This window comes from Lathamus discolor, chromosome 5 (assembly GCF_037157495.1).
Source record: "Lathamus discolor isolate bLatDis1 chromosome 5, bLatDis1.hap1, whole genome shotgun sequence".
Lineage (NCBI taxonomy): Eukaryota > Metazoa > Chordata > Aves > Psittaciformes > Psittacidae > Lathamus > Lathamus discolor.
This window is the reverse complement of record NC_088888.1, coordinates 40,052,842-40,111,816: the sequence shown is the minus strand read 5'-3', so window position 1 is coordinate 40,111,816 and position 58,975 is coordinate 40,052,842. Positions and strand designations below refer to the sequence as shown.

Below are 58,975 nucleotides of genomic sequence, written 5' to 3'. Positions count from 1 at the left end.
GAAACAACAGAGTAGAAAAACTCTCTTTCATAATACCTCATTTAAATAAGTTCTGTTCTGTCCCTCTGCAATAGTCTGTAATTACTCTAAATCCCTATGACAACCTGAAGTTTATCAGGTGAAACCACAGGGGTTTCTCTTATTATTAAAAAACTTCAACAGAAGTTGAGAGAAAGGGAAAAGTGCAAAGCTGTATCTCACATTTGGCCTTTTTATCAGTATACATCTGCAGGGAGATTTTGGTTTTGTCTCTTTGTGGTTGTTTCATATTTTCATGCACTGTATTCAGCATTGGATCTTATATTGGAAAGAGTACACAGTGATCGATTTGATAATTTAATATGGTTTACCTTCTGCATTTGTGTAATATCCATTAAAACATACATTTGGCCTAGCATTGTCTAAGCAGTGGGCACTGTGAGAGTCATGACTCGACTCCAGGAAGAGACAGAAATAGAGAAAGTCAGGTATGTGATGGGACCATCTGTCAGTGACACACTCTCAAGGTGGCAATTCACACTGAATGGAGGAGGTGAGGCATACTACCAGTCCACGCATCTGGAATGCTATGAATAATCATAAAATCAGCAGGGAAGAGCCAAGCAAAAAAAATTGTTTGAAGATTATTTCTCATTGAGAAGATTTTCTTAGAAATAGATGGCAGACTGAAATGAGAAACCTGGAGGTAGCAAAAATCCCTGCCTTAACTGTCTGAGTTTGGCTCAATGCAAACCAGCCCCTCAGTGGGGCAAAAAGTCTGAAAACAGATGAAATCTGAGTGCTCCTAAACTGTCCATAAAACAACTGAAGTTGCCCTTTTGCCACCTCTAAGTCTGAAACGTGGAGGAAACAAATCTGCATTACCAGTGGTCACTGAACCGCCTGACACTTTGGTCTACTCGGAAGGGGCCTTATTTCCCCTCATTGCAGAGGTCAGAACTAGTTGGCAGGGCTGTCCTGCAGGGACCAGGAGCAAGACTTCACTCCACATGAAAAGGCCCTGCAACAGGGCATGACACAGACTACATGTGTGTACACATCAGGCTGTGGCTATGCAGGTGTGATGCAAATTTGCCACGTGTACCAAATTTGCCACATATACCTTAACCTACCCAGAGTCTTCCTAGCTGGTCAAATTGATAGGTGGAGACATTCATAGGCAGAGCCCATCCCAAACCTGCTCCCCATTGTTTTCTTCTTGCCAGAGTCATGCCCACGTCTGTGTCCCTTGCTGCATCCAAGCTCTCTGGATGCCAGAAATGAAGCAGGAGCTGCTGCTGCCTGCACACTGCCTGATGTGACTGGCTGCCAGCCCCTCGGCCCTCTGCTGCGTGGCCAGTGGATGAAATCATGTAATTGTCTGCAGAGGAGAGGAATTTGAGATACCAGCCCAGTTCCAGTCTATAAACACATTTGTCTTAGTGCTGCTGTCACTAGTGTGGTTAAAAGGGGGAAAATGCAAAGAGACAAAATGTCTGTGGAAGATTAAAGTGGTGAAAAGGCTAAAAAAGAAGAATGAAAAAGAGCTTGATTAATGGACTCATATCTAGCCCAAGGGCTAGATACACTGAGAACTACTTTGATTCATTCCTATTCACTTCCCATTTTGATGCACATTCACATGGAAGAAGGGCTTGACTGGTTTATGCCATGTGCGCACTGCTGCTGTGCCAGCGTTGACAAGAAGGTGGTTACACAGACATGTGTCACCCCACCATTTGTCCTCCCTTGGCCTTCTGAAGAGGGATCTGCACATTAAGACGTCATACCGTGCCTTTCCCAGACTTTCCATCAGTATGAAAAACTGGCATGTCCAGCAACACCTCAGCAGCGATGAAAGTGCAGAGCTCTGTGCATTGCTTGGGAAAACCTGCAGCTCAGCTGCGCAGAAGAAATGCTGAGCCTTCATTTGAGAAGCTTAGCAATAGATAATCTCTCATTATGGGCTCTCCTGTCCACCTGGATATTAACAGCCATGGATAAGATGTCCTCTTTCCTGTGTGAGCATCACTGAAGACTGAAAGCAATCCCATTGAGAAGTTCCAGAGGCAAAACTTGGCTGGATAGTGAAGGAGTGACAATCTTTGTCACTAAACTTTGGCTTAGTTCCCAGACAGCTGTTGAACACCTTTACTTCTGGCCATAAAATGTAAGGTTCTAGTGTTACTAGCTGGAAAATGCCGTGAGGGTTTTATCCAGAGGTTTTGCTTGCAGTTTTGTCTTGTTATAATCTAGATTTGTTTTCCATGTCAGGAGACCTTATTCTAACACAGGTTTAAAGAGCAGCTGGGCTGTCAGCAGTATTCAAAACTATTTTTCCAACTTGCCATTTACCAGAAGGACTGACTTCTACACTGCCTCCCTAGCACCTGGAGAAACTCTGCTGCTCAGATTAGCACAGAAGGCGGCTGTGGTAGCCTTAGAGTGAATGGACAAACCCTCAACCCACTCCTCCTGCAATATCGTGTCAGCAATACATTGAGGGCCTGTTTCACTAAATGACACCACACCTGGAAGACATCCAGTTATTTTACAAAAAGAGTATTTCATGATTTTTGCTTTTAAAGAATCTGAAAATGGCCTGGATGCCCAGAAGAACAGATGATGAAGTTCATCAGTAGCTTGAAAGCAAGGAGCTACAGCTGGCAGGCAGAGCTGTAAGAAGTTAACATAATGGAAAAAGCAACACATCTTCCTTGTAAAACTTCTCTGTTAAGTAGAACACTGCTGCATGGATTTTTTTAAGCATTAAATAGTCTTCAAATCCCATTCAATGTCCCAGAGAAGAGGAAGTATATACAGGCCAAACACTGGTAAGTGGGAGGAGATGTAACTGGTCACTTGCAGTCTGGTTGCAAGGAGACCTTTACAACCTGGGTGATCAGAGATATTGTGTTGAGTACACACTGTTCAACGTCTTGCCTGGCAGGTGAAGGCCACGGGACCAACTTCTGGCTGAACTAGAGCATATTCATGCCAACATTCAGAGCCATCTATTTGCTCATCTCAGTTATTCTTGGCATAGCGTATGTGATCAGTCCTGCCTTCCCCTGCCTACCCCAAAGTACATAAAGCTATTCTTGTAGGCTGAAACACATCTAAGGGGCATTGCTTTTCATTGCCCAGCTTCAACACTGTCCAGGTGGCATGACTGGAAGAAGTCGCATGGAAGACAGTTTCTGTTAGGGTAGAACCATTTATACAGATTGTATCTCCTAGACATGTCCTCTCCATGTCTCCCTAGGGAAGTCTGTCAGCCCCGTTTTTCAAGGAGTCAGGGGCAGCAGCAGCGCCTGCCAACTCAGCTGTTCCCAAACCTGCCAGCCTAGCAGCTTGTCAAGCTCCAGCTGCCACCCACGTTGGGCACAAATCCTCCTGGCTTTGCCTTTCCAATACGCATCCCCAGCCCACCGCCAGAGAAAAACCCTGCCTGTCTGCTCAGGCTGCCTGCAGCATGGCTTGCACCAGCCTGAGCCTCCCACTCTTCCTTAGACGAAAGGACTTGACAGCTCTTCAGTCTGACAGCTCATTCTCCCATGGCTTTAATGAAGCCTGTAATTGTCTTGGATTGCAGTAGTTAATTTTGGACTGTAGAAACAGCCAGTAATTGGACAGGAAAAGAAGGGGTCTTTATATTGCCTGCCAAATTGATCTCCGTTTCTCAGACACCCTCTCTTCTCCCACAGCATCTCAATTGCAGCTTTCTTCTCTCCACACTGGCTCCAGGCGCCTCCTTGTCTTCCCGCAAAGGTCCACATGGCTCTTCCTTCCCCTGCCTCCCCATAATGTTTTTCCCTACTCCCTTCCCCAGGTGGTACCATCTCTCTCCCTGCCTGGTCCACTCTCCTGCCAGAACATCCCCAGCCCAGGGCATGCAGTGGCAGCAGGATGCTGGTCATACCATGGCCAATGGTCCTGCCTGCAGAGCCAGGTCAGCCAAATGGGAGATGTCAGTCTGAGTACATTTTCAAATCGCCTTCACTTTTAAATCTGACTGAATTACATGGGCACAGTTCCAGCAGAGGACCCATGTTGTTAACCAAGCAACAGCCTGAGGAAGGCCAGGAGCCTTTCCAAGTGCAGAAATGTTTTCAGCTCAGTGAAACCACCTTTCAAGGCTCAGTAGAACACTACACAGGTACTTCAAGTTAGGGAAGTGATTAAGTACTCGGCTGTGTCAGAGCCTTCAAGTTTGTAACTTCACGACAGCAAAGAATGTCTCTGCAAAATGCCTTTTACAAAACTTGTGATATCTAGCATGATGATCTCAGAGAAGTTGTGAAGCATCAGGGCATAGATGACTGCCTGTTGATATCAAAGTGCTTATATGTCGAGCACATTCCCCCCTGGGGTTTGCTTACTTTGAGATGAATTTTATAAATGAGAATCCTCAGAAGAAAGACAAGTTTCAACTCCATTTGAAGGAGCTTATCAAAGTGCAAAAGTTGATTTTGCATGCAGAGCCAACTGTCAAGCTGTGCTTTACTCTGCTCTGGGGTGGCAAAATGAAGCAGGTCTGTGCCTTGCATCACAAGCCATGACTTGGCAGTGATGAGGTGTGGGGCAGTAGGCAGAGCTGAGTAGAGGGGTCTGCTTTGCTGTCAGAGGCTGCAAGCACATGCAGTCTTTGTGGTGTGTCAGTGGGTTATTGCTCGTTGCTTGTTTTAGTCTCAGAAGTTCTGGTTTCTGCTTCTTTCCTGTGGGACTAGTGTTATATGTTGCTGGACATGATGACATTTGAAGGGATTTTGCAGATTTCTTTGCTAAATCAGGCCCTGGCAATCTCAGTGCTGAGACCTGTTGTTGATTGGTTTGCCCAGGCACAGTGAACTCACCGGTAGCGACAGCAAATGCATTGAAAGGTTACTGCTTGCCACCGGCCTGCAGAGACCCCCAGTGCATCTACCAGGCTCAAGCAGGGTGCCGAATTTCGCTTGTTTTCTTCTGCGTCTTTCATACTGTAACAGTGTACTGGAAATATCCCTGTGGGGTCCAGGCCTCCAGCAAGCTCCTTACATTACAGCTCTCGCACTTTCAGAGCAAGTGGATGTGTGGTGGCTTTGGGATGAAAGGCTCTGCTGAGCTTCCAGGTGCAGAGCTAATGCTGTTCAAGCCCCGGTACTTCAAAGAACAAAGACTAACTGAGAGTCAGGGAGAAAGGGTGTGAGTAAAGGGGTTTACGAGCTGTCTTCCTTGGGAAGGTGTTTTACAGGCAGTGCCATACACAAGCCCTGTGGAACAAGGCAGCCAGGATCGTGCTGCTGTCCCACACAGCACTTGCACAGGAGGCAAGGTGGCTATTTCTGTTGGTGCCCCTGAGGCTTGCGGGGGTCCCTGACCTGGCACTCCTGGCCATGCACAGAGGTGTCTTGGTTTGGAAGTGACAGCCATCCTGCAGGCTAGGAATAGAACACCCCTCTGGAAACAAGTCCTTGCCACATCTTCCATGTTCTACTTCAGTGGGTCAGGCAAACCCTCTGTCCACATGTTAGAACCATCAGTGTGCTCTTTGCATGCACAGCAGAGGTAGCATGCACTTGAGCAGCCAGGGCTGGAGCAAAGCTCCAGGCCCTGGTTTCACCAGCCCCTACAAGCAGTTGTGGGGTTTTTTTGCAGTTCTCTATCAGAGCATCCACCTTGTTAACAAGACAGAGATGGGGGATGGACTTTAAGGGGCAGCAGAAGCTCTACAGGCTTGCACCGCTCCTTGGGCATTATTGCATGGGTGATTTGGGAGATGATCTTTCCTTCTGGTTTCAATTTGCTGACAGATAAGTTGTTACCTGTCAGCAGGACTTGTTTCAGAAGGTGTTTGAGTGACTAGCTTTGCCTCCTGGTGACAGTCATTTATCATGATGCAGTGTTGTTTATGCAGCCTGTCGCAGTGCTCACATCCGCTCTCCCAGGGCTGCATGACCACACAGCCTTCGGTCGGATCTCAGGTTTCTAAGGTAAATTTCATGCATGGGTATGTCTGCTTAACCCGATTTCTTCTCAGCTAGCTGGTGCATAACAAACACTTTTCTGCTTCTGTTGTGACCTGTCAGCAGCCTCACTGTGCTCAGCTCAGCAGAATCAGATTTGATCTGTGCATTTTTCACTGTCATCTCCCAAATGGCCCAGAGTGTAGTAATCTGACTTCTTTCAGTTCTTCTTGCAAGTCCATATGGTTGGCCACATTCAACTATGGGCCAGTAGTTAACCCAGCAAGACAGCAAGACAGCCATGGATCAAAGACACAGAGTTTGGATTCCTCACTAACAAAAGATGCTTGTTTTTGCAGAGGTGCTTCAGCATGGAGACAATCAATATCCAGCTCTTAACACTGAGGGATGGCTGGTTTCTGGCTGAGCCTCACTTTTTCCTCTATGCTGTATTCTCAAAGCTCCCAAGCAGACAAGAAAATTTGGACTCCAGGAGTGGAATTTTTTGGTCTGAAAAGTGGATTACTAGAGACACATGACATTGGATCGCAATATGCGAAGGGTAAAACGTTAATTTCTGTTTTTAAAACGTGCTATTAGAAATTGCTTTCTTAGGAACAAAGCTAAGAACCTTTGTTCATCGAGTGCTGAACCTTAGCAGCACCGTATTTGTGCTAATTCCATCTGTTGCTGTTTAAGATAGGAGTTACTAGATGAATCAACGATGTGCCAGTTTCAGAGATTTAATAAATAGTGTAGTATCATTGCTACGCAATCTGTCATCTCTTTGGAAAACTGAATTATAGAGATGCTTCTGGATCACGTGGAAAGAGCAGGCAGAGGAGGGGGGAAACACTGGTGTGATGTGTTAATAACTTTACCCTGTTCACTGACACAGTGTTGCACTTAATGTAGCATAAGCCTCCATTTTTAGGTATTTCCCCAAGGTCTTGGCTAATGTAACCAGAAAAAGCTGGATGGCTAGATGCGCAGAATAAATGTTTTCCTCCTCTGTATATGGAGCTTCTTTAAATAACTTTGGATCTCTGCTGGCTACACGTGCTTTCCTCAAGGAGAAGAGACTGGGCTACAGTTTCTAAAGCCTGCAGAAGTGAACCTCACTGCAATTAGCTTCAGCTACATCGCCGGCCTCAGTGGGAACCCGCCTGCCAAGCAGGGTTGTGTCTCACCAGAGACTACTCACATTTGTTCCGGAAACTCCTTCCATCTTCCCTCAATTATTTCAATTGCTAATTTCAGCTAGCAACAAGCAGTTTCCTTTTCTTGCTCTGTGGTGGCTGGTGTCCTTTCTTAAACTGTATCACATACTGCTCTGACAAGAAGCAGGATGGCATAGGAAGCCACTTAGTAGTGCAAATTTTAATGCCGACCTGGTAGCTTCTGAAACCTTAGGTACATCTTTTAATGACTGTTCAAATTTCCTGTCTACTGGACAGGAAATTTGCAGGTTTCTGACATACAGAAGCCTAACAAGGAATATGCTGGAAAATGTTTTGAGGAGAAATGCCAATCCCTTAGATGGAACCACTGAGGACAGCAGGGATCTTCTACAGCTGCTCTACCCAGCTGCTGTTTTTCCTCCTTGGAGTAATCCCATGGGAACAGAGAAACAGTTGTTGAGGAATGCCTTGGGAATTCAGTTTGGGATACAACACAAAGCACCTATAGCTGTAGTGTGCTGTGTGCCTGGGCAACACCATGTCAGCAACAGTGGACCAGGCAAGAGAGACAGAAAATCTGTGAGCACTTGTAGAGCTGGGGAAGGGAGCGCATGCCTGTGGCACCTCCAGAGGTGAAGATTTCGCTGATGTTGTGAATTACAAGCTCATGTTTGTTACTGTCATTTGTTCCATTTTTAAGGATAGAATACAGGGTGGTATTAAGAAGAAGCAGGAAATTATTATAAGCTTAAGAAGCCTCCTTTTGTAAGTGTCAGCCTGGCACAAGCCGGTTCTCATATTTCTCTCTCCCTCTTCCTTGTTGTTGGCCCTTCAGAAAGAAGTGGTTGTTTTTATACACAGCTGAGTACATGTCCAGCTTTGCGACTGGTCACATATAAACAGTAGAAGAAGGTGCTAGGGTCAACTTTAAGCCCTATATTCTTATCCTCCCTAAGAATGCTACTGTTAAAATATACTTGAGAACTATTTGTAAACGTACAAAGAAAAAGTCATAGGGCATGGAATGATCTTCAAATGCTCGTGCTCGCTCATTAAATGAAGATCTTTGAAAATGCAAATGGTAAGAAGCGTCTTTTTCCATAGGAAGGCACAGTGTAGGGTTCATTTATTCATTTATATTTAGAGTTGACATTTAGAAATATAAACAGTTGAAAATGTTAAGTTATGGGGCTGTGTGATCTAATGTTGGTCATGGCAGAAGAATCAGTACACACATCTCACACAGCAGAAATAGACTGTGATCAGCATAATAAAATAACTACTTTTAATTTCATTCCAGATGAAGCTCAGTTTAGTCATATTGTTAGCTGAGCCTTCCATCATATGGGCACTAATGACTCCGACAGTTCTGTGATTCTGTGTGATTCTGTGACAGGATATTTGCAGAGAAACAAAGCAAGCAGCTGTGTGCAAGGAAATCGATTCATATGCTCTCCAGACAGTCAGACATAGGCACCCTTCACAAAGAGCCTTTGCTCCAGCTTTTGTTAGATACTTCCAGGGCGGTAGTCAGCCACAGATTAATTGGTCCCAGGGAGGATCCCAGCAGGGCTGGCTCAGGCAGTACCTTGCCAAGTAAAGGACCAGGAGTCATCCCCTGCCTGGGTGCTCCCAGCCTGCAGTGTCGTGGTACAGAGCCCTGTCACCTGCAGCAAAGCAGAATCATTGCTCGTGCTGCTGGTAACAGGCAGTCACTTCTCCTATGTGTTGTGTGCGGAAAGGGTCATTCGCAAGTGTTTCAGAAAAAGAGAGGCATAGGAAAAACTTTGAAGACTATAGTTTAAAGAAGAAAATGCCCATGAATTGCAATGCTGAAGGCTCAGGCCCATTTTTATTGTGTACTAACACAAAATGGCAAGGATCGCTGGCAGAGTCCAGCAAGTGGCCTTAATGACAAAACATCAGCATCACCCCCTCTCTGTATGTGAAGCTGTTGCAAAGATGCATGCTCCTTTTGTGGCAAAAAATTAAATTATTTTGTGTAAGGACAGGTGAACAGTCAACTACTAGCACAGGAATGATTGATGCAAAGGGGCACTGAACTTCTGAGTTTGATCAGGGAGACCTGAATGCGCAGTATTCACCTGGTTTAGTACCAGTGCGGTTACACTGATTTGCACAAGGAGTGAAATTGCATTTTGGTCCTGCTCTAACATCCGAAAGCTCTTATGAAAAGCAACAGACTGTGACCACTTTCACTCTGTCACATTTCAAGTAGCTTAGAGAAAGTTTTGTCAGCAGAGCTGGTCCAAATGACCTGTATTCTTTCTGCCACAGCTTATTACAAAATGTGTTAAGTAGAGTATATGGTAGGAATAGAGATAAAATGGGTTAAAGAGACCTAACCTAAATCTATTCCCTGTTTAACATGCTTGTTATAGTTTCATCTCAAAGTAAGGAAGTAGAGATGGGCTGCAGCTCACTTTCAGTGATGGCAGCTTGGTGTGATACACACTCAGGAAAGCATTGCTCAGCCATGAGGCTGTAAGAGGCACAGCACACAGCACCATGCAGGTGGTGCTTCCAATAAAACATTCCAGCTCTGTGAGCTGGAAAACAACTCTTCTGTATATCAGTAGGGCCTCGAGGCTAGATCCAAAAGGGATTTAGGCAGACTCACACATGGGCTAAAAAATAACACAGGATCACATGTGCCTATTAGGAAGTATTTAATTTTTGTAAGTAATGGCATTTCCTCTGAGTACTGGCCTGAACCACTGACCTGACAACTGTCTTATTCCTCCAGCACTTGTGAGATTTTAGGTACCTGAAATAAACTTTCAGGTCTTTCCCAATCCTATTTCTTGCTTTTTCTCAGAGTTTTCATATGTATTTTATAAAGCTGTTTGTACAGAATAATTCTTTCTTGTATTTTTCTGCTTTGTATTATTATATAGCAATTAATACCAGCCTCCATAAACTCTGCTTTCTAAGTCACTTTATAGTCCACATGCAAAACTCCATAGCAGCTGAGTTAGGAGAGTGTATGTTTTTTCTCTCATGAGGCAGTTCCCAGCAGGTTATAGGCAAGTGTTTGTACTTCACAGTATGAAGGCTTCATAAGCATCCTTTTAATTGCACACTGGTTCTCAGCAGAGATCATTCAAGACTACTCATCTTGGGCTGTGTGGCATTGCAGGCATACATTTTTCATCTGCTCCCATCTGTTTGCAAAATTGTTTTTTCTGGAGAAGTGATAGGGCCTTTAATGAAGCAAAAAGTCAAAAAAACAACCTCCCTAATTGAATGCACTCTTGGGAATTCATTTGGAAAGAATACTCCTCGTTTTTGTCTCTCTGTCTGACTGCCAGTGTTGAACCACAGAATTACAGCAGCCTGCTAAAATAAACTGGCTTGTGTGTCAGGTCTAGCTACAGTCCTCTCTAAACCATTTAGATACCACTTGCTAATACCAGAACAATAATGGAGGGGAAGCATGCAGTTGGGGTAGAATGTAAAGATGTGATGAAGGTGGCTTAGCTGGATATGAGAAATGCCTTCCTTTTGGTAATAAGCCCCTGGAGTCCATATGCAAAGGACCACAGCACGAAAGGAAAGGGCAAATGACAGTTGTTTCAGAAGAAAGCTATGCAATTCACTCCCATGCCTAGGGCTCTCAGGGTACAACTTTCCCTCCAATTGTCCCTGTTCAGAGCAAGCTGCTGAGTTTGCCAAGAGACTGCATGAACAGTAATTAGCATCTCCCCTGGTAGATTAGCTTACAGTGAATGGAAGAAGGCCAAATCCCACGCAACCTTCTGTGAAACGTTCCTTCAACATCTTTGATGTTCCTCCAGCCACTGACAGCTACTGAATGCTCATCCTATAACTCCAGCCTCGGTGATGAGCTAAGATCCAGATATAATGATTTTTTGTCGCCTGCTGACAAGTCCCTAGAGACATCCAGTCACACACAGGCACAGCCATGGAGATGCCAGGCTCTTTAATTTTCATGCTGGCAGCCCAGGAAAGAAATGCCATTAAATTAGATCATGTTAGGGTGCTGCTGAGCTTTTTATTAAATTGAAAAGCTTGGGTCTAAACGAATGAACAAGCACCTTCAGGTACCAAAATGGATTGTATACGAGTATTTGAGACTTTCATGTGCTGGAAAAAACTTTCAACAAGTGAGACTGGCCATGTGTGCTCTCCTTCACTCAGTTTGCTCTCATTTGTAAGAAGCCTCTTGAAAATTTTGCTCGTGTAGAAAACCAGGGAAGGATTAATACTAAAGGAGTGCCAGATCCATTTATGTCCAAGACATAAATGAAGCTTTTTGAATTGTAAGAGGACAGGGAATACTTCTAAAAGCTGTTATTTTATGCTATAAAAACTTACTGAGATAATCAAGCATGGCCTTCACAGCCTTATCAGTTCTATGAGATTTTGTACCCCATCGCTCCTAAAAGCATGGGAATGGTTTGCCATTAAGAGCAGTAAAGTGAGAGTGTTCTGTATTCATATATTCTGAAATAGCCATTACAAGCACTTGGGCAAACAGAGTAGGAATCATGTAAGGAAATAAAGGAATTCTTCGTTTCTACAGAAAGGTTAAAGCCATGGTGTCTCTCCTGCAGGGAAGAGCTCTTGCAAATCCCACCAGGACACAGGTCACTGGATACCTGCTGCTCCCAGGATTTCCCATTTGAGACCACCTCACCCTACCAGTGAGGCACAGGCTGACAACTCAGTGCAGAATTGCCATTCCTCCAGAGCGTGACAAAGCCAGGCACCACATCACATGCAGAGAATCATGCTGTTTTCAGCACTTGTTTTTCGTGAACTAGTTCCCAGCTGCTGCAGCCAGCATGGGCTGGGATACCCCAGCAGGACTTTCCTGTGAGCCAGCACTTGATGCTGTGATCAGGCTCTGCTCATGCAAATGTGCCAGGAGGATTTTATCAAGGTGTAAATCAAATCATTCATAATTCACCAACAAAGCAAGCAGGACAAGTAAGACTCCAGGCTTGCTTTACAGCAGTTGTGGAGAGCAAAAGACATCTGATTACAGCTAAATGGCCAGGGACCCACTGTGTATTTTTCTGTGCTGGGTTTGCCAACTCTGCAGGGATGGGACAAGCTGTATGAGAAGGTGACAGCTGTAGGGATTGTCACTTGCCATTATTTCTCCCTCCCTTTCTCTCTTCTATGACAGGCGTGATAAGGTCTTCTGGCATCAGATCTGCTCGCTTTCTTAGGGCAGCCAATTTTCCTCCATTACTGGGAAGCTCAGCATGAGCTTTGGCATGACTAGTTCAGCCAGTGAAAATGCTGGCTGAGCTGATTTGCTCCAGCTCTGCAGATGTCCTGTGTGAGAAGATCAATGAGGTGTGCAAACTGTCTTCATTGCTCTTGAAATGGCAACCAGAGGTACCTAGAGCAAAGGTACACATATGGACATGCCTTTGAAGAGTTTCCAGTGAATACAGTCATTCCTCAGCAGCAGAAGCTTTTCTCTTTGACCAAAGCATAGATGCAGCATGACTTGTTTGCCTCTGAGCAGGGAGAGATGTGAAATGTTGTCTTTTTCAGTAAAACCCAGCTGTAGATTTTATAAAATAGTCAATAGCTCTGGGTCTTCAAGGCACATGTCCTCAGTGCAGCTGCAGGATCCTCAGCTGCTCTCTTAAAGTTAACCGTAGGAACGTGGAACTGGTTCAACACTGGGAGATCACAGATGTCCATCACATCTGTTCTTCAGAGCTTCCAGTAGACGAGAGCCCACTGCCTCTCCATCACAATCTTCCCTTGTATTGATCCCAAACTTCCTTTGCCACAAGTTCAGCAGATTTCTTCTTGTCTTCCACTTTAAGCTATGTAGGGAAACTGGTCAAGGACAAAGTGCTACAAGGCAGAAGTGAAAGGCACAGACATAGAGAGGAAAACAGTCAGCCAGACAGGAATGTTACAGAGAAAGGTCAAATAGCTATGTGCAATCAAAAATAAAACTGAGGCAATAAAGCAATTTTGGTCCCATCTTTCTCTTTTATTGAAAAAAAAATTAGATTTAATGCCTGCTTTTGTCTGTCTTGTCAATAAATTTTACAGGAGTTCTCCCTATGCCCAGGTCCAAATTGTAAATAGAAAAAGATATGGAGCAGATATTGGAATTTCCTTGTTGGATATATATCCGTATCTGCTGGGCTGGAGAGCATGACACACAGATAACTGCTCCTTGCATGTGGTTATGCAGCTGGTTGTGAACAGTGGTTCCACAGAGACTTTTTCACTTTGTTCTATGAAAGAAAATCAGGATGGAGAGGTGTGAAAACTCAGATCAAGATGATCTTGCTTACATCCCCATTATTCTCCAGGAGAATTATCTCTTCAGAGGAAGAAGCAAGGTTGGTCTGAGAGAGTCAGTTCTTGACAAGGACATGTTGATGTTATTTTATCCCCTCATTCTCTTTTAATCCTTATTAATTGTTTTGTTAACAGTCATGGTGCTATCGACATCATGATGATGCCTGAGTCATTAGAGAGCATATGACTGTCTGCTTCCCACTGATCTCTTTTGATGAAGGGGTCTGGGTCCTCTGGGGCTAAGGCAACAGATGCTAGTGAAACACCTGCCAAGAGCAGGAGGGGTTGGAACAATGCATGTGGTGGTATCCAGCACCAGAAAATTAATAAAACCCAGAGCCTGACTGTTTCATCACTTCAACAGAAAGCCACAACTTAAGCAGAGATCAGAGAGGATCTCAACACATTCTTGTGTGGCATCCCAGGATTACTGCAAATGTCCTTCCAAACCAAGGAGTTCACTCCCTGGTTTGGGCAGCGTCTCTCAGTAAACACAATTTTTGGTGCACAGATGACATGTGCACTGAGTCACCGAAGTACAGTGTACTTACGCGGCGCACCACAGAAACCATTATGATGTACGTCCTGATATGCGGAGAAAGTTCGGTGTGCTCATGGCCCCACAGTGAGAAGGAAGGCAAGGACAAACAGGGCTGGGGCCAGGCTGCTCCCTCTGACCACTCAGCCCATGCAGGCAGGCAGGCTGTCCCTTGGGTGACTTTCCTTTCCCATCCCACTGGGGTTCCTGGAGGAGCCTGTAGAGCAGTGGAGGGTGAGTCCTGCAGCACAGAGCTGCTGAATCACAGAATCACAGAATGGTTTGGGTTGGAAGGGACCTTCAAGAATATCTAGTTCCAACCCTCCTGCCAGGCGCAGGGACACCTTCCACTAGACCAGGTTGCTCAAAGCCCCATCCAGCCTTTCCTTGAACACTGCCAGAGATGGGGCAGCCCCAGCTTCTCTGGGCAACCTGTGCCAGTGTCTCGCCACCCTCACAGTAAAGAATTTCTTCTTAATGTCTAATCGAAATCTACACTTTTTCAGTTTATAGACATTACCGCTTGTTCTGTCACCACAAGCCCTCGTAAAAAGTCCCTCTTCAGCTTTCTTGTAGGCCCCCTTGAGGTACTGAACAACTGCTTTAAGGTCTCCCTTGAGCCTTCTCTTCTCCAGACTGGACAAGCCCAACTCCCTCAGCCTGTCTTCACAGGAGAGTTCCTCCAGCCCACTGGCCTCCTCTGGACCCACTACAACAGGTCATTTTTATGTGAATCCTTGAGTATTAACCAGCTTTCTTGTTACCCTACTCCATCCAGGGCCTTATCCCAGGGTACTTTACCAAGCAGAAGACGTGAACAGGACTGTGAGAGCATGTGCCTGTGCCCTTCTTTTGGACCAAAGCAAGCAGATACAGTAAATACCTAGTTTGCAGATGGCCAATATCATGACCCTTTTGGGGCACTCAAACTGGAGGTGATTTCTCTCCCACTGAAGTCAGCAAAAGACGTGAGCAATCTGTTTTATTACTATTATTATGACATGAAACGAAAAACTGTCTTGGTCTTCACAATTTCACTGCTTTTCTGCTCTTCTTAAACTGAGTGAGCTCCCTGACATGAATGGTCTGGACTCTCATAGGCTTTCTCATAGGCTTTCTCATAGGCTTATAGGTGGAAAATACTCTCCTGACACTTGCAGTTTGCTGAGTCTGGACAGGAGTGTGGAGTTACAAGGCTGGCTTTCAGGCTGCCAGCACCTTGACAAAGCTCACAGAGGATAAAGAACAGAACCTTTAAATAACTGAAATCCAGACATCCCAAAATGACTCAGAGGCAACTATCCTGAAGCAGATTCAGGAGTGAGTTCTTCTCTTATACCATTAAGTGTCCTATTAGCTTTAATAGGCTGGAATGGGCACAGTTCTGCTCACTGTAAACCAAACTAAACTCTTGTTTTTTAGAACTTAGACTTGCAAGGACACAAAAATCCAAGCCTCTTGTACTGGCAGTTCTAGGAAGTTCAAGAAAACCATCTAAAAGTCCATCTGAATATGTATATATTAATATATATAATATATAATATATAATATATAATACATATTATATGCCCTATTAGCACCATGAGCATGTTAAAAAGCATGGTGTATTTAAAGAAGACTGGGAAATTGGGAAGGAAGGAGATTTCAACATGAAACTTAAGAAGTCCTTAAAGGCAATATTTAACAGTGAAGGATGTTCAACCTTTTCGTAGGTCATGAGGTCCTGAGACTTGTGCAATTACCAGAAAGTTGTTTCATGTTTGTGGGTAAACGGGAGTGATATAAAGTAACACTATGAAAACATGGGTGAGGTTCTAAAAAATACTTGAATTGGTCTAATAGTTCCTTCCTGTTTGCACTGCATCTCAATACAAGTCAGAGCCAGACAAGGCTTTTTAAAAGCCCTTCATCTTTTCTCCAGCATTCAGTTTCAGTGCTCCTATGTAGGAAAATCATGCACATTCCTACCTTCAGGCTATAAAATTGCATATTTCAATCATGATGATTGAAAGTAAGTCTAGTTAGGCTGACAGTAACGGCTTGCAGCTCCTGCCACAAAAGCAGATGACATCTGCATGACAAAGACCTTCAAACAGATGATGAATACTCAACATTTTACTCCAGACCATTAGCACAATTTCTGAAACATAGCATTGTCCTAGCTATACTGCAAGATCACAGTGGGTTCATACCTGTGCATCTCCAACTTCTTCTTGCTGCACTTGAAAAGACAAGACAAGCCTCTGTTCCTCATAAAGCCTTTCATTATAAGGTTGTTCAAGGTGCATTGCTGAAAGATTGTAAACGAGAGGGACCATCTGAGGCTGACAAAGGCGACTGACTAGAAAAAAATACTTAGAGATGGGGCATACTCAAGAGGAACAAAAAAAATCTGAAACAGATTTTTCTCTGTTCTAAATTAAGGCCACCAAGTTTACATCCAGTTTGTATGATGCAAATCAAGATAATTCATGAGCTGGCGGGTAATAGTGCCAATGAAACCTGATTTGCTTGAAACTGATGAGGCTAAACCTTGGTGTTTCTGGGCTCTGACCTCAAGTAAAGGAAAGGCTGTGCTGAGGTCTTTCCTTCATTGGTGGCAGAGCAGCTCAGCAGCTTCTGTACTAACATCTCTTTCCCTGAAACATGGAGCATTTTAGGAACTTACTATCTGTGTTTCTCCTCCCCGAAATCTGAGGAAAACTGGCTAGAAGATTCTAAAGTTCTTAGGGATACTTATGCAAAGGTATACACTTAAACACTGCAGTTACAGAAACCTCAGATCTTTATGAACACAGGCTAAAGGTATGGCAAATTAGACCAAAACCAGAGTTGAGTGAAGAATTCTTCAAAGATTTTGGTCAATCTTAAACCTATTATAATTTTATTATGTTTTCAAATAATAAGATCACTGATGAGGGGTGGTGGTGGTGTGGCTTTTCTTTTTGACAGGATTTGCTGCAAGGCAGTGATGAATAATCCTGTAAATACAGTATTTTCAACAAACGCTGTGCTGAAGCTGCTCCTGTAGGCATTCAGATGTGGCTGAAAAAACATGCAATACCATATGACTTTGGCTAGCTAACTGTGCAGCTCAGATGCTGGGTCTCAGATAAGAGAACAAATAGTTGTGGTGAACAACTTGTGAGCCACTCACAGACAGATGTTTACTTGTGGAAAACTTTCGGCTAATGGTGAGTATTTCTGGAGAAGTCATGGTCTGTTTACAGGCAATTTCTGGCATGAAGGGACTATATTCATCAATTAAAATGTTTAGTCTGAATTGGTTTCCAACTCTAATTGAAACTAAATGAAGAACTAGCTAATCTGGGTTGTAGCACTTTTCTTTTTAAAAGCTCCAACACGTGTGCTGCTTCTTGATGTATTGGTAACCATGCATGAGTTTATTCAGCTTTGTCTTTTCTCAAGGGTGTGGTAAACATGCTTCTTTTCTTGACCTTCTGTGATGGCTGACAGGTTCTTGATGAAGTATCTCTTAAAACTTAAGAGAGAAGAAAAAAACTTAAGAGAGAAGGAGATTAAGAGCAGGAAATTATAACATCTCTAAATAATGCTAACGATATCACATAGGTCTGCCAAACCATGGCAACTCACAGCTGGTTGCAAAGGGATTGCAAACTTGGTGCTCAGTTTAGGAAGGAGCATCCTCACCTCGTGCCTTTCCGTGGAAGCTTTGCTCTAACATGAGCCTGGCTGGGACTCTTCATCAGGCTGCACCACTCTGTCAGCAGTAGCTGTCACCCAGCCAGAGAGGCCCTAATTTCCCTGGTGCGTTTCTCCAGCCTCTGTCACTGCTTTGTGTTGGGAATAAGAAACCCCATGTCCCACTGCAGCTATGTAACAGAAATAACCCACTGTAGACATCAGGGTGCTGGTTGGGTGCAAAACCACTGCAGACAAAAGATAATGCTGACGACAAGAGCCCTGGTGTAGGAAGGCAGGAGCACTCTGCAGCTCACGTATGCTGCCAAAATTTATGTCAGTCTATGAAATAGAAAGCTCTTTGCAAGATCTGCCCCGAAAAAGAAAAGGCATTTGGGGTATGGATTAAACCTCAAATTCCGTTTAGAGGCAAGAACACCAGTCACTGCTGTTGGAGTCTGGGATATGCCTTACAAACAGTGTGTGATGTCAACTCTGCTGGTCCATCCGCAGGGAAGTGAACCTAGGATGGCATTAGCACACAGCACATCTCCCTGGATCTCTAGGGTCACCCAAAATTTCAGCCTACCATAGCTCTTCTTCACCAGGAAAGTCCAGAAGCACTTCCTAAATGGGACTGTCCAAAGGCAAATGCCAGACTGGGGCAAAAGGAATGTGGGCTGATTCTTCCCTGCCCTTGTTTTTATGCAAAAGAAGACCAGGTCAAGTGGGAGTTAAACTGTGCCTGTAAAGCAGAGCAGCCAAAGGTTCGTATAAGCTGGTTCTGGCAGCCAAATTAGTAGTGTTGATGAGCTAACTGTTGTGGCTGCTCACCCTTGTGATTTTCCAGGCATTTGAGAACAGCTGGATCTGTCTATAAGGAAAATGCGACATACTGTCTCTTAGTTTTATTGTTGTTTTTGGCAACGTGGAAATATCTTCAGCATGCTCCATTACCCAATACCAGAAGACAGCCTTCTCATAGAGAATATGTTTCAGCTTGTATCTTACTGTGTAATGAGCAAGACAGATTTAAAAATACTACATTTTATGGCAGTTTAACTGTACATGCAGTCTTTGGAAAGCATCAACAGCTAAAGAGAAAACCAATATTTGTACTCAAATGTCTCTAAAACCACAGAGCCTGTGACTGGAGCCAAGAAATAAAGCCTGTATTACCACTCTATGGGGATTAAAACAAGAGTCATTTGGGAACCAGGGGTGTTGTCTGGGCTGCACAAGCTGTTGGGATGAAGGGGTGTGCTGGAATAGTCACAGACAAGCTAGTGTGTCATAAAGCGAAAACTAGTTGGTGCTTTTTGGGTAAGCGTGTGACTGAAATGCTGGAAACATCTTTGTCTTTTGTTTAGTAGGAAAGCCAGATGCAATAAATGAGGTAGATTTGCTGGGTACGGATCTCAGAAAAAAAAGGTTTTCCTTTTTGGCAACTTTATTCAGGTTTTCTCTAATGCTATTGATGACAAACACCACATATCTCAGGTGACTAGAAGAATGGAGCTAACCTTTCAGAAATGTGTCCCTCAATTCCATGGTGCAAAATAAATGGAGGAAGCAGAAAGAGCACTCACCATTTAGTGCAGCCCCCAGTGTCATTTCTTCAAAACACTGCTCTGTGACAGTGAGGGAATGCTGGCCTTGATCTTCAGTAGAAGATGATCCAGAACAACACAGGGTTAGTAAAACACAGTCCTGAAGGCTCAGAAACCTAGAGGCAAGGAAAAAAACAAACCACCACATGTATTATTTTTTAAATCCCATGATTTCCCAAACTAACCTGACTTATGATTATTGGGAACTGGAGCTTGGACAAGACACAGCACTGGGAGACAGAGGAGAGGAATGGGTGGCAGAAAGTGGCTCAGTTTCCTCACTGGGGTTGCAGCAGTGCTGGCTTGGCTGGTAATGCAAATAGAAAGCAAAATAGCACACTGAGTCTGCTGGTAAATGGTGTTATGTCAGTGGAAAGAGTAGTCCTGAGTTCAGTGAGCACTTCTGGGTGAAGACAGAAGACAAAAGCTTTCCAGGCAGAACCAGTAAATGAAGAAAAGGCCATGAGGAAATTCCTGAGGGATTACTGTCAGCATTACTGTGACAGATGCTGGTTGCAGTCCTGGGCACGGGCCCATACAGCTCAGACACAAATACCCTTCATCCAGATATGTCCAAAAGGCGATGTCCTGCACCCCTAAAGAGCCCCAGTGGCTGTCCATGCAGGGGTTTGGCTCCATTAGTGTCCAGTCAAACACCATCATATCTGTTGGTTTGTGTAGTCACAAAAACATTGCCATAACCCAGAACCACCATGGGTCTGGGCAATTTGGAAGCAGGCTCCCAGGGGCTTGAAGAGCATGAGTGAAACATCAGAAACCTGATCAACATTTCTCAGCTTGTCGGTAGGTCTCTAAGAGAAACACACATTTCTGAGGCTTGGTATCTTCTAAATGATATAAAATAATTAGGAGATTGGAGAGACAGGCCGAAACCACGGGTACACAGAGCTCTTTCCCAGAAGTTGGAAGGGTGTGTGCATGCATGTTAAGAGTCTGCTGTCCCCTTCACAGCCCCTCACTGGCTTCCTCCTCAGAAGAGGCAAGGCGGGGCTGAACTCAGCTCAGGTACAGCCTGTCCTCTGAAGGTATCTGCAGACCCTGCATGCCAGGGGAGTGCTGCAAACCCTGTATTCCCAGTGCATTTTCCTGTCTGGCATCAAGCCTCCTCATTAGTTTGAGCGACAGGGGTGGCACTGCCAAAAGGAGATAGTTTAATTACTGCTTCCCTCCCTCCTCCATTATGAAGTGACTGTAAAGCTGCTTGATGCTGAACCTGATCCATCCCAAGGAACTGAGTGAGCGAAATATTTAAGAGGGCTATTTACTTAGGCATCAGACCCACAGACTTCCTTCTTAGCTGTCTGTATAACAAAGCCACTGAGTACTTCCACAGCAAATAACACGATTTATTAGGACTGTTCTGGGTTCCTATGCTCATCTCCCTCAACCATCTCCGCAGACAGATGGTGCATAATGGAATCAAATAACAGAGGAAATGGTTCAAATCAAGGGACATCAGCATGAGGCCACCCTGGACTGGAAGGCACTCAGACCAGGGGTTTTGGACCCTGCCATTCTCAAACATAACAGCTTGCATGAAATCTACAAGGGTGGGACAAGATGGGATTAGTGTATTGGAAAGCAGGAAGTCAGCTTGCATGTACTTGGTTAGAGTGCTAGCTTGATCATAGCATCTCCGGAAATGCTTCCTCTCATTAAAAAGCCAGTTTAGCTGTTGCAAGATTGTAATTCCCTTGGGGTATCTGCCAGCACACAGTATATGGAACATGCTGATAGCCATTAGACTGGTAAGCCCCACAGCAAGGAAGTGGCTGTGATTAATTGACAAACAAACTGGTAGATGGGAATAGACCGAATGAGATGAACAGACCACCCAGAAAGCTGGTAGTCCAGACAAACAAATTCTGAAGCATGAGCACAAGGAAAGCAAGAATTAGGTCTACTTATTGAATTTCTTGGGGGGATCCTGGTAAAGAAAATAGAAGAAAAGCACTTTTCTATCTCCTATATGGGGTGAGTGAGGCAGGGAAGTGAATAAAGCATTGATGCTTGCAGGAATGCTTGGGACGCCTTGAAAGAGCAGGTGAGAGAACAAGAGTATTGTGACTTGAAACAGAATTCAGAGATGCTATATCAGACTATTCTTAAGTAATTAAAACCAAACAAACTAACTAAAACCAAACAAAAACCCACACCAAACTGAACACAAAAACCAGAGAAGAATTAATGAGTTCAGAAAGCATCATTATACTGTAGCTATCATCTCCATGCTTATTCTGAGGTATTAAAATCATATATGGGAGTGGGATTCCAGCCTCCAGGGTGAAAGAAAATAGATCTAGCCCCACAGACAGGCTTCCAAATAGCAAGAGATGAGGCTAAATGATAATGGCCATATCAGGCACAAAGCCACAGACTCAATTCAGGAAGCAAGACAGAGACAAACCAGACTAGCAGAGCCTGTGGGAGACAGACAATGCTCCTGGAGATCAACGAAGAGCAAACACAGTGCCCTTCATTTAGAAGAAGAGGTAAGAGAGACAGGGAATTATAAACTATAATTTTATATAACCAGAGAAATATCAAAGAAGTCATCAAAATTTATTTTTAGGCTCCTAGAAGGTGAAAAAGAGATGAAGAGCAATTAACAATGATATCTCAACGACAAATCATTTCAAATCACTCATCCTTTCAAGGATAGAGAAACAGGCCTTGAGAATTAGGTGAAGTAGAGAAGCAATACGTCCTGACTGTATGAGGCTTTTCCCCAGTACTTTGCAAGATATCCTTATAAGATCGCTTGGGAAACAGGAACCAAGTGGAAATCATATACAAAGAGTAGCTGCCAGTGATGCAGCATTGCATTGGAGGTTGGGTACTGAATCTCCTGGGGATAGCAGTATTTACTGTTTTCTTCAATGACTGGAAAGATGAAAGAAAGAACATGCTTATTAAATTCAGATCTGCTGCCAAGTTTCCAAAGAGCTGGAAGACAGGGTGAGAGTTCAAAATGATCTTGACAAGTTGGAGCAAAGGTCTGAACTGATGGAAAAGGGGAACAACTGAGAAAGCAAATTGTAAAATGCCGTGCTTGGGTAGAAAAACAATTATCTGTTTCAGCACAAGACTGAATAAGCTGGCAAGATCTCAGGCATGTAGAAGAAGACCTGGGGGGTTACATATGATGCCAGGCTCCCTGAATCAACAGTGTCAGGCTGCTGTAGAAAAAAACCGGACATTTTACTGAGATGGGTAGATAGAACTGGTGCAAGGCAAAGTTGAAAGAAATGTGAGAGCCTTGCCAGAAGACCGAAAGGAGATGCTCTAACAGCACTCAGATGTGTAAAATTGCATAGAGGAAGAGAATTAGCTCTTTTCTGTGCCTCCTGTAAGTAAGATACAGAGTGCTGGAGGAAACTGAAGGACAAGAGGTTTGAGGTTAGTTAGATATTAGATCTTCTCTCACAGTCAGAAACCACCAATACAGATCCCTAGGAGGGCTGTAAAATCTCCGGCCTGATGAGAGGCCAGACTTAGATGGAGTTGGTACTGCCATGGGCAAAGGGGACGGATGCATGTGTTTACAGAAATACCTTTTCAGCTTTGTTGTTTGTTCTTCTGGGGGAAATACAGCAATGACCCATAACAGTGGCAAAACCGATTATCCAAGCTGCAGTGTGGCACATACGGTGTGAGATAGCTGCGGGCTCAGGACTGTAAAATTTGTGAAGCCAAAGACAGAAGTGATGGCAAGAAGGCAAAAAGCCCACAAGCCTGGGGAGGTAGGCTTAGGGGCAATGATGGTAGCTCTCTCTGCCCATATTCCTGCTCAGCACCCAGCAAGCGTCTGGGAGTGCCATAGCCCCACTGCCCAACCTGCCCCCAGGATGTGCAGAGGAAAGCTGAGCCTGTTGGCAGGGAGGAGGCTGTGGTGTGAGGATGGTGAGCACTTGCCACCACAGAAGACAGCAGGGAGCAGGGCATGGCTGTCCCTTGCGGTGCTGCCAGATCTCTTGACACTGGCTTTGATGATTTAGGTTGTCCAAGCTTTTCCATTGCAGACAGATTATCTTTAGTAACCTATAACTTTCTAAAGTAACCACCTGGGAGACAAACTTTACATTTCTGAGCTCAGAAAAGAGCAAATTTTCAGTGACCCTTTATGAATATTGAGCAGATGAGGACAAAGTGTACTTTACTTACTATGAAAGTTTAATAATCTGTTCTGGATATATGTGTCCTTCCGTAAAGCAAGCAATAATTTTGAATATGTCAGGAAGACAAGGAATAACAGAGATGCCTGCAAGTCTCATGGTAAATAGTATTTCATTGTCAGGCTCTGATTTACGTTGTCACTTAGGATCTTAAAAACATTAGGCTTGAAAAAAAATCCAGCACCTTAAAAACCCAGCACTGATGTACAAGTGTAACACGGCTGAAATCAGCTTTTGAATATCTTATCACATTCACTCTCTCACCCTGCAGAAACCTGTCATGATTGACAGAGTGCTTTTTTTCATGATGAGGGGTCCATTTCACAGTAGTCAGGTCAGCGGCTGGGGCCAACGGAGATTTTGGCTGGCACTGAGCAACTACAGGGCTTTTAAAAACAAACCTAACAAGAGACACCAATGAAGTTTACCAGCAATGCATTACTCATGTTACTCTTTGTCTGTGCTTGAACTAGGGATGGACAGAAGTTTCTTGTCACTTCAGGTTTAGCTACAATTAATCAGCAACTTTCTAAATGTCAGGGATCCATTAGCTCTTAATATTGGCAAGGATTAGCACTTATTACATAGGGTTTGCTGTAACAGATAGCTGGATTATCAGCTTCTTCTCTAATTGACTGCTGCATATAGCAAAAAGTACCTTCTGGTAAAGTAATTGCTGTAGGAAAGTAGTTGAGGTGAATTAGGTCTTTGGTACTTTGTTCTGTAAAAGCAGTGTGCCAGGACTCCCAAGGGACGTCAATGGAAAACTGCTAATTTGTGAAAGAAGAGTCAGGGGCTGAGGGAGGAGTAGTAAGGAATGGTTGCATAATATGGGTCACTACAAATAGGAGAGAATAAGCACAGTTATGCTCCCCTCCTTTTCCTTCTGACCAAGCATCCCAGAGCAGCACTGACATGGTCAGAGAAATCAAGTGAAAGACTCAGAGGGTTTCAAGGAGTGCTGGGCCAGGCCATCTGCCAAGATAAGAACAGATTAAAAGCTAAAATAAAGTACAATATAATACTGACACTGACACCAATGCTAATAATTAAAAGTGAGAAAGAAAAAAGAGAGGGAGAAACCCAAAACAACAGTTGTGCACAATACAATTTCTCACCACTGGTGCCCAGCCTATCCCCAGCAGCGATCAGTGGCTCCTGGCCAACTCCCCCCAGTTTCTATACTGGGCATGACGTGCTGTGGTATGGAATACCTCTTTGGCTAGTTTGGCTCAGGTGTCCTGTCTCTGCTTCCTCCCAGCTTCCCGTGACCCTCCTCGTTGGCAGAGCATGAGACTGAAAAGTCCTTGATTGGGGTAAGCAACACTTGGCAATAGCTAAAACATCAGTTAGTCTGAGAAAATTGTTATCAGCATTATTCTCAGACTAGTGCCAAAATACAGCACTCTACCAGCTACCAGGAAGAAAACTAACTCTGCCAGCTGAAAAGAGGACAACGGAGGTCAAATGTTCTTGTCAATGTCGCTCCATTCATGATGTTTCTCATGAAAACTGAATGAGAAATTTCCAATCCCAGACAACCAACAGTGAGCTGGGCAGTCCCTTCTCATACAACAATGTTGGAGGATCAGTCAGGACAAGGACATCCAGGTGCCCCTGCCAGGGCACTTTGCCACATCTGTGTGGCGGCATTGCAGAAATGGGGAGAGACACCAGGTCATCTGTGCTGGTGCAATTCCTTGGGCTCTGCATGCACCCAGAGCATTGCTGACAGAAGGAAGCAGAAATAGTGCAGAGCCACACAAGTCAGCTGAGGGCTGGACAGGGATCCTTGTGGTTGGAGATCAGTATATTCAGCCTTTCTGATGGGACGTAACAAGGTCCAACAGCTAGGAGTTGGAATCAGGCAAATTCATACTTGAAATAAGTCTCTACTTTTCCAAGCCAGGAAATGACTATAGTGCAGATTCAGTACTGCCTGGGCTCTTGAAGGAGAGATTAGATATCTTTCTGAAGGATGTGCTTTGATGCAGGACAAATCTCTTACCATATGTGTGTGCAGCTGGGTCAAGTCTGATGGTTGCATTGATCATTTCTAGTGCTGGCTTTTACACATTCCCCTTCCTCCTTGCTCTGTTACCTTGATGGCCATCTTATTCTTCAGCTTCTTTTTAAGCTGATGGCTGGAGTTAAAGTGTGCTTGGGGAGGTCAGCCGATACCGCCTGGGATATTTGAGATGGAAATATTTACCCTGCTACTTGCTTCTGCAAAAGCTGGGGAGGAGTGTAGCTGCTGGTGCTATTCAGCTGAATATGGGACGCTGGGACCACAGCAGCCATTGCCCTCTGCCACCAAGAGACATTTCTGTCTGTCATCTCCACACCGTTCCAGTTTGCCCTGGAATATGGACCGTGCTGAAGTCATAGCCCTGACTGTGAGATAAATGGATGGAAAGCAACAGCCCATGAAACACACAAGGACAGAGTATGACCCATCTGTTTTCATGGAACTTTTTGCGCCGAGGTTGTGGACAAGTCAAATATATAATGAGTGCCATCTGCTGGCAACCGTGCATAGAGTATTGGGGATAACGGAGTAAGCAGTGCGGGGTTATTGTATCCTGCGCGCTTCCTCTGCTGTTCGGTGCTGCACGGCTGTTTGCATCCCCGGGCTCTTGTTGTGTCATGGCCATAGGTGCTGATGACTAGACAGGTGAACATCACAAGCCTCGTGTCATCTTTTGCATTCATGAGCTGGTGCTCCCTGCAGCTGCATGGTGACAGAGGCAGATGGGCAGGCATGAGAGCAGGGGCCTTGGTATGTAGGTCTGGCATCAACACAGGGCAAGAGGGAGACAAGGCCAGCAGGATGGTATGCTGGAAGGTGTCGAGAATGGTGCTGAGCCACCACAGGAGGAAGCAGCCTTGGGGAATTCTCTCTGTCCATGCCCCCCTTCAGAGCAGAGTCCTCTTTTCTGGACAGATACGCCACTGTGGCTCATCTGGTGAAAAAGAATGCTTCTTTTATGATGTGTATAGGTTTGTGTTATTTCTGAGTCATTACGGGAGATTTAAGCCTGTGACTGCAGTGGTAGGTAGAAGGTGCACAATGCCCTACAGCGTGAGGTCCTTACAGCCCATAATGTATATGCAATCATTGTCAGATCTCATAACAGGGCTTGAGAGCTTCTTCACATTGCTCACTGCTCTTTCTTAAGCCATCACCAGGGAATGTTAGCGTGAGCATGCGGGTGTGTATGTAGTTACTATTAGCTAAAAAAAACCCTAGTATCATACAATCCAAATAAATCCATCGTGTTTACCTTTGTGGGTAAGAATCTTGAAAGGTAAGAAAATAAATACCAATTACCAAATATAACTACACAGTTATAATAGTACACAGTTATAATAATGCAGCAAACCCCAGCCCTTTGTCAGGCAAATGTATTTCTGTGCAGGCACTTCCAAGACATTTGAACAAGCGTTCTGCAAGAAGTTTTTGCTAATAGATGTGAGGACTGTGCAGCACTTTAGAGAGGTCATTTTTGTTCACTGATGTAATGGTGTAAATCCCAGTAGAAAATAAGATAGTCACATATTATCTACAAGGCAGTTATTCTCACTGAAGGTAGGCAAAAACCTAATCATATATACACCTTTTATCAGCTAAAGGAGCTGAAGTATGCTGTTGACCTGGAAGGGACTAGACTGAAAAACGTTTTTTTGCTACAACATGCACACATTACCCGTTTAATCTGGCAAAACAGTTATTTCCTTCCTGCCAGTTTTTCAGGGACACTGCTGTATTTGGTTTGCCTGATACTGGAAACTCCCCGGAGAATAAAAACATGTGCAATGCATATGAAAACCCTTGTTCATAGTTTTCAAGTGATCCTAAGTTAGGCATTGCTTCCTTTTCCAGCGAAAGTAATCACTAGTGGTGGCATGTGAATCCACCAGCATCATAAATCTGATCTTGAAATAGGCTTACTTACTGGAACTGTGCAATGTGGCTCAGCTCTTAAAACCAAAGTTGAAGAAGGTTGTCTACCTCAAAGACGGTTGGTCTTGCAACAGCCTTTGGGTGTGAACATGAAAGCTCTGAAGAATGAAAACCATGAGCAGTATTTCTGCTGTTTTGGCTTGAAGTCTCATTGTAATGGTTGTTCCAGATTTTCCAAACAAGAACTACTCAAGCAAACACTTCCTGAGTTAAGATCTGCAGTGGACCTGAAGCCATAACACAGGCAAAACGAGGAATAGAGAGTTTTGACTAAGTCCTCCAAATGCCAGTTTGGTTCATCTGCTGTGTTAACATGGTATGGGCAGTGTCTATGAAGCAGTGTTGCCATAAACATGTTTGAATATACTGCTTTTGTAAGATATTACAAAGACAGTAAAAACTTGGACAGAGCAAAGTCAAGAAAATTTGTCTAAATCCACTTCCTACCCAGGAAGGCAAGGAAAGAAAGGAAGTCACATTCCAAAGAGTTATTTTCTCAGTAAAAACAACTCAAAGCTGGAGGGTGCTTTTTGCATACTCAGGGGTTTAATCAAGGCTGAAATATGTAAGACTGTAATAAGACAGTAAGACTGACTGTCTACTACTGAACTAGCCAGTATGAAGGAAAGGAGAGGCCTTTAGAGATGCTTTGAGGCTTCATTCAATGAAACAGCAATCAGAAAACTCCCAGTCTAACCAGGAAAGTAACTGATCAAGAGATGAATGATGAAGGGAAACATCTTGGAGTGCTGCTGAATTGGATTGTTTAATAGACAAGAAGATTCTAAAAACACTGCATGGCCTTAGAAAAAGGTAAAGGAAGGCATCTCAGATGAAGTCTGTTCGGTGCAGCCTTCTGTAATTTGTTTTGTGATTTGCAATGAAGAATTCAGCCGGCTGTTTTCTATACTGAATTTCCAATTACCTCTGGTTTTGGCTAGGCTAGTGGGATGGGTGCATCTTTTGCCTGTGTCTGCATGGCTGCTTGCATGCCTTCATGCTTTGGCGGCTGTACAGTGTGATCTCAGGTGAATCTGGCAGGAACAAGGCATGCTGTTGCTCCAGAAGCAGCAGATCTAAATAAATCAGTGTGAGCAAACGAGGCCCTGGAGGTGCCTGCCTTAGGGAAGGGCCTGGATATTTCAAATTCTGGTGTACATCTGCCATTAACCTGCAGAGATAAGATTAAAGACTGGAATTACCAGGTGTCAGCTGCTGTAAAAAGACCTCCTCTGGCAGATGTAAGGACCACCTAGCAGTGAGGCGATGGTGAGACAATTTGCAGCTCTGAGCTGTCACATGGTGAGAGGATCCAGATGACACTCAAGCAGTCAAGGTGGCTTTAGTCCTGGGGAATTGGACTTGATCCTTTGCCCTCTGACAGCACAGAGTAAGTTGAGCCTTCCAGCCCTTTTCAATCTGTTCTTATCTTTATGCCAAATGAAAATACACTAAAAGGTTGATGCTGTCCTCTCTCAGAGCCTGTATGTGTACTATAACAATTAAATTATGCTCATGCTGTATCAGCCTAGAGTATTGATTTCTGACCAGCAGCCTGTCTGGAACTGAAGATGAAGGGTGTTGCAGCGTGGTATGCCAGGTATTCAAATACATGGCTTTCCTGCTGCACTTAACCTAATCCATTCTTGTTTTGGGAACTAAGCTTAAAATGGTTGAAACACCAAATTTAGGGATGATGAGAGGAGAGAAGATAGTTGAAAAGCTGATATGGCCACTGCAGTCAGCACAGATTTCTACTGGGTGGGAAAAGACAAGTTGTATACTGCCAGGCCAAACAGAATATATAGCTCTGACCTGAGCTGAGGTCAGTAGATGTTCTTGCACTGACTTAGTGGGATCTGGCCTTTGCTCAAGTATCCCATGCAAGTCCATGGAGAAAGGGAATGTGATGCAGACCGTGCATATTATGCCCTACTACAGACCTTGGCTTTGCTCAGGGGACTAGGAGGAAGTGTGAATAAAATGTTCTTTATATAGGGTTATATCCATGGGTGTACATTTGCACGAGAGAGGAAAGGCTGTCAGTGCCCCATGTCCATCATTCCTCTGTGAGCTCTGTGGTTATGGAAACATGATGGATTAAGTGAGCATCTTGCCAGCTGCTAATGTAATAGCCTCTTTAAACCCAATTTATTTATACTTGAAAAGAAAAAAAGAATGTAAACTTCTTCCACAAATATTTACCATTTATTTTTACAATATGTGCTTTCAAAACAATAATTAATCTCCAAGTGCATTTCATGATTACTCCAGTAGCTAACCATTTATGCTTATATGGTACATACACATGCAGAAAAGGCAGATGAATTGGGAAGGAGACTAAATTCTTTGAGAGTCGTTTGTAGCTCAAAGAGAGAAACTCACAGATGCTTCTAACTGAGAAGAACAGATTGATTCCAGCTATGTAAAGTCAATCAAATCTCTCTTAAATGACTTTAGAATCTGTTTTTTAGAGATCCTAGGTAAACAGAGCTGCTTTGCTTATAAACAAACCGTTTCAGAGAAACATACATCTAGTTGTAGACAATAGTAAGATTTCGAGGCATTTCTGCTGTTGTCTTGTGATCTCATGTACTTGAAGTGACACCCACTTTCCTGTTCCTCCATGCTTAGAATTGGAAATAATAGCATATAAAATCTGAAGTGCTTGAGAATAAGAAAGATCAAAGTATTTTGGACTGGGTTTTTGTAACACTTTTCCACCAATCAGAGCCTGTGCTGGTTGAAAACAGACAGACTGAATCTGGTGTAACAGGGATCAGTGTGTACAAATTCCAGCTACAATTTTAGGAAACAGATGTGCAAAGCTGGACTCCTAACAAGTCCACAGTGCATTTGCACAGAGCAAATCATCTCTGGTTTAGGAGGAGCTAAGTTGTGCCCATTTCTCACAGCGTAAAGACAGTCAGACCTACTTACTCAGCTGTTAGGTGAGGTGGATCCTACCCTTACTTTGTAAAGCCCTGAAGACCCCATCTTCGAAAGTACCAAGCTCCATGCTTGCTTGGGACCTTCAACTTTGGTCACTGGGAACCGTCTTCATTCTCCATACTCCCATGGGGCCTCTCCCTAGTCTTCAAATGCACCACAGGGCTCTGTTGGCACCATAGCTATATATTTCTATCGCACACGCACCGATCTGGGGGAGCTCCAAGTTTTCTTAGGTATATGTTTCAAGACACCATGATGCTGCTGCCCTCCATGGGATTTGCAACTCCCTTGGAGCTTATTTTCAGATAGCCTCACTTCTGACACATTGAGAGTTGCCTGTAGGAGCAGAAGAAAAGCTCCAGCACAGCTGGGAAATACAGTTGTCTAAGTGTACACATTTCCCAGTTGGATAGCTTTAGTCTGTCTAACTGAAGAGCAGAGAATGAGCTGGGGGTCAGTCTAAGGTGTCCCTCCAGAAGGCACACAGAATCCAGCCAGGCTTTTAGATCCTACGTTAAATGCTACACTGTTCTTAGGGATGCCATCTACTGCTCCACCAGAGAAACTGGGAGCCTGGTTGTATGTCCTGCTGGGGGAGGTGGGGTGTAAGAAGCACTCCAGCCCACACATGGAGAACCCTGCTTTGTACTAGCACCACACTAGAGAAGATCCTCAAAGATGGGAACATCCTTCCTTGGTCTTGGAAAGGCCTCTTTGACATATCTGTCCCTGGAAGAGAGAAAAACTCTTTCCAGACATATAACCTAAATTTCTTCCCCCTCCACTCCATCCCTATGTAGGTACCTTCCACCTTACCCCTACCCTACCTGTACCACTCACCCCGATCTTCCTATTTGTGCAGAACCAACAACAGAAAACTAAGTTTATTTTATTTTGCAATGACAATCTTACGTTGTTGGCTGGTTAAATGGATATTTTTTTTGGGGGGAGGGGGAGGGTTTGTGTGAAATGTGGGAAAGAAAACATTGTTTTTGTTTCAGGATATATTTTTTGGACTCTGTTACAGTTTCTGTCTCTTCCCTATAACTCTTGTCAAAAAGACTTAAACAAGATGAGGAGAAGAACTCCAGATGAATAAGACTAAGTGAAATTAAATGATTGTTGGGTTTTGTTCAACAGAGGCTAATGAATTAGTTGGAATGATCTGTTCATGGTGGACTAATCTCTGCTTTCCAGACACTCAAGTTTGGACACTGGAGAATACCTTTGTGCAGAGATCCTTTTTTTGAGGACTCCGATTTTCCTGGGTGATAGGAAAACTGTGAATCCTGATCATATTGTAATCATTTTTGGTGTAGTTATGCTTTCCCAGCAGATGTCTAAATGTTTATAATGCACATATGTTTATGATGCACATAAACACCTTCAGCTTATGGAAGGGAAGTTATAAATGTGGTGCTCTCTCTGTTCTGTGTGCAAATCTGGCACATCACCTTCTGTGCCAGCAGAAAGGCTCTTCTGTACTGAATCAGCTACCTTTAAATCATCCTCTTGAACATAACACCATTTCTTCACTTAGCTTGAAGAAATGTTGCCTAACAAGAAATGTGGATTCTAGATTGAGACATATAAAATTGATTTTAAAACCTAAATAAGGAAGAAAAGGAGGCAAAAGATGACAAAAAAAACCCAACAAACATTGAAGAGATAAACTCCAAGAATATTTGATAAATGAGGTAAAAATAAACTCCACATCTGGCTTTGTACTGACACTTGAGGAGATATGGCAAGCAAAACCCTTAAAATAACCTCACTCTGAGAGATAACAAAGCAATAAGGTTTGCCTTTTTATCTGAACTCCTTGGATGCTGACAGGTCACATTAGCAGAACTTGCGGTAAGTTGTCATTTAGATAAAAGAAATGAGAGTGCAGTTTCTAGGTTTTAATAAAAAACTGAACTTGCTTTCCTGATCCAGGAACGTGCAGGAGGTGGGGGATAACTGGGGAATTGCCCCTGGTGGGTCCCCTTTCAAAATGACTGTAAGTACATCTAGTAACAGATTTTTGTGCTCACACCCTCACTCAAAATGCCTTGTTTGCCCAGTTATGACCTCACCATGGCTCTTGGTGGAAGCCTACAGATTGGTTGAAACAGTCCTTGCTGAGCTGCTGCTGAGCTGATGAGTGTGGGTCCATCTTCCTGAGCACAACCAGCAGTGAGATGCTGGCTGCATCCTTTCTCTGCTGACTCCAGCTCTTGGGCTCACCCACACAGAGCAATGGGGAGCAGCAGATATACTGCTCCTACCCACCGAAAGCATTAGCACAAAGTCTAGGTGAATAAGTTAAAATCCTCTTACACCAGAAACTGCGAAGGTTAGAGCAGCAGTGTGGAGTCACACAGGGTGAAGATGGCAATGCACAGCAGATAAATGTTCATGGCATATAAGCAGTGGATTATGGAGAAGTTTACTCAACTGGAAAGGAAAGGCAAGAATGGTGCAGGGTAAAATTCAGGTGACCTTTAAATTACCGTTATTGAGTAAGGATGCATACATGCTGGAACACATGATGGCTGGAACTGACCCTTTTAAGCAGCCTGAAAAAAAAAAATAACATTATTGGTTAGAGACTTTAATCTACATTTTTTTCATTTTCTTCTCATTTTAATTGTGCAATTTTTACCTTAATTTTCTAATTAATCTCAGAAGTCAAATGAATCAAAAATAGATGTGGCTTAAAAGTGTCATTAGAGCACTGTGTTCAGCAGAGGAGTTAGTGGTAAGCAGCTGAAATACGATCTAGTTTCAGTGAAGGTCTGTCCATGTGCACCAGGTTTGTAAGGTCCTATTGTGGCCCACATAGTTGATAGCAGCACCTTGCTAGCATGCTGCTAACCAGCCACTTCCAGCAGGTTTCAGATGCCAAAGCACAGGCACCTAATGCCACATGAGACAACATGAAATGTGTAAGAAATCTGCACAGGGCTGATAGATGTGGTGCAGAACCTACAGGAGACCCACACCTTGCTGGAGTGGCACATGGAGGCCAGAAGGGGTACGTAAGATGTCGCAAGTTTAGGTAATCCTAGACCTCTACTGACTAACTTATACCCACGCCTGGCAAGAAAATCTCTATGCATAGTGTTTCCATGAAATTGAGCAGTCTTCAGAAGTCCATGAACCCACGTGTTTCTGGCAAGTTCTATTCAGCGTGTATGCAAACCTACTCACAAACCTCTGGATTAATATTACATACAGGTACTTGAAAACAGAATTGGGATCAAGCAGTTTCTGTCTTGGCCTGACAGTTACTGATTTTTAGATTAATTGAGGATCTTGGTGGGATGAAGTCCTCGAGCAAGAAATTACTGTGGGATGCAGGTATTCTATACTCTCACCCTGCTTCCTTTCTAGCCACCTGCCATGGGACGTGGGCACATAGTAGCCCACCTGTGTAGGTGGAATTTGGGTCTGATCCAGCATGCCTACTGACATTTTTCTATCACAATTTAGTAAGGCAATTCTCTTATTAATTTCAGACACTTAAAAGTACAGTGCTCTGAAACACTTAACACCCAGGACTCATTCTACCAGTGAAGAGAAGAAGTATATAGGTGTCTTAAGGCAAGAAGAATTGCACATGAAGGAGGCTTTTTCTCCTGAGGAGACTCAAGGTTGCTGACCTGGGTTTAGATGACTAATTTTAGGTACGTATGTGAGGTGATAGAACTTTCACCCATCCTATTCCCAGGCATAGAGAGAGGTCTGAGGGACTCAGAGGTTTTCAAGTGCTAGCAGCTTCCACTCAGATCATGAGCTTTTGGCAAGCAATAAAAAGAATAAAGACTATGTTTGATTCAAAGTCTTTCCCTTCCACCCCCATTCACTTGCCTTTTGATTTTGAATTTTTCTGCCAGGATCTGAATAATCTACAGCGTACTGACTGGCATGGTTCCCTACAGCTGAGACACAAATGGGAGGGAGAGGGCAGATAACTTCTTTATCTTGCCAGCAGGCTTGTTTTAAACAAAACTACTGCATCAGTGTGTTGCTGTAGCACAACTTCTGTAAACTGCTGTGTGTACAGACACGGGGCACAACTGGTGCACAATACTGATGTCAGCCAAGCTATAATCAGATATGCCACTAATCTGTGAGAAGCAGTGATGGTGATTCACTATTCCTTCCTATCTGCTTGCCCAGGAGACAGTGCATTGCAAGCTGGGCTGTAGTGATAGCCCAACTATGTGTGTTTCCAGGTAGTTAGCACCTCCATATACGCTAACCACATAGTCAATGGGATTGTTCACATGCTTAAAATTAAGTGTGTGTTTCAGACCTGATATTCCCATATGAGGCCCTGGATGCTGCTCAGGACTGCACAATTCTAAAACTCTCTGAAGAGTCCACCACTCTGCAAACTGATGGTGCTCAGCCACTTCCCTGGAGTAAATACCCCTGCTTTGCAGTGTCATTGTGTCTCTAGAGCCCTTAGACAGGATATTCAGTGTCCCACCCCTTCCAGCATTCTCTCTCCCAGAGAGGATGTCTTATCATGAAACTGTGCCCATGAGTTAATGCAGCCTTCTGATGGCACATCCTCTCGGGTTTCAGTGAAAAAGCAACGCATGGAGGCTCTCTGGATCAGAAAGCCTCCTTCAGTTTTTTGTCTTTGAGTCATGCAGTGCTCAAAGAGTAATAAAGCCTCTTAATCCTCATCTATAAATAGGTATTTTGCATAACTACACCAAAAGAAAAAGGTATTATCATCAATAATAGTTGCTGTTGCTTTTGATTAGAATTCTACTTTACCAGAGAAACATATAGCAATTCAGCATCTCTGCCAGTGGTCCTAACAAGTCTGGAGCAACTGCTTTTAACAGTGTCCTCCTCGATGAATGACAAGGCAGAAATAGCAAAACAAATGTATGTAATTTTAGGTCAACCCTCATCATTTCCAGGGTGCTCTCCTTTGAAAGGAGATTGTAGAGATCAGCCTGGTCTTCCTCCCAGCTAAGCCAGACAGGCAGCTTCCCCAGAGGAGCAGAAGAACCTCTCTGCTCAGTCCCAGCACTGTAATTAGGCACCAAGTGAGGAGAAATGTGCCCGTTTAGACAACGTTAGAGAATTTCAGGTTGTCAAGGTTCCGTTCGTTGTGAGACAGAGGCTCAAATACAAGCACAGACTGTTTAATTTTTCTCTCTATTTTTTATATGTAGTATAAATGCAATGCCTCCTTTACTAGCGTGAAATGCTATAGCTACGATCTAAGCTACAGAGGCAAGTGGGTTTCCATCACTTGAAGGTCCAATGGTCTGCACCCGCCCTTGTGGAGGGAACAACAGTCCATTCAGCACAAAAAGCAAGGTAAAATCTGAGGGATGGGGCTATAGGAAATTTGTATGAAAATACCTCTTCAGGCAGCTGCCTTCTCAGGCTTGTGCACAGTTTTGATTGGAGAGACAGAGAAAAGGGAAAATGAGCTACCCATAAATAATTGTTTGAAGTGCCATTTTTTTAGCATTTCAAGTATTTAGCAAGAATAGGAAATCACAAATCTCTCTTTTTCTTAGGGATCACAGCCAATATTCGAATGTTATATCTACCTACAAATGTCACCTATCATGTCACCTATTTTTGGTTCAGAAAAACATTCAAATATAGATGACCTACATACATTTGCCTTCTTTTCTGCATGCAATAGGGTGTGCCAGTTGACTTTTTTTTGACTGAGGAGTGCAAGTGAAGAGCGTCCACAGGGATAATCTGACTAGGACACTCAATCCATCTGGATCACATCAGTCATTTTCCCTCACATATGGACATAGCAGAAAGGCAAAGGAAAAACCTGATGAATTGCTCCCTCAGATTAGCTGGCCACTTACATAAACTTCAGGCTTATTTCATAAAATGTGGCCCAATACTTTCCTAACCTCACCATACTTCATGACTTTTAATTCAACCCACCCAAATGCCTATTTAGCATCTAGGATGCTTAACCAAGCATGCAAGCAAAATATCCCTGAGGATCCCATCACACAAAGTGCATTCTAGCAACTTTTAATGAATACTTACTGACTTAGATCAGCTACTTTAAAGTTATGTTTTACAATCATTTAAATAATCCTCTTGCTTATTCAGGACCTTTTCAGCAATGAGATCATTGATGAGAACAACACATGAAATCTCTGTCCTATTTGTTCCTGGCTGAACATGTGTTCCTCTCCCAAAATTAAGAACAGAATGACTGTCCACTCCATTTCCTACCCTTGTGTAGAAGAACTAAGTAACTGCTGTCTGGGACTTGTCTAATCTCTTCCTACAGACCTGCAGCAATGGAAACCGTACGGGGTCCATGGCAAAAGCTTCACTGTTTGAAAGCTTCACTGTCTATAATACTGCAAAGTTCTTCCTGATGTCTTTTTCTAGTTAAGCACTGAACATCTCAGTCAAGAAATAGATTCAATTTCTTTTGAATCATTTAAAGAAATCCAGAAGTTACCTTTCTGGGGCAGGTGAGTCAAGTTTCTTCTAACAATGAGGAATGTGTGGCTGCATTTTTACAGAGATCCAAAAGAACAAGTAGACACTTGATTAAACAGATGAAAGGGCAAAGTGTTGAAACCGTGTTCCAGGAACAAGGAATCTCTAAGGGTTTCAGCAGCTCTGTCTGCAACTAATATAAAGTTGTATTGCCTATTTGACCCTTTCAGATTAAAACATATTATCCAGCCACAGAACTGTGGATTGTAATGTTTCCTTGATGTGCAATAGCAGTGAAAACTCTTAATTCACCAAAAGCCCTATTTATCCAAGTACTGCTGTACCTGTCCTCCTTTGTTTTAATGTATTGGGTTTTACTGTGTTAGACACCTGAGACACAAGCTCCCTTTTCTCAAATATTTCACAAGAAAGGGTTAGAGAGTTCTTGCATTTAACAAACTGGTAGAACTAATTCCTGCTCTTCTTAAAATGTTGCTATGCAATGGCAGCATGTCAAGCTTGGACATAGTCACTTAAATATATCTTACTCCATGAAGCCAGTACTACAACATCCAGCATGCAACCCCAGGTTGGGTGCAGTCATCCAGTCCCTATGAATGTTGCAGTAATCCTGTGCTTTGTCACATTAACAGGATTGTACATGTGGCGAATACTGTGAGGATCACAGTTTAAACCCCAGCTTTGGGATATGTGACAAAATATGTTATTTACTCTCCTCTTGTTTTTGCACAAAAAAGAAGAAAATCACCCTCTTTTCTTCTTAGAGTGGGTAATGCTACAATTCTCAGTGGCTTTAGCACCAGGATTTTCTTATGTAGGAACTGTTCCCTGGCAGACCGATTGCTGGTCCCTTCCTTTTCCTTATTATCATGCACAACTGCTGGGACTGATATGCCTGAACATATATAGCTGGTCTTTATGTGCAGAGCTGAAAGTTAAAATATGAACTATACGACTTGGCTTTCTTTAAGAAGCAAAACACAGCTAACCCCTGGTCTCATGAGGCCAAGCAAGCTGATACTCCCTGCCACAGGACACGTCAGGAATGGAGACACTGTATAAATTGAAGAGGTCTGATCCGAGTTGTTTCCAAGAAAGAAGAATGAAATCTGGCCTGTGTGAATGTTTTCACAGGAGTCAATAAAGCTGTACGCTTCTGGCCTGCTTTTCACTTGATAACCAATACTAAGCCTTCAACAGCACAGGATCAAAGCTCATCCTTAGGGAAATGGGGAGTTTGAATATGCTTGCTGACCTGCCAGCTCCAGCTCTTCTAGGGGCAGACAGCTGCCTCCACTTTTTACCACCTGCCTCCTCATGTTCTATGGGGTAACTGCTGGGAGCTCTGCTCCCCAGGTTGCTTAAAGCACTCCCTTCCCATGGTCACCTCTACCCAAGCTTATCTCCTTTCATCTTCTTTTCATAGGTTCACTATTGTACCCTTTCCCTGCCTATGCCTACTCAGGACCTCGAAGACCTGCTTGTGGCTTCCCATTTTCTGACCAGTTCATGTCTCTACCACTGACCCACCTAGGAGCTCTCATGCCTCTGCTTTCTCATTTGTGTACTGCCACACAGGATATACTGTTCCTAATACAAGTGAGGAGTGAGATGTGTCTCAGTGATGGACCAAAACTGACCGAAATCTATTGCTTTCTGAATGACAAACATTGGCAAGCATGTTTGTAGCAGGCCCTAAATTGCGGTTTTCTGTGCCAACAGAAAGCAACATATAAAAAGACAGATTTTTTTCCCATGACACTTTTCTCCAAAGTCCTGAATGGTCTGCAGATAAACTGCAATTCAAAAATCTTTCTTTTCAGCTAATACAAGGCTTTGAAATTCAGTGAAGCAATGACCTGCATATGACACATTCTGCCCACAGGAAGTCATGATCGATTTAAGACACTGTGGGAATGAGTCAGGACTTTAGCACCTATCAGTGAAAAACCGTTTAAACACCTTTTTTTTTTAAGATTTACTCTCCTTTCTAAGCACAGATTGTGGAAGTCTCCCTTTTGTATGGTGCACCACTTCCCATTGCTGTTTTAACATGACCAGTGGCTGTCCCTTCAGCAGTCAGTGCTTTCGGTTGAATCTGAAGCAGGCCAGGTAAAATCTTTGTGAGATCCTAATGTTGTAGGCCAATCGTGAGAGTAGACCAAGGGCTCTATCCTGCATTGAAACCAGAAAAACTGTACTAAAGGTGGCTGTATTTTGCTCATCACTGGCAAATCATGGCTGGCATAACAAAGTATGCTCCAGCAGCTGCAGCTCCAGCATGGTACAGATGAGGGAGATAGCAGATGTGTGAGAGGAGGTCCACCAGCTCTCCTGATTAGTGCTGAGAGCCACTTTAGTCTCTGTGTGGCTCTGTGCCAGAGAGAAAAAAGTGTCACAGCACTATTTTCCACCACCTCTGAATAATTCTGTCCTTTTCAGCACTCACCTTAAGCCTAGCCTGATAAGGGTTGAGCCTTGAGTATTTCTAACAAGGAAAGCTAGTTTGCTTTAATTTAGGTATTGAACAGCAGTTCTTGCTTGTAGAATCATAGAACAGTTAGGGTTGGAAAGGACCTTAAGATCATCAAGTTCCAAGCCCCCTGCCATAGGCAGGGACACCTCACACTAAACCATCCCACACAAGGCTCTGTCTAACCTGGCCTTAAACACTGCCAGGGATGGAGCATTCACAACTTCTCTGGGCAACCGATTCCAGTGCCTCACCACCCTCACAGTAAAAAACTTCTGCCTTATATCCAATCTAAACTTCCCCTGTTTAAGTTTTAACCCATTACCCCTTGTCCTGTCACTACAGTCCCTGACGAAGAGTCCCTTCCCAGCATCCCTATGGGCCCCCTTCCAGATACCGGAAGGCTGCTATGAGGTCCCCACGCAGCCTTCTCTTCTCCAGGCTGAACAGCCCCAACTTCCTCAGCCTGTCTTCATACGGGGGGTGCTCCAGTCCCCTGATCATCCTCGTGGCCCTCCTCTGGACTTGTTCCAGCAGTTCCATGTCCTTTTTATGTTGAGGACACCAGAACTGCACACAATACTCTAGGTGAGGTCTCACAAGAGCAGAGTAGAGGGGCAGGATCACCTCCTTTGACCTGCTGGTCACGCTCATTCTAATGCAGCCCAGGATACGGTTGGCTTTCTGGGCTGCGAGCGCACACTGCAGCCGGCTCATGTTCATTTTCTCATCTACCAACACCTCCAGGTCCTTCTCCACAGGGCTGCTCTGAATCTCTTCTCTGCCCAACCTGTAGCTGTGCCTGGGATTGCTCCGACCTAGGTGTAGGACCCTGTACTTGTCATAGTTAAACTTCATGAGGCTGGCATCAGCCCACCTCACAAGTGTGTTGAGGTCCCTCTGGATGGCATCCCTTCCCTCCAGCGTATCAACCAAACCACACAGCTTGGTGTCATCGGCAAACTTGCTGAGGGCGCATTCAATACCACAGTCTGTGTCACTGACAAAGATGTTGAACAAGATCGGTCCCAACACCGATCCCTGAGGGACACCACTCATTACTGGTCTCCAACCGGACATTGAGCCATTGACCACAACTCTTTGCGTGTGGCCGTCCAGCCAGTTCTTTATCCACTGAGTGGTCCATCCATCAAATTGTTATCTCTCCAATCTAGAGAGAAGGATGTCATGTGGGACAGTGTCAAACGCTTTGCACAAGTCCAGGTAGATGACATCAACTGTTCTTCCATCAGTTCCATAGCCCCATCATAGAAGGCCACCAAATTGGTCAGGCAGGATTTCCCCTTAGTGAAGCCATGCTGGCTGTCACCAAGCACCTTGTTGTTTTTCATGTGCCTTAGCATGCCTTCCAGGAGAATGTGCTCCAAGATTTTGCCAGGCACAGAGGTGAGACTGACTGGCCTGTAATTCCCTGGGTCTTCCATTTTCCCCTTCTTGAAAATGGGGGTTATATTTCCCTTTTTCCAGTCATCGGGAACTTCACCTGACTGCCATGATTTTTCAAATACGATGGCCAGTGGCTTAGCAACTTCATTCACCAGCTCCTTCAGGACCCGCGGATGGATTTCATCAGGTCCCATGGACTTGTGCTCATTCAGGTTATTAAGATGGTCTCGAACCAGATCCTCTCCTACAGTGGGCCCAAGGTCTTCATTCTCACAGTCCCTGTGTCTGCCTTCCAAGACTTAGGTGGTGTGGTCAGAGCCTTTGCCAGTGAAAACCGAGGCAAAGAAGTAATTCAGAACCTCAGCCTTCTCCAAACCCAGGGTAGCCAGTTCTCCCAAGAGCTTCTGGAGAGAGCCCACATTGTCCCTAGTGTGTCTTTTATTTGCAATGTACCTAAAGAATCCCTTGCTGTTATCTTTCACGTCCCTAGCCAAGTTTAATTCTAACTGGGCCTTAGCTTTCCTAACCTGGTCCCTAGCTAGTAGTAGTAGATGATTATTTCCACATGGCTAGCTATCAGCCAGAGCAGTCTGGGGTACAGCTAGCTTCACACCAGGAAGATAAGGTGCTGGAAGTCCCAGCAGGATCAGACCTGGCCTGCACAGGGAAGGTGACCAGGTTCAGGAGGGTGTGACAGGATCACGGTACCCAAGCAAAGCAAGGAGTCCACAAAGCTACTCATGTCAATTCTCTGCCTGCTGAGGCTGAACCCTTTTCTGCAGGCAAGACCAGCATATTTTGAAGTATAATAGTGCACTTAAAGCAGTACAGCCTTCCACAGGGATGCATTTACTGCCGTGTAATTTATTTACAGAAAGCAAGAGGTGTAATTTATACTGATACAGATACTCTTAGCCCCACCATTGTCTTTACCCCTTCTGCCACACCGACTGTACAAGCTCAAGTCTCACATTGCAGCTGTTCTTTCTTGTTTTACAAATGCCAGCCAGTTGTGAACCACTTGGAGATTTCCTAAGCCTGTCTTGGACCTAACGTCTATTTTTGCTCCCCAAGGCTGTCATCACATAGAACCTTTCTTTACTGCTACACAGGCAAAGTATTCCACTTACAGACACCTTCTTTTGGGGAGCAGGGACACCAAGTCACCCGCCAGCACTAAAAGGTGGAGCCAGGCAAGCCCTAAAGCTCTGCCTTAAGCTACCTCTTGAGAGGACATATTCTAGCCCTGGTTCTTTGCTAGTCCACAGAAAACTTTTGCCAGTACTGATGTGGAAACTTTTCTGCTTCTCTCCTCTCCATGAACATGCTACAGTGCCAAAACCCAAGTTAAGAGCATGCTTCTGTCAATGTGCTCTGTAAATCTATCTCAAAATAGTCATCTTGGTCAAAAGACATTTCAGTACTTTGGTTCAAATGTAGATGATCTCATAGGGAGAACTGCAACAAAATGAAGCCATTTATTAAAGACAGAAGACCTGGAAAACAGTTAAAAACCTAAACCTCAGGAAAACATATTTATATACATCCATTCAACATGAATTTTCTTTTAATTGCTCCCAAATCCCTGGTCCCTTGCTAAAACACCACCAAAACACTGATGCTATCCCATATCTACTTAACATAACAGAGGTCAAATAATAGAAAACTGTATGTTTCCAGATACTACATTGAAACTCAACCAGATAAGGAAAAGATGGTCATAAGTATAACTTAGTCTCTGATGCTTCGTATTCATCTTGGCAAGTGTTATAGGATAAATGTTGCTGTCAGTAATACTAACAGATTTATAAACTGTGACTTGCTGCACTGGCACTTCTTGGAACATGGGCTGCCCAGGTTTCAACCAGGACTGCTCAGTATTTATTTTAAAGGATGACTACAACCAGTTGTGTAGAAAACTTTGGTTTTAAAGCAGTTGGTTATCCTACTTCTATGAAAGAATTATAAAAGCTACAAGAGTAAAACCAATGCAATTTTAAAGGCTCGGGGCGGGGGGGGGGGTTATCAAATCTTACTCACATGGGTGGGTTGAAACGGGAGATTAAAGTAGCCTAGAAATTTTTCAAAGTCAAATACAGGTGCAATATTCACTCTCAAGTATTAAAATCATCCTTTATCACTTCACGTTTACTATGGACTAAACAAAAGACTGAAAAATATGCCAGTGGATGTGAAGTTGGCAAACAAGTAAAAACTCATGTCACAACCTCTGTATGTAGGCAGGCAACCTTGTGAGAGGTGTGTGCAGTAAGAGTAGCCATGCTTGCTTTGCATTGACAGCACTCATACTTCCTAGGAAGTCTCCTATGGCTGCTGTTTATTTCTGTTCCCGGCTAAGTTCAGGCTCTCTCTGTGAACAGGCAGTGCCCCTTTGTGAGAAGTGGGCCTCATGGCAATTTTGGAAGAAGTCTGGTCAGGATTGTCAGTTTGAGCATCCACACACCCAGAACTCAGATGTATGCCCAGCTGCACAAATGTAAAACACCATAGCTCAGAATCAAGGAAAACCTAATCACAGGCTGAGGAAATGAATTCCTGGGAATCATTTTGAAGAGAATTTTCTCTCCCCGAGGGCCTGGGAGTGCTGCTTGCTGAGGAGGAAGGGTTTCTACCCCAGAACACCTGGGTTCCACTCGGTAATAAATATCATGAAAAGCGATAAATTATGCCTATTTGAGCTGTGTGCCTTAAGCAATTGACATTTGCAAGGCACAATGAAATCCTTGAAGTGAGAGACAGCACACGTGGTGTATGAAAAGAATTACACCGTTGCATTTCATTCCAGAGGAAAGCTCCTGCTACCTGGAATAACAGTGTCTGTGCAAAGCACAGATAACGTGTGGGACCTTTCCTTTCATGGTGAGCAGACTTTTACCACAATAAAGTTCATAGAAAGAGTGTTCTGGATCTTGGAATTAGGACTAGGGACACATCTTCCTCTCTGACAGAGAGAGAAGTCCCTCTTCCAGTACAAATCCCAAAAGTCATGTCTGCCTACAGATCATATGATGGTTAATGTAAGGTAACTGCTGTGATTTTTCTGAAATACACCAATCCTCAAGCAGAATGAAAAAATGATCTTACCAATAGGCAACAGAGCTAAGAAATGCTCATGTTTACTTCTATGGCAGAGGTTTGAGATGCCCCAAATTGTTCAAGTCTTGAAGCTAGAGCTCCATCCCACACATCTATATAGACACCTCAGTTAGATGTGGATGTCCCCATTCCTGTGACCTCAAGGGAGGGAGCAGTCTTCTTCTTGACCAAAGACTGTCTCCTGCCCTTCATATGAGAACTCTGCAGTGGCATAGGAGCATGCTGGGGACTGATTCACAGCTCCTTTGCCTTGCTTTTGTCCTTGGGTGGATGGAAAGTGCTCATGAGAACTTATTCCTTTACCACTTGTTTTCCTGGTTTTCAAAATGGTTTTCAGGATGGGCTGATAAGAGAAACTCTGCCAGAGCAGTTACCTGTAACTGTACCTGTGTGCAGTAATGATTATGTCAAGCATCTTCTGCTGGTGCTGAAAGCAATGCCTGATGAGCTCTTACAATGGGATCAACTTGCCAGGCAATCACCACACTTCACTGTTGTAAACCAGTTCCTAGCAAAGAGAGGAGAAAAGCTTCTCTGTATATGCACCATTCCAAGCCTGGGGCCAGCGCCACATTTCCGTTCGATCCAGCTGAAGACTATTTCACATGCATTTAGCGGAGGCTCCAGATCCCCAGTGGCTGGACTCTTGGCTTTGCAGGCAGGGAGAGGAAAGGGCAGGCTGAGGATGTGGGACAGAGGCATGGAGGAGCTATGTCTCAGTTCGCAGCTGCTTTACATTGCTATTGTTCTGCAGAGCTGCTGTGGGTTGGCACCCCCAGCAGTGAGAGTAGGGGGAAGCATGGGGTCTCACAGGAGCAGCCTTGGGGGGGGGGGGGTGAGCAGTGATGGCCTCACCCTGCTTTAGTGCCCAGGCTGCATGCAGTAGGCAGGCAGCTTTTCTGTCTTTCTATATTAGTTCAAGTCTCAGTACTGAACCTTCCTAGTCTATTAGTATATGTGATAGGGTCAAGCTCCTTCAACATTAAAAATGGTAAGCTGAAAACTATGTCTGAATTGTTTCTTATTTTTCAGTAGGTGCCCCTCATCCTGTATATTTGGGAAGAACAAGTTGTGATCCTCACTTGAAGGTAGCTGTTGTTTTCCTGAGTCTGAAAACAGCTTTTAACTTAGCCTGGAAGAATTGCAAGACCCTTGTTCCAGTCTATGCGGAGTCCTTCCAATAGCTACAAGAAGCTCTAAAGAGACATTGCTGACATAGTCTCTGCATCCCACTGACCACATAATATTTTTCAGGAAGATGAAGAATTCCTCTGCCTATGCACCCTTGACACAGGCTTCCAGGGCTGAAAGCAGCAGGAAAACTCTGGGGCACTTGTATATCATCAGTGAAAATACCTATGGCACACTGTAAACAGAACTGTCACAGCTGGATAAAATTAATTGAACATGACATGAAAGAGGAGGGCTTTTAGGGGATTTGCATGGGCTGCGCTATTCCTTTTCATAGTCCGTTCCACAGTTTTCTCAAGGATCCACCAAAGTGCTGAAGAAACAAGGGCAGCTGGTCAGCACTGTTATCAGACTTGGCAGGAAATTATACTGTTACGGGGCAGACTCAGGAGGGAGCCTAAAGCTGGTTTTTTTTCAGACTTGGAAAAAGCCAAAACACTTTCACAAAGCAGAAAAAAGTCATAGCTCCTGTCCCCGTGTTATTTACCTTTCTCTCAATGCTTCATGAGCCACTGCCGCAAGAATACTTTTGCAAACACTATGTCCTTGCAAAACATTTTCACCATCGAAACAGTATCTGGATGCGAAGTAAAGACTGCCACTAAAACGTTCAAACCAGCTCTCCACTGTAGGCTTACCTGGCTGCAGGAGCAGGATCTCCTTTGTATTTTGTAAGTTTAAAACACTGTTTTCAGATCTTGAACTGAAAAACACAGAATATTTGAGTACTACAAATGCACTTGGTACCATGGACATTTGGACACAGTGCAAAAGCACCTGACCCAAGAAAATGCTTTCAAAAAGAACCTTTTTTGGTCAAAGATGCTCTTTTGTTGAAAATCAGATGTCTTTGCAGAAGCCCATTGGTGTTGGCCAACCTTGTCTTCAGTCCAGGATGGAATTTTTGCTGGAGAAAAGCTGTAACCCCAGAATAGCCTCATAATTATCACTTATTCTCCTGCCTGAGCCAGAGGAGACAGGAACCTGGAGTAGACAGGATCCCACTTTGTGGGCTCCTGGTAAGGACAGCAATCACTTGGGAAAACACCTTTGGCTCTCTTGTGGTTCCTTATTAGAAGTTTCAAACAGAATTGTGTTTTCAGCTTTATTACTACAAAAAGTAATTTAAACCCATTAGATTTCCCTAAAACAGAACTATTTTCACTGCCTTACATGAGCCACTGTCCTGGTTTCCCACCACAGTCATTGGCTGAGACAGAAAAGACACAGCATGTTCACGCTTGCTCACAACAGCCTTTGAAGCAGAAAGCTGCATTTTGAGACAACAAGACCCTTGCGATTTCCTTAGGAAACATATACACACTCTGTTGCCACTGCTGGAGGCGTGTTTCCTGTCCCAGCATGACTGTGTCGTCTCCATTTATCTCATATGCCTTGATCAAGTTACTCTCCAATAGCCTGTAGGGAAAATGGGGCCTCACCTGTTATCTGTCAGGCTGTTGACAGCAAAACAAGATGTTTCCTTTGGGTTTGTGGTGTTTTGGTTGGGTTCTTCTCAACTTTCACATATTAGTCCAAGAGCCAGCCTCAAACGTGACATTCCAGCATTTTAGTGCAATAAATTAAACATCTGCTTGTGGAGATGGCCTCACACTGAGATTGAAATTGGCCCTATAGGTCTGTGAAGGATCCTGTAGCTTGTTTCTCTCCTGTCAAAACAACAAAAAAAGAACCTTTGGGGGCATTTATGGTGAAACTTTGGAAAACTTTTCTGCCATTTGTCTTTAGATTGGATAAAATATTTGGGAAAAACCCCACAGGCTCACCTGTAAGTTCAAAATGCCACACAGAGAACTTCTGAGGGGATTCTGTCATTGTGGTGCACAGAGCCATCCCAGGTAGATAATGACACCTTGTTCTGGTCCGAGTCTGTGACCAGCTGCAATGAAAGGTGGGTAAATTTGAGCCTCATGCACATCGTGACAGATCCACAGGACTCCCTGAGTGGGCTGAGCAGTGGCACGTGCCCAATGCAAACCTGCAGGAATTGCAAGGTGGTGACATTTATCCTAGACATTTTCCTCCTGGAACTGTATAAAGACGATTTATTTTGCCTGTCATGTTATGACGACAGTTACCACGACACAGCTGATAGGCAAGTACCTTAGACCTCTGCATGTATTTTCTTAAGTGGATTGACTGTAAGAGATTCAACTCCAAACAGCTGTATTCATGAAAGAGTGAAATCAATAACCTGGCTTATCTGTTGCTGCTGCCATAGTTATTGCCATTACTTCCATTTGTTTGTTTATTTGTTTATTTACCAAAGTTCTGCCAAGCAAGGTTTCCTTGTTCCAGGCATTGATCCCAGAGAGGATACTTTCTAAACAGCGCAGAAGAGAAGACCTGAGTCAGATGCACAGGCAGATTCAATGGTGTGGTGGCAACCAGCATCACATCAACTGCAAAGTGTGATGGCTGTCAGGTTTCTGGAGGGAAAGCAGGGAGCTACCTGCAAGGGGCTGAGCTGAAGGAGAGAAGAGGTGGTGGAAGAGGGAAGTCACTGAGATTTTCATTGGCAGACTTTTACTCATACAGTTTCTTTTTTTTCAAAGTGATGAATGCCAATTTTAACACGAGAAAGTGCAGAAGTCCTTCTCCCAATCCAAACAAAATTCATGAACTGAAATTTGTCAAATGGTAGTGTCAGAGCAGATAAACCTAAACTCCTTGTATGAAAAATAGCATCACTAAAAATAAAACCAGAACATTTCTTATCCTTGCATGCCACCCATTCCTCAGGTATCAGGCACTGCATTAGAGAAATTACTGTGAGCACGTGGAAACACCATTTGTTTGCATTTAGTAGCTGGTTCTTTCATCTGGGTTCATTATCACTGATCCTTTATGAAGAAGTGGTGTTCCAAAAATACCTTTATGCAGCAAACTTCAGCATTTCCTCACAGCATGGTTTCGCAGCACTCAGCTGTGCACACTCCCTCCCTGTCCCTGCTGGGACAAGCAGGATGACAGTCGCTTGAGGGCTGAGCCCTTGCTTAGCAGACAGATTAGAGACAGGAATGTGATGCTTCATCAGGGGGCTCTTCAGTACCAAAAGAGGGCAATCCAATCTTATATGTCAAAATCCAGTGGATCAGATAAAACCCTAGCCAAATGCATGTCAGCACCAGCTCAAGACATTTTAAAAAGCCCTTACACTCAGTGGGCTGTGACTTCAATTAGGGCTGTCCAACAGCAATCACAGCTACAGCTTTGTGGTGGGTCACAATGGTGTTATGCAGATCTACACCCTCCAGTAACTGGAAATTAGCTCAGTTTTGCTAGCAGAGTAGCTGTCTGCAAAACCCACCTGGAAAGAAGCCAGTTTTATCTCTGCTCTGCTCTGCCTTCCACTACTCTGTGCTTGACTGCTGTAAACCCAAATATAAGCATAGGCTATCATTAGCTCAGAAGTTTGCCTATTGACAAGCAGAGCAATCACCCAGCATCAGTAACAGAACACGGACCAGATCTCACCACAGGCTTCAAGAGATTTCCAGGTGTTTCAGTTGGTCCATTAGAAAATTCCCTGCAGGTCATGGGATTATTTCCATAGAAGTTTCTTGCTGTTTGATGGACCCCAAGTGGAGACAGGATGGTTGTATAGATAATTAACTTTTCCTGCACCTGACAAGGTTCTGTCAAGGTTCCTCTGACTAAGGACAGAGAACATAAGTTGCAGTGCACTTTAGTCTTTGTACTTACCAGGCCTTGAGCTCAAGCCTAGGTTTTTTTTCCCAGCACTTCAAGTGCATAAAGCAATGCCCAGAAACACAAAGCTAAACGATATGAAGGAAAAAGAGATCAACTTTACATTTCTGTAATTCCCCTGGGGTAAAGTGCTTATTTATTTAGGAGAAGACCTCCTTTGCTTAGTTTTCCATATGACAGTGTTCTGCTCAGTCTTATCTTGGAGTGACTCATAGGATGGGTCAAAAGGTGAAGAGAAACTTTATGGTAACCTCTTCATAACTCTCTTGTAAAGTCTGTTTTTTTTGGATTCTCCATTTGCATTTGTAATCAGCAGGCAATTTCCCCTCATGTCTCCATTTTCCACCCTTCTTGTTTTTAATTGAAAACGTGGTAAAGTTAAGGTTCCTTTTGTACCAAAAGCCCTCCTCCTTCCTGCCTTGCATGTTGTGTACATTCATCACATTTCCCTCAGGGCATATCTTCAGCTACTGAAAAATGACAAAGCTCCATTGCCTCCACAGGGATGTACAACGGTGCTCCAGGAGGGATTCTGCCCTGCTGCAGAGAAGAGTAAAGCACCTGGAGTGACTGGTGATGGGCTGGATGGAGTCCTCAAGGGCTCCTACCCTGCCTGTGGGAGGGGTGTTTCCTAAGTGCCTCCAAATACAGTCGCCCCTGCTTGAGATAAATAATGATACTCTTTCAGCCTGGCTTTGGGCTGGAGAGTTTTGCAGTTAACAGCAGAGCCTCTCAAGTAATGTTGTTGGGAAAGCTGCCAAGAGCTTCCTAGCAATGCCTTTGACTCAATTTCCTCTTCAATCGCAAGTAAGATCTCCCCCCAGCCATCCAGTCACCAGATCCTGGTCTCAGAAGCCACGTGCTCACCTACCTCACTCTGCACAGCCTTTTGCTACATGGGGTTGACCACCCAGCCTTTCCATGTTAACAGTCGTGACTCTGAATCACTGCTACTGACAGAAGATGACTACCTGGCAAGTGGGTCTCCCCCAGCTCCCAGGCTCCTGAGTCCGTATGCAAGCCAGTGATCTTCAGGACATCCTTCGGTGTGCATCTGATTCTCAATGGGGGTTTAAAGACCATTAAGCTAATGGAATGTGGATACCATTAAACTTACGCTTCAGTGCTTCACTGACGAGTTTAAACGGGCGTATAGGCGTTTTGTTGAACAGAGACTTGTGAATGCCAACGTAGCAGGACAATTTTAATTATTGTTCAAATATTAAGACCTGATTTTAGTCATACAGAATTGCACATACCTGCTGCAACGGACACATACCAGAGAGACAGAAGAGCAGATAAAGTTTATTTCCTACTCTTTTTCATTTCTCAGTGACCAAGCACGTGCAGATGCCTGAGCGATGAGTCTGGAAAGTGCAGGCAAAACAAACACATGGAACAAAATGGAAACGGTCCTTACTTTTGTAGTTACATAGAGCAGTATCACCTCAGTGTTAGCAGCAGCAAACTTTTCCATTCCCCATCTAGCATTCATTTTAATTCCTGCAGTAGTGCACTATGGAAAATACGAGGTTAGGGAGTCCTTGCTTTTCTCTGAACTCATTTGTTCCTCTTTTCACCCATAAAGGAAATGTTTCTGACTCTATAGCATGTCCATATTCTCACTTTTTTTATCACCAAAGGAAACAAGGAAAAGGAAAAAAAGCAGTAGATTTTTTCTACAGACCTAATGTCCAAGTCCTAGTGGGGATAACGGTAATATACCTTGTTCCCAATGCCATCAGTGTTGTGTCTTTCCAGACAGGCTTTTCCTGCAGCCACATATAGGAAAAGCAGGATGTCAGTTAAAAATAAATAATTCGTATGCTTTCTATACATAATTGCTCATTTCAAGCTCAAGATAAACCTCCTATCAAGCTGCTCCTCTCTGAAAACCACTATAACATTTTAAAGTAATTCATGTCAGCCAAGCCATTTCTTGTAAATTGGTCAAGCTTTGATCACTTCAGACCTTGACTCAAGAAATGGGGCTAATCAGGACTGCAAAACCTTTATATCAAGCGCACGCTTTGAGAGTTTTCACTAGTGAAACCTAAGTTGATTTCTAGTTAGGAAATATTTATAAACAGAAACTGATTTGGATTACTCTTTCCTAAGTGCTGAGGTCTTAAGACCTTCATTTTGTAATACCTTTCCAGGGAGGCCATCAACTACTGCAGCTTTCTCAGGTACCGGATGCCATCAGAGCAACTGTTTTTCTCTGAAGGATAAAGAAGTGCAGTGTCTGATCAAAGTCTGACAGACAAATAAAGATCATGAGGGGTCACCAAATGGAACAACAGTTTCTTCCCTGTGATCATTAACTTTGCCTTCATTGCGGTTACTTTTTCCATCAGGAGTCACATGAGATGACCACCTAATCTGTTACAAGGTCTGGTATCTGAGTGGCCAACCCTTTGCTGCTGCTCTGAAAGATGATCTGAATAAATGGTTAGAGAGGTCTTGTAAAAAACAGTTATCAAAAAGATTCAAGCAGCTAAATTAGGGAAGCTCTTGGCATCAACAAATTGAATTAACAAATCCTGGTAGTTTGGGCCATATCATCTAAAGGGGGTGGCTTGGCTATGCAGTGCACTGTTGCAAAAGGCTAATAGCAAAAATAATGCTATAGATTGGTAATCTCCACTATGTCTCCTGGCTTTCTGAGGGGTAGCAGTCCCATAGAAGTCATTTTCTTCTGGTTTTACAATGAACTGTTTTCTCTTGGATAAAAGCAGAGAGGCAGGCTAAAAACTAGGTAAGATACATGTGGAGCTGTTTCCAGTCAAGTGCTTTTTCCAGTCAAGAAGCATTCATTCAGGAGCAGTGTACATTGTAAAAAAACTAAAGAAAGCAGATCAAATTAAAGTAGCTAGTGCCTTTATTCCTAGCTGGTTATTTTGAGCTGCATATGCCTACACTGCAGTCTGCAAGGAAAAAGCTAGGTGTAAGTGACCAGCAGGTACAAAACAAACACCTACCTGTGAACATCTTTTCTGAGACTTGCCCCTCCTGACACGCCAAGTTACCATGGTGTGCTGCATGTTAGAAGGAAAACAGAGGCAGAAATAAGCATCAATAAAACATTTCTCAATTAGCAAGTGATTACATCTCTGGCAGCACACAGCGAAAACACAGTATATTTGAACAAGCTGGCTAGTATGCTGGAGGGATAATACTGCTTGATGAGATGGGATGCAGAGCCATGCTCCCATCCTGCATGTCAGCAGATGCAGGAGTTCAGTCCTGCTCTTTCCACCCCCGCAACAGCCCTCATGAGACTGATACTCCTGAAATAACAAGCATCTACTGTTTGGTTTACAGGGCAGCCATGGGGAACAGTGCCGTGCCAGTGAATGCAAGGTTTGACCCACCAACCTTTCCCAGGTGACCAATGCCACTGGCTACATCATGCAGGAGCTGCAAAGAGCATCCTGCATTTATGTGCTTGCTGGTGCAGGTGTCTCTTGGAGAGAGACAGAAACAGAGAGGAAACAAGCTGAGGTGTCTGTGTAACATGGAGGAATAATGCATGTGTCCAGGCTTACATGGGATTCAACTCAGCAGATGGCAGGGAAATGGTCACTGGAAGGGAAAGCTTGGGGCTGAGGGCTAGATGCCATTTTTAACACCACTGCTGTCCTAGGCAGTACAAAATCCCTTTTAACCATACAATACCTCTGTTCCTCACCTGCGACTCTGGGTGCTTGCATTCTCACCATGCTGTCCTTCTTGCTGGCTACTGAAAGGACAAGTGCTGATGGTGGCCTGCCTGCTCTTCAGCCCCATCACTACCATGTCCTTGTCTGCTGCACACCACGACCACACTCTGTATGGGGCTGGACTGCAGCCCTATGTTGGAAACAGGCTTTGGGGACAGTCAGCTGAAGCCTGTGTGCCGCTGTCACCCTCCTAGCGAGACTTGAAACTTCTGTTGTGCAAACAGTTACTTCTCGCAGCACCAGCAGAGCCGGAGTGGGGTGCCAGCATCTATCACCAGCTGAGACTCCAGCTAATGGCATTTACAGTTAAGAATAACAGAAAATAAACTTTGTCTGTTGCACATGTTTAGCACCTAAAATACTTACACGGCATCATATGTGTGGTCATAAGAACAATCATCTGAATGCCTACACATTTCCCAAACCACTGTGTAAATTCCAAAATGCTGTATAAACATACTTTGTACAGCAGTTGTGGGTGACAGGCAAATTCCTCTCATAACAACGGGCCTGTTGTTTCCCAAGTAACAAATGTATGCCAGAGGGAAGCAGCAAATAAGGAGATGTTAGAAGAACCTAACTGAAAGAAGACAAATTAACAGCTTCAGTCACTCCACTGACAGGACTATAACTGCAACAGAAGTGAAATTTAACCCAACAAATAGCACTGACAGCGTTTAGCTACTGTGGGGATTTATCTGACAGCTGCAGAACAATAATCCTTGTGCAGTTAATCATGGCCGTACATTTCCATCAGACAGGTTTTGGTCTCCCAGAATTATTCCTGCTAGCACAGATCCCAGTGCTGAGCTTTCACTTTGAACTGTAGTTTGGGATGAAACCCCTGACTGATGCTGGATTTAATCCAAGAGCTCCAAGAACACCAGTGCTGAAAGGGCTGTAACCTCAGCAAGCTGCTGAACAAGGGCTCTTCCTGTCTTTCTGAAGCAAAAGGGTGTTTTGTGATTTTGATAATGGCTTCAGTAAGGATAACAGAGCAGTGTTTCTTGTAAAACTTGCCCAAAACAACCTAAAATATCTTTGCTTTGGCTGCCTTAAGCAAAACTGCTTTCAGCTCCTTTAAATGACTTTTTTTTTCCGTATTTTTTACAAAAATAGGTGGGGGTTTTGATCCTGTCTAGAAATGTGGTTTTCTGTAGAGTGGGGAGGACACTCCCAGCTCTGCAAGAACTCATTACCTGGTGTGCTCTACTACCAAATCCAGTCCCATAAAAGTCCACAAAACTGCTCATAATCATAAATACAGCACCAAATTCACAGCTTTTGTGTATGGTTCCTAATATATTCCTAATCCCGCATATATGTGGATTACAGTTGATCTAAGGTACCGTGGTCCCTCTAGACACATAGGTGTGATTGGTTTGCATGTCTGCCATAGCTGTTCAACGAACAACAAAAACATCCGGTGTCAGAAGTGCTCCGAAGTGAACAGAAGAATTGAAAAGCTGGGTATCTCTTTTTCCTTTTGCTCAGTCAGCAAAACAGAGCATGCAGCACTACCTGACATTCATGAAGCTTCTCCTGCACATGGGCACGCTTTCCTGAAACTCCATATTCTGCTCAGTCCATCTTTTTGTAGTTGTTCACCCTGCAGTTTGTGCACACATAGGAAAAAAAGTGGGAAAACCACAGTGCTATGTTCCCAAGAATCCCAAGAAACTGCTCTGGACTGCAGGGCGAATACCCACACCCTCTTCCAAAGGCCTCCTGAGGCTGTGTTTTTTTGCTTACTGTTCTTGTTCTTGCCTTCCCCACTGCCTCTGGGACCACTTGACATGTGTGTGTGAACAAGAAGCAGAAGAGCACCCTTGACTCAAATAAAAGACACAGCTGTGAGGAGCTGCTTGGTCTGCAGGTTTAGCCCTTCCCTTCTTCATGGTGCCCAGCTCCATGGGCCTCATCCCCAGGGCACTGTGGCACTGGGGCAGCCCTGCTTCCCAAGAAGGACCGGACAAAGCTTCAGCCTGCCTTGGACCATGAGCTGGAGCTCTGCCAGCCCTGCGCAGACCTCCCTCCTTCGCAGGGAGATGCGTGCTTGGTGTGGCACCACAGTGTGCGCAGGATGCTGCCACCTGCCCCTGGGCTCCCCTGGGTCTGGTACCATGACACCCCTGCTGCTGCGCTGCCAGAGGTGCCCAGTGTCAGCTCCGAGAGGATGGGGACAGAGAACATCAGTCACAGTGCACTTTCCATGTGTTACGCTGCACTTTCCTGTCCAGCAGTTTACACAACAGGCAGTGTATGGAATACAAAGGACTGACAGACCTAACAGTTTTCAGTGTTCATTTGGCTGCAGTCTCTTCCTCCAAGTTGCAGGTGCACACTGTGATCATTACCAAGGTAAAGCCTTAAAGGACTGTTGACAAAAGAACCACCACCACAAAGAGGGAGTGACTGGTCTTTAATAATTTAGGACAGTTAAGACACAGTCCTGGCTTATTTTTCAGGCTTTTTGACATACTGGGTCCATTTACTGACGGTTTCACATGCCTGAAAAGTAGAAACAATTTATTACAGAGATCAGCTTGTGAACCACTTATTTTTCATAACTACGCTAGTGTCAAGCCCCAGGTGATTACTCCAGCTCACCTTCCCACATTGGATTTGGATAACATGTAGGAGTCATGACATGAATTTGTAACATTTACACAGATGTTAGCAGTACAAAACCTCCAGCTGTATCACTTTCCACCCTAGAGCATCCCTGATGAGCAGCAGGGGAGCAATCCAACACCCCAGACTGCTCAGGGAGCCCTGGCACATTTGGGGAGCTGTCTACCCCACGTGCATGTCTCACTGCCCACCCTGATGGGCTGCAGTATGCTTTTCTAAGCTGTGATATGACCAAAAGTCAGTATTGAAGCATCTAAGGAGATAAAGAGAGCAAAGGATGCAGGCCATATGAAAGAGTAAGGGGGCATGATTTTCCACAGCCTGGCATGTCGTCATGCATCTAAGTTTAAAGAGAGTGTCAAATACCACCCTATTCAGGATGGCATGTCTTTATGCCTTTCAGGTGCTGTTGAAAATGATGAAACAGAAGAAACAGAGCTGGGGATGGTTTGCAGAAAGCAAGTGCATTTGTCTCTCCCCTCATGTTTCTATGGGCAGGACCAAGATTGTGAATACCTCTGTTCTCATTTATGAGCTAGATTCTCCTCTGCAGCATCTTTCCCGGAATGAAGGTTATTCACAAGGATAAAGGAAACAGTCACAGACAGATAGGACCTCTGATCTCTGGTGTTGTGCTGAAAAATGGGTCATTTTCCTTTTTTTGTATGATTTGTATGTTTTACATCACAGGCAGGTACTTGGTGACAACACAAATGCAGTGAGTTATCCTATTTTGGGAAACAGATGAAAAAGAAAATTCCATGCTTAATTACAGATCATGACATACAGCAGTATCAGGAACAGGAGCATTTGTTACTCCAAAAGCTCACACTTCTGAATCAAATCACTGTTTTTGCCTTGTGCCTAATGTGAGTTATAACAAAATGGTGATTCCCTTTTTCACACTACAAATCAGCTCCACTGAAACCATCTCAAGTTCAGGTTCTCATTGCAGCATTGCTTTAAAGACTGTGAGGGGAACACAAAACTGACATCCAAACTACTTGCTTATCGGCATTCCACCTCTTTTGCTCTAATCTCCTCATACATAGGAAAATTCTCCAGCTGTCTGTCTGAATACATGGACATACGGGATCTCAAACATGTGAGGATTTGTGATGCTCTTTCTGCTGCCAAAAAATTCCTGTGCACATTACCTAGTTAAATCTTTTCCTCTCTGCAACAGAAAAACTACCTGTGCTGGGAAAGTCAAATCATGGGGGTTTACATTAATAAATCCTAATCCAACTTCATGTCAAGCATTTGTCTTCTAAAAAATCTGGTTTGGCTTTCAACATATAAAGCCACAATAAAGTAATTTTAGACAACACTAAGATATTGGTCCTTCAGCCAAAGATAACAGAAACAAAGACTGCAGAAATAAAGAAAGATTCCTTTACTGAGAAAATATATGAAAAACATAATACAAATGGATATGATTGCTACATCACCAGTAAGATAACAGCCAAACCTGTCTATGGTTTGTCCAGAAACCTGTCCTGCCTACTTTAAAATAGCAAAAGTCCTTCACTAAAGTGATTTGTTAGTTCTGAAATTCATTACAACAATAAAGCCTTTCCAATAGTAACAAGTAAATCACGCACTACCATATATCCCAGAACCTTATCTCTGCAGCCACTGCTAGAGCAAAGGAGGAACTGTTTTTGCCTTTCGTGCTGTTGTGGGATCTCCAGTGGCAGCAAAGAGTTAAACCCCAGATGCTCATGCCTCTAGTTTTGATGCCAAAAATTACTTCACATTCTCGGGAGTAAACTAATTGCCAGATGTATATGAGAGTAGATCCATGTGTAAAAACACACAGAGATACAGTCCTAATTAATGAAGGGCTGTACAGTCAAAGCACCCATACTGCCCAAGGTTCCTGCAGGACCTACCAAAACACTCAGCTCACCCAGCCCAGCCAGTAAGTTAGCTAATTGCGGTCAGTATTAACGCAAATCTGTTAATGACAGAGGTTCTGGTCCTGTGGGCAAGGCTGTGATGGCTTCGGGTTTGTTTCCAAAGGGATTTCAGGGAGCAAGGTGAGGAGGGCTGTGCCCTGCTGCACTTTTCATGGCACAGGGATTCTACAGCGTCAGGCATGAGACAAACCCACACTGAACCCCTGGGACAGGCTTCATGTCAGACCTGGAGGTGGTCCTTAGCTCTGCTTAGAGATGGTGAGAGCTGAGCTGCAGCAGGGCACTGCCCTGTGCACAGGCGCTGCTAGCCAGCACCTCTGAGTCCTGCTCCACTGATGGCCATGAGCCTTCCCACAGGGAGAGCCAGCATCCCTGTGTCCTGTCAGGCTTCACCTCCTCACTTGAGGCAATCCAGGCGGATGTTGGGTGACCTTCTCCAGTGGAGGGGGAGGTTTGTCTTTGTGAGGGGAGGCAGTGAGGAAGTAATGTCACAGGTGAGGGACAAACCTGCCTGAGACGCTTCTAGCCCGCAAGCTTGTCCTGAGCTGTTGGCCAGGTGCCTTCCTCCTCATCTGTGCTCCCCTCACCTGCCCAGAGCAGACGTGGCTTCAAGGAAGGAACAGCAAGAACTCCTCCTGCGGCTGCCTTCCCCCTCAGGCCTTGTTTTCTGTTTGAATTTGTCAGCCTTTGTTTTCCATACTTTGGCTCCTGTTATTCAACGGGATTAAATAACTCTTTGCAGCCCCAGATTTTCTCCCCAAGCAGGAATTCATAGGCCATAAGCAAGCTGTTTTCAGATTCTTTTCCTTGCTATTAAACTGTGCTAAATTTACCAAGCCTGAAGGCACTTGCAGCAAGGTCTTTGCTCCTTCACTTGATGGTCTTGTATGTCCCTTTCCTCAGAGTATCTCAGTTTTGCCAGGATCTCTAAAACATTTGTATGCCATCTTCCAAGATGAGCTTGTTTGTCCAGTGACCTAAGACAACCTTGCCTCCTCTTCGTTATCCAAACATGTTTAAGCAAAGGAAGGGCACAGAGAAAACCTTTGATCTATCTTTATAGCCCTGATCGGTTCAGTGCCATCCATAGGGGCACTAAATGGGACTTGGACAGATATAAATGCAGGAGGTTTAGTTTAGATTAGCATTAGCCTTTCTTGTGACATTGGAAACTGCAAAACTGCTGGGATAGCTAGTCCTCTATAGTCCTGAAACCTTCCTTCAGAAGTGCCATTTCCAGGATCCAGCCTGTATGGGCAAACTGTGCCCATGTTTGACGACCCTCTGAAGTTATCCCAACAGCCTTCTTTGCTGCGAGGGCACATTTCATGATCAACTCATCACCTACCAATGCAGTGAGCTTGCAGGGCTTTCTCTGCAGAGCTGCTTTCCAGGTGGCTTAACTTGATGAGGGACCTCTCAGCCCATTCTCCAGCCTATGGAGGTCCCTCTGGATGTCAGCACAGCCCTCTCGTACCGAACACAAACACACTGAAACATCAGCACTTACATACTCTCCTTAGTGATCCCCACAAGTTAACTCATCCTAACATGGGGCAAAGGCAAATGCCAGCATGAGAACAACTGCAACACCAGTTCCCAGCATCTGTTAAGTCTGGGCTTCCTAATGTCTCGTAGTCGCTGTTTAGCCCATGTAATACATTATACACCATTTTTCTTGTTTCTTTTTTCCACTTGTGTATGTCTAGTTGACAGACTCATTGGGGCACGCAGGAGGAGATAAGTGTAAGAACAATGGAGAATGAGGCACAAACCAAAACTGTGGAAGTCTGGTTCAGTTCTAGGGAAGGGTTTTGGGAGAAGCAGGGAGGTGGCTTCTTCAATAAAAAGTGACCTTTTGTTGAGGTTGTTGGTTGTAATCCAGTAAATGACAAGTGATGGCAGAGCAGTGCATACCTAATGGTGCCCCTAACAGTCTACCTATGGAACAATTATA

At 44.1% G+C, this 58,975-nt stretch overlaps 1 long non-coding RNA gene across 2 annotated transcripts; it reads right to left on the bottom strand.

The window, feature by feature from the left end:
* Positions 1-16,891: 16,891 nt before the first annotated feature.
* On the bottom strand, positions 16,892-50,104 carry LOC136014296 (uncharacterized). 2 transcript variants are annotated; one of them, XR_010612615.1, is made up of 8 exons: positions 50,020-50,104; positions 46,796-46,908; positions 46,451-46,678; positions 45,647-45,711; positions 44,192-44,325; positions 32,848-32,913; positions 19,220-19,356; positions 16,892-17,469 (listed from the first exon to the last, which is right to left on the bottom strand). It is a non-coding gene; the product is annotated as an uncharacterized LOC136014296 (long non-coding RNA). The 2 variants fall into 2 exon arrangements; XR_010612616.1 differs by having other exon boundaries at positions 44,204-44,325.
* Between the last annotated feature and the right edge of the window lie 8,871 nt (positions 50,105-58,975).